This window comes from Helianthus annuus, chromosome 13 (assembly GCF_002127325.2).
Source record: "Helianthus annuus cultivar XRQ/B chromosome 13, HanXRQr2.0-SUNRISE, whole genome shotgun sequence".
NCBI classification, from domain to species: domain Eukaryota; kingdom Viridiplantae; phylum Streptophyta; class Magnoliopsida; order Asterales; family Asteraceae; genus Helianthus; species Helianthus annuus.
Genome location: NC_035445.2, coordinates 28,615,109 through 28,687,197, shown reverse-complemented (window position 1 = coordinate 28,687,197; position 72,089 = coordinate 28,615,109). Strand labels below are relative to the sequence as shown.

The 72,089-nt window shown below is 39.5% G+C and overlaps 2 protein-coding genes across 4 annotated transcripts; one reads left to right on the top strand and one right to left on the bottom strand.

Annotated features, from left to right (window-relative positions):
- The first annotated feature begins 33,100 nt into the window (after positions 1-33,100).
- Positions 33,101-34,618, top strand: LOC118485733 (proline-rich receptor-like protein kinase PERK9). Its single transcript, XM_035982155.1, has 3 exons — positions 33,101-33,391; positions 33,551-34,428; positions 34,615-34,618. The coding sequence occupies exons 1-3, from the start codon at positions 33,101-33,103 to the stop codon at positions 34,616-34,618; spliced, it is 1,173 nt and encodes a 390-aa protein (XP_035838048.1).
- An 11,592-nt stretch (positions 34,619-46,210) lies between these two features.
- LOC110889091 lies at positions 46,211-54,850 on the bottom strand. Of its 3 annotated transcripts, none has more exons than XM_022136596.2 (8): positions 54,268-54,850; positions 51,454-52,333; positions 50,462-50,708; positions 49,040-49,237; positions 47,984-48,157; positions 47,703-47,891; positions 47,516-47,629; positions 46,211-46,740 (listed from the first exon to the last, which is right to left on the bottom strand). In XM_022136596.2, exons 2-8 carry the CDS (start codon positions 52,308-52,310, stop codon positions 46,393-46,395), a joined length of 2,127 nt encoding a protein of 708 aa, XP_021992288.1. In that variant the 5' UTR covers positions 52,311-52,333; positions 54,268-54,850; the 3' UTR covers positions 46,211-46,392. The 3 variants fall into 3 exon arrangements, with proteins under 3 accessions (XP_021992288.1, XP_035837762.1, XP_035837763.1); XM_035981869.1 differs by lacking the exon at positions 54,268-54,850 and adding an exon at positions 53,890-54,046; XM_035981870.1 differs by lacking the exon at positions 54,268-54,850 and adding an exon at positions 53,171-53,302.
- Positions 54,851-72,089: the final 17,239 nt, after the last annotated feature.

Sequence of the window (72,089 nt, the reverse complement as noted above, 5' to 3'; positions counted from 1 at the left end):
TCCGCTGCCACCACCACCACCGCCACCACCGCCACCACAGCCACCACCGCCACCCTGCTCATTTCTGCAACTCGCCGGAGTTCGGAGTTCATCGGAGAAGACGACCGGAGAAGACGAAGACGTCCCCGTGCTTATCGTGTGTTTTGATATGTTGATTCTCCGTGCTTATAGTTTGTATTGATTCAATACTTATTTAATAAATGAGGTGAAATTTGTAGAACAAAAGGTGTTGGTATCGAGTGAATTCAGATTAAAGGTGTTGATAAGTGATTGATTTTTTGTTCTGAATCATGTTAGGTTGCCAGTTATTGTTAAAGTAAAAAGATTTAGGTTAGTTCGTGTTTGTAATTGTGCTTAATTGGTACTGTTCTGCTACTTATGTTGAATTTGGTTTGTGTTAACTAGAGAAGGGTGAAGCTGTAGAGATCTATTGAATCTTGTAGGGTTGTCGATGGCATAGATAATGCTAACGAGTCTGTTGAAGAAACCGATTCAAATATTGTGGTTAGTGGGGATCTTGGGAACCAAGAAACTATTGGTAAGTGTTGATGGTTATAATTTAGACACGAGTAAATTGCATTTTACATCCTTTAAGTTTGAGCCAAATTGTAGGGTATACCGAAACGAAAAGCTTGCGGGTTACGGGGACGTCTTCGTCTTCTCCGGTCGTCTTCTCCGATGAACTCCGAACTCCGGCGAGTTGCAGAAATGAGCGGGGTGGCGATGGTGGCTGTGGTGGCGGTGGTGGTGGTGGCGGCGGAGTGGTGTGACAGGGTGGCTGTGGTGGCTGTGGAGTGGCGGTGGTGGCTGTGGTGGCTGTGGTGGCTGTGGTGGCTGTGGTGGCGGTGGTGGTGGTGGTGGCAGCGGAGTGGTGGTGGTGGCAAGGCTAGTGGTGGTGGTGTTAACTGCCATTTCAGTCCATTTTTTAAATTTACACAATCAGTCCTTTATGTTACAAATTTACACGATCAGTCCTTATTTACAAACTGACTTAACTGGGTTATGATTTTTGGACTGAAATGGCACCTTTCCAGAACGTGGGGGACGAAAATGGCGCATTTTTGAAAAATGGACTGAAATGGCCAAAGTGACCAAACCACAGGGACGAAAATGGCAGTTAACTCTTTATTTAAGCCTAAGCTCTGACCGGTTAGTTTTAAGAATGATACGGTTTACGCACGATTAAGCGAAAGACCGGATAGAATGTGATTTAGACCCGACAAGTTTGAATACTTGTATAATATGGGTATACTAAATACATTCTGGATTTTGAAATAAAAATGATATCGTTTGACCCGTTTCGGTCAATTTACGCAAACTAGTTACGTAAACCGAACCGAACGGAAAAAGGGCGATACGGGTAGACAAATGATTCAAATGCAAGTTCCCTGATATAATATGCTTTAAATATGATATAATATCAGTAAGTTATGTTCTATATTGCCCGGAATAATTTTAAACTCAATTTATGCCTTAGAAGGGCATTTTGGTCATTTAAAAGATAATAAAAGAGTAAAATTAGAACTCTGAGTTTCGGGTCTGGTTCATACAGTAATTATACTTAATATAACATATTATATCAGTAGGGTAGTAGGGTATGACCCATATACCAAATTTATCATTTAAAACCAAACTATGCACCGTAGGGGTATTTTAGTAATTTCACAAGGGCTAAAAGTGCCAAAACTGGAAATCTGAGTTCATATACTCATACTTACTGTTTTATACGAAAATATGCTAAACACATCAGTAGGTATAGGTCTTATATGTTTAAAACAAGTATAACGCTCACTATGCGCTTAAAACGCTAAATATGCGATTTAAGGGCGTTTTCGGGTTTTCAAATTAAATCTGAGATTTTTATATTTCCAGAATACTTAAAATAATTTATTCATCATATAAAATCAGTAGAAAAAGGTTTCGGGTCAAAAGGATGTGTAAAACTCATTTTATGGCTAAAACGGTCAAAACCGACATAAGCCGAAATGACTAGGCGATCTAGGATCCGTTCAGCCAAAAATTAATTAAAAATCATCAAAATTCCCAGAATATTATATTACTTCTGTTGGTAAAGAGTTTCGTATCAAAACGTGGCCAGAAACGGGTTCTACGCGAAAAGGACCGTTTATGTAAATTTATAATATAGTTTTACGCTAATGGCCATAACTCACAATCTGGACCACCAACTGATCCGAAATTTTCGGTGCAAGTTTACATATTAGAAATGAAGATTTCTATCCTTTCACTTTTCCAAAAATCACGTTTTAAATCAAAAAGGGCAAAATAGTCAACTTTATGCATAAATCGGAAACATGCATTCGAATCGGCTAAGCATAGACTTATGACATAAAATTTCCAGAAAGTTTAACTAAAATGCCAATGGTCAAAAATGCTCTAAAATACAGATCTCACACATGCATGTACGGATCCGAACCGATAGTTTACGAAAAAGTCGTTTATTAAGACTTTCGGTTCCAATCCGGGTTTACACTAAAGATCGTCGAGTTGATCGTGGTAAAATACATTCTTATACTCATAATAAAGCTTTCTATGAAGAACAAACAGATTGCATGTCATCTATATCATTATTCATGTCATTTTTCACAAAAATCGCTTCTGTTGACTTTTTAGAAATAGGTTTGACTCGACATTTAGCATGCATGTAGTGGGAATCAGAGAGTACCCTTTTGAGGGTTTGTTTCCCATAATATTACCAACATAAATCAGGTTTCAATTCGAGAAATGACTGATTGAAACTTGTTTAATCAGAAAGTCAAAGCTTATGAACAAATAGTTTGACTTTTAGCAATAATCACAACAAGAACGGATTAAAGAACGAATTGGAAGCTTACAAAGGTCCTATAGGTGATTAGTGAACACTAGGATTCGGCCTTGATGATCAGATTAACTCCAGAAAGCCTGCCTTGAAAGTTCTTGAGAGCTCTTGAGAGAAATAAGTTCTTGATCAAATGCAAATGTCCAAGAAATGGTTTGTAATCTGATTTAAAGCTGAATTTTCGAGGGTATTGTTGTAGTAGCCATGCATGGCATCCCATTGGAGCTTTTGGAGGCGAGATACAGCTGTTTGTCACTCAAATTCGGACCCAAATCACCCCAAATCGAATTTCCTGTCGCTGGCAGCCCCACGCGGCCCGCTTGGGTTATACCAGGCGGGTCGCCTGACCCCTGTTCAGCCAAACAAGTTTCAGTTTTGGCAGCTTTAGTCCCTGAGCTTGCGTGCGATGGTTCGGCTGCTTAATTTGACCCGTAAACCCCCAAACTTGATTTTTAAGAACCTTAGGACATTTACCAACATGGTAATGTCCTCGGATAACTTTGCGCTCAACCGAAAAGCCATGAAATTCGACGTTGATGCTTTTAGTCCCTTAAGTACGGTTTTGGCCATAACTTTCTCATACGTTGACGAAACTTCATGAAATTTTAACCACATATTCTAGTGAGTATATTTTAGCTTTACAAAGCTTCGGGTCTGCCAAAAGTTCACTCAGAGGTATAAATTAAACATGTTGACACTTTTGGCCCCTATAGTTTGCAATACTTCACTTTTGTGCAATTTCCGCGTCGTATGATCCATGAACCATCCGTTAAAGGTTATAAACATTATGTAGGGTTATCATAGAGCCTATTTATCCATTGTTGACACTTTGGACCCTTACGTTCCATAGTTTTCACTGTTTGTCACTTTTAGTCCCTCTAAAGTATGTTTTCACATAACGGAACCTTATGACACGTGTCAAGACATTATTGGACGAAATTTTTCGAGGTGTTACAGTAGGTCTGTACAAAAGCATGACCTTTACTGACAAATTCAAAAACACTATTTTCCAAAGCTATAAAAACACCATCTTCCAAAGTCATTCACTCCCATGCAGGTATATCAACAATATAAGACTCCAACACCACCGTATAAACCTTCCCATCTTTCTCAAACTCATTAACCGATGTAACCGAAAGATAGTTATTCAATCTATGCTCACCACCCACCACTCTAAAGCTCAAAATATGCTTCTCATCATCCAACAACTCCAGCCGTTCAGTACTCGTGGAGGCCGGGAGGCCCGATATGACCGTCACCTCACGTATGCTTCCCACACCACCATCCCCAGATGGGAATAAATACCGGTTCCTACCCGATTCCAGTGGACCCGACACAGACCCGGTTCCGGTTCCAAACAGTACCCGTACCCGGTTCCATTGAACCCGTAACCGGTTACACCGGTTCTATATTTATTTACGTGTACCCGGGTTGTACCCGGACCCGGTTCCACCGAGAACCCGGTTCCACCGAGAACCCGGTTCCACTCAGTTGTATCCATACCCGGTTCCGGGTTGGAACCGGTTCCGGGTTGGAACCGGTTCCGGGTTTTAAGAATACCCGATTTTGCCCATCTCTACCATTTCATATAAAGATATAAACAGAAGCAAATAAAACTTGTTTGTGGAATTAATTTTAGACTTCGTAAGAGATCGTCAGATCACGATCTTGAATTTGAATTGATCCTACCTACACATACTTTACTGTAATTATTCTTGAAGACGAGGGTTATGTTTATGTATGGGGAGCAGAAATTTTATAAAAACCAATATTGAATGAACTATAAATAAACTAGAGTACTTACGATTGTCGAAACGACGATATAGTGGAATAACGTCAAGACGTGACCATATAAAACTCATGCCCACACCTACAAGGGCTCGCTCGGGCATTTCTTGTATCTCCATTGGGTGCGTACAAAGCCATATAAAAAGGTTCTTCTGTTCGTAATCCTCCTCCTTTGGCAGAACGTCCACGTAGTTTGGTGCCCGGACCAGCAAGCACTAAATGGCACTCGGGTTTTATCTCAAATCTGGTAAGCCATGTTTGAAAGGTGCATTCAAGCCAATCACACTTGATTTACGCTACGGTAGTGTCACACCCTCAAAAATCCACCTGTGCATCATTAAGAAAAATGTATTGATATCCATGTTGTGCACCTAAACCGTGTACCTTAGTGACCTGAGAAAAACATGTAAGAAACAAGTGTCAACAATGAGTGAGTTCACAAGTTTTTAGTTTATAGTTATAAAGTAAGTTGTTTCCCAATGAGTGAGTTCACAAGTTTTTAGTTATAAAGTAAGTTGTTTCCCAAAGGTTTCTACTGTTTCAACCTAAACAGTAAAATGTAGTGTTTAGCAGTTACTTGTTATATTGTAGGTAGCTAACCTATGTTATGCCACGAAAGAGTTCGAAACCGAAGTTGATTGTTGTTGCCTCTGTTTGCCAGGTCTGTCACTGACCGTGGCGATAAGTTAGGCCAATTCTACACCCGTTGACCATTACCGGTCTAGCTAGCGCGACTAGCTCGAGTGGGGCTTGTCGGGCCAAGTAGTACTACTCAAAATTCCCCCGCTATCCACCCAATACCAATGGTCCGAGGTTTGTGAGGACTTTATGTGATAAATGCTACTTTGTCACCATAACGATATAATAAAAACTCTATCAACTAAAGACGTTATATTATCATAACGTGAAGCATTACGTTCCCGTAACGTGGCATTACCTTGCAGTAATGTGATACATGTTTTCTCCCACTGTGTTTTATAAACGTTTAAAGAGTAGGGGTCGTGAACTCACATTAGTTTTGCTCGGTAAGACTTAAGTGTTTTATGAGCTGAAGTGGTCAACCACGTCCTATTATGGTTACCATAGGTTCATTAGTGTGTGTTCATACAAAACATATAAGTTCTATGCGTAACTATCACATAGCTAGTAAACAAGTTGACACATAGCCGTTCAATCGTGTGGTTCTTGCACATGTTCATAGCATAGCATACGACATGTTAAACTATGGTCATGTAGGTATTAAACAAGTAATAACACCTAAGATAGCAAAATTAACACATAAGAATGCATAACTCAATTTACTGCAGTTCCAGATTATATTCCAAAACTGGACTGTTTTCGGGGATTTTTATAAAATAGTTGCTGAGCTAGAAAAATTCCCAATAAATTATGTGACGTGTCAATAGGTCTAGTGAACCTTGTGTAAAATTTTCAAAGCCTAACTCATCACAAAAAATTTATGAAAAGTCATTTACTAAGAAGCTGTCAGATTTGTTACTTTATGACCCCTGTCTACGGTTTAATTTATTTAAAATTCTTCGGTTATCCAATTGATGTGATTCCAATTGATTTAGACACATAAGACAATCTACTGTATAAATATCATAACATATCACCAAGTATTCAACAAGATACAACACAACACAGAACATTACACACTAAATCTGCCAAACTTCACATCTTAGACCTTCGAAACGGTTTAAATCTTTTGACTGATCAAACGAGGTCGAAAAATTATGAAACTGGCGCGGTTTGAAGCGCATTTCAAGGAGGTTCATTTTAGATTCAAGAAAATCTCGGTTTGGTTCTATTATGATCAAGTTAGAGTTTTTGACTTTACTTTACAAAAACGAGTTTAATGATTTCTTCATGTTTTGCGATTATACAACCTATCAACACCATCTATTGTAGGTTATACGAGTTACCTATCTAATTAACCAACAAAAGTCATCAAGATTTTTCAAACAATCATCAAGAACATAAACCCTAGTAATCCCAATCATGCATACACGTCTATACACATATTCGATCTATATAATCATACACACATGTATTATTACAATCATAAATCCTTCAAGATACTAAATAACATCATGAAACAACATTCACACAACCCTATAACACAAGAATCCATCAAGATCAAGATCTATGTGTATCATACTAACGCTTGGAGATCAAGAAAAACCCTTGCCTCTTGTGCCTGATATCCCGTCAAAGAGAGAGGGGCTTAGAGAGAGAGAGAGAGAGAGAGAGAGCGATGAGAGAGAGAGGGAAGGGATGTATGTGAATGGAATAGGGTTTGAGTTGTATACGTTGCATGAGTATATAATACAAACACATATACATACGTTGCATGCGAATTGATAACTCGTACATGCGATTTTATCACATAATGACTTAGGGTACATGATTGACTAATAAATGCGATTTTATAGTGGTTTTTGACTGATAGTATGCGATTTTGTAGAAATAGATTCTGATGATGACTTTGAAGGCCCAATATCAACATTGATAAAAGTTAACAAAAATAGAAAAAGAAAGATTGTTGAAGAAAGTTCTGAAGAGGATGACTTTGTTAAGCCACTCCCAGAAAAGAAAAAAGATGACAGGAAATCTAAGATACAGACAAAAAAAACATTCAAAAAAGGTGGAACCACCTAAAACAGAACATAGGGAATTCTTCAAATACAGCAACAAAGCAATACTGCTGAGATGCCAACCTAACTCATATATGGATACTGTGAAAAATTTTTCAAAAAAACAGCTTGATGAGATGAAGAATATGGGATTTGGAGCTATTCTAGATATGAATATCAACCATATTTCAACACGATTGGCATATTGGCTAGCCAGAAACTTTGATGAGAAGTTCGATAAGCTAAACGTGGGAAAACACCAAATAAAAATAACATCAGACACAGTTTATGAGGTATTTGGAATACTAAAGGGGCCAAAGCAGGTTGAAATACTAGCCGATAAGAGAAAAGTTAAAAAGCAGGAGAAAATTGAAAAGAGTAAAGAACCGAAAAATGCTGTCAGGGATACATTCATCAGCCAGTGGGGGGAAAACACGAGAATTACCCATGGCTTAATTGCAAATACAATGTAAAATCAAAGAGATGGGGGGAGCCTGTTTAGATTAAATTTCCTTGTGTACTGGATGACATTCTTTGCGGAGATTACAAAGGCAACAACTGCAAATGATAGATGTTTGCTTGGTGTAGAGGCTGTTGAGGAAATACAGAATCTAGATTGGTGCTCATATCTACTTGAAACTTTGCGTCGTACACAAGCGGGCTGGAAGAACTATAAAATACAGTTCATAGGACCTGTTGCCTTTCCTACGGTATGCATTAGTACATTTCATAACATATTTAAAAGACTAGATTGTTTTGTTATATAATTAAATGATCTTGCGATTTATACAGCTTCTATACACGCATGAATACAACAAGAGGCTTAAACTGTTTGAGAAAGTCGTGGAGATACCAGTTATTCGTTATATCACATCTTCGGAGATTGATAAAGTCGAAGAGCATATTTCGGATAACGGACCTGTGTGGATATCAAGTGAGAGTGAAAATGAAGAAGAAAATGAAGAAAAAGAGGGTCATTCAACAGAGGAGTATACACTACGACCACCAGTTGACACCACAATTGTCACACCCCAACCGATGGCGGAATCATCGGGGCGCGGCACTGAGCGAAACAGATTGTCCAGAAGTTTCCACAACAACTATTAATACAAATTCAGTTTAAAGTGATACGTCCCATACCGTATCCCGAATAAATAACAAGTTATTACAGATAACATCCAAACAATTAATCCTGTTCCGACAACTCAGATTCAAATATAAATACAGCAATTGTTTATCTGCTTCTAGACCCCTATTCTGTTGACTTTCTGGCTGTATTGCCAGAGGACAAGATCTACAGACAACTATGCCCCACACGCTTGTTCTTGGCAGACAACTATTTGTTGGGGGCTTCTAGAAACTTATTCTAGCTTCACTTCCCTAGCAAGCAAATATCCTAACACCTGTCACATACGTTAAAATAAAGTCCATACATAAAATGTAAATGTGAGCATACAAGTTTGATAATAGCATATAGAGTTCGAATAGTTTACGCATAACCAGCACGTACACAGAGGGAAATGATGCATGTTAATTATCGACATGGACCTATCGATACCAACGACTGCGGGTTGACTGTCCGAGACAGTTCGCAATACATGATTACCACCGTAATCCATGCAAGTAATTGTCCTTAACAACCCCCGTGTGAACGGGTGCTGAGTCCAAACTATAGTACTACGTTGCTAAGGCAGGTAGACAGCATTCCACGTGTAAACATAACAACAAGCATACATTTAGTCACGTAATACATGCAATTGGTTAGCGTTCAAATAGTTTGAATAGTGTGTTCGATTGTGATTTGATAAGTAACGTATGTAACACCCAAAAGTGCTAAAGCAAAAAGGGTTCGAGTACACTCACAGTGATTGGTTATGGATTGAAGGGAGCGCTGAGAGTAGGGTTAGCCTGAATAGTTCGATGACGCAACAATGAGTAACGCGGAAATGCAAACAAGTGTAAATGGATCGAATAGCCGGGTCGATCGAACAACAGGTTCGATCGAATGGGCTGTTCGTTCGGCTTGAAAGTCCGTTTGAACAGTCCTGTTCGATCGGCCGGTAGGCTCGATCGGCTGGTCCATTCGAGTGGATTGTTTCTTCCTTAGATGTGTTTGTGTATGATGGTTTGAACTTTTGAAGTTTTTGTTGTAAAATTTGAGAACACAGAAGTGTTCTTACCTTTCAGGTCGATCGATCGAACGGTCTGTTCGATCGGCCGGCTTAACCGATCGGTTAGGAACTTTAGCAGTAGTTCTCAGCAGGATGTCACTCGATCGAACAGCCTGTTCGATCGGCTGGCATTCCATACTACGAACGAGTTGCAAAATCGGTTAAGTGTTGAAGCATAGTATCTCATGATCCGAAGAGTAATGTTTACCAATCGAGTGACGTATTCGATCGAACATCACTTCATCAATAGCATACTTCGTGAAATTTTGAAAAGTGAACCAGGTGCTAGCCGATCGGCTGGCCCGGCCGATCGGCTGGTATGTTCGATCGACTAGGCTGTTCGTTCGAACAGCCTAGCCGTTCGGCCAGCAGTTCTGACCTGGTCGGCCTTTCGTCTAACACTTGGTTGTTTGGTTATTTGTCATGATTTTAAGGTGTTTCGACAGCGAGTTAAACCATTATAACGTGGGTCCTTACTTGCTTCACCGGTTCGGACAGGAATCACCCAAGTCCGGCTGGTGAACTGTTTGGAACGGTAGTTTGATGTTTAACCCGAAATCGGTGAACCTTGTAGATAGTAACCGAATCTTGAACCTTTTAACCGTTAGAATGATTAGTTAGTTGGTTTGAGCTCCGTTTCTATCGGTTTTAAGGTTTTGAGTGTAAAATGTTGAAGAAAAGTTGGAAATCTTTCCATGAATATGTTAAGATTCTTACAAACCTTAGTTTGTTTATGTGGAAATCGGTCAGATCTAAGCTATTCATGGTTGAATGAGGCCAAAGCATGATGTTCTTCAAGAGCACCATGATGACATCACCCAAGAACACTTAGATCTTGGTGATTTCACGGTTAGAAATCAAGTTTTGAAAGATAGAAAGGTGTAGAATCATGTAATGATAAAAAACGTACAAGAATTAGAGTGAAAACTTACCGGAGTTGAGAGAAATCTGAGAAAAGGTGAAGAACAAGGCTGGTTCGGTCAGAGCTTTCCAAAAATAGTAAGGGTGACAATGACAGGGCTATTTATAGGCTCCAAAAGAGGAAAGTGTCAGCCGATCGGCCAGAAGTTCTGATCGAATGGTCTGCTCGATCGGCTAGGAACATGCTAGCTGATCGGCTGGCCTGTTCGATCAGGATGCCTCCTGTTCGATCCGCGACCCCTTTTGAGTATTTCGCGATGATTTTCGATGTTTCGGCTTCGATGGATGATGATACGAATACGATAGTGTTCCTAGTCAAATTACTTTCAGTCCCAACTACTATTTCTAACATACAATCTTCTATAAGTCACGTTTCGATGTCGGTTTCGATTGAGTTCGATTGCCTTTCGAGTTTCGATTCGATTTTCGATTGATTCGCTTGAATACCACACCAAACATAAAGTAAACACGCACAAGTAACACATAAGGCACACACACACGTATATCCATACCAAAATTCGCATACTTTGAGCCTCGAGTTTGATTGATGAATCGATTAACTTGATTATTGATTGATTAACTTTATCGCATTGTTACTTCCTATTATTCACAGTCGTAGATCGGTCGCATTGATTAAACATTCGATTACTTCGATTATTTCTGATTACAGCACTTACTTCACAGAATACAACTAAACATAAAATCGACTAGTTACAGTCAAGAAGTCAAAGTTGACTTGGACTTTGACTTTGACTTTGACATTCGAAAACACGGGGTGTTACAACAATAAGCTACAAAAGAAGGACTGCACGTGCAGTACAAAACGTAGAAATCATGGAAGAGCCAAAAGATAACGGGAACATTGATGATTTCATGGATTTCAGTTTTGAAATCCATGAAATGTCTCAGTTGAACCTTGAGATGGGAGTTGGAACACAGACACAGAAAATGATGGATTATTGCAACACTCCTGTTCAACTTTCACCATTGGTAATCTACGACACAGCCCACGAACGAGAACGAGAGGCTTCGAAAATCAACAAAAAGGTAAGCGCAAAAAAATATTAATTTCACTTAATCCATTTATATTTAACATTTCAATTGATAGTATCTTAACTCGAAAAATATTACAGAACCTGTTGAAAAAAATGAAAGCCAATGTCAAAAAATACATTAAAATGGTTCAAGATGTTCAAGGGATGAACAACTTAGTTTCAAAAGCAAGAACTAAGTGTTTTTGGGATCCGAAGATTATGGAGGCCTGTAAGAAGTGGGATGAGACGCTTCGGAATAATCCCATTTGTGTGCCGCCTGATTCGGTTCAAGAGAATGAAACTGCACCCTCTCCTGTTCATCAAGAGCCTGAAAATCTAGCTTCTGAAGTTCATCATGAAGTTACTACAAATGAAGAAGGTAGACAGGATTGTCACACCCCCAAATTCCACCTGCGGAGTAACATCCGCTTGAGGGCGTGACTGACCAGGATCCAGCCACCAATTATACTAAGCATTGGTTAATAGTAAAATAATTGCTATCCAAAGTAGTTAGCGACATCGTAGTTTAAGTTCGATAATTAGTTAAACAAAAACAGCGGAAGCATAAACCAAAAAGATAGTTCAAAGTTCAAGATAATTAAAACCCAACACACGGGTTTTGACGAACACTACACATTCCCAAGCAGCAGCTCCTCAGTCACTGGTTACCTGCAAAGCATGCAGTAAGGTGTCAACAATAATGCTGAGTGAGTTCACTAGTTGTCCAGTTTTAATTACCAAAAACTTGTTTCACCAGTTAATTTACTCGTTTATACATGCCATGGGGAGCTACCCCAAAAGTTAGCGACTAAACTGTTTTTCCAATACCGAACACTAGGTAACCGTTTGCGTTTCCGCAGGATGCCCCGATGTCAATGTTCTATCATCATTGACGGATGCCTGAGTACATTAGTTCACGACCGATCCTATACCATGGCACGGTGTGAGGTTGGTAAAACCTAAATAGCGCTATCAACTAATAACCCGTTCGCCTAGCCCCGGCGACTAATCGGTATTAAGTAGTAGGGACTTGAGTGATAGAGTTTCGTTTAGTGCCGTTGGTTGCAATCCGTATAAACAGTAATTAACTAAAGGTTCCCAATAACAAGGGAAGAAAAGTAAGTTGTATCCCTCATAAGGGAATAGTGTTGTTTGTAGTTCCGTTTCCCAAACCACCGGGAACGCATGCTTTAGGTTGTGAACTCACCTTGGGTTGCTCGGTAGATATTTTACTTGGTCAAACACGTTGGTCACCACGTCCTAGCATGGTTACCAAATATAGGTCAAGTTGGGGTACAAGTAATCACGTATAGCAAACACGTATAGACACACTTAAAATGCACACATTCAACAGTTGGGTCATTGGGCCTGCCCTAACATCTTCGCAAACAAACAGTAACAGAAACACATGCAGCCCAGTCAACAGATAGTCCAACAAGCTTTTGGCCCAATAACACTTAGGCAGCCCAGTCGAGACAAGGGCGGTCTCGACTCGAGAATACACGGTCTCGAGTCGCAACCAAGGGTTCCGACTCGCAACCTCGGTCTCGGTTCATCATGCTTTGGTCTCGAGTCGCAACCAAGGGTTCCGACTCGCAACCTCAGTTACGTGCACCTGAATCCTTCTAGAACCTGTCCTACTGTACTAACCAATAGAATTATGTTTTCATGAAATTTTGTACTAACCAATAAGATGCCATAAACATGTTTTCTTGTCCAAATTATAATCCAAACAGATCAAAACAAGCATATTCAAATAATTTCATGACATTCATGTTGTTCTTCATATGTTCATACCACTTGTAAACACAAAATCATAAAGTTCCTTCGATACATGGGTCGGGACATGTTTGGCTCCTGATTTCTGGGACTAAGCCTTTGATGTACAATTCGATCCTTCGATACATGGGTCGGGACATGTTTGGGCAAAGTGCAGCATAGTCGTTGGACAGCTTGGTGTAGGTCTCAATCTCTGACCCAACCATCTTGAGACCATAGTACTCGTCCTCGAGTTTGTGGATGTCATCCCTGTGACAATACTCTTCCTTGATCATATCCTTGAAATCTTCCCATGCAGTAGCGTTAGCAGTCTCCAAACCAAGCATTTGAATTTGCGCCTTCCACCACGAAAGTGCGCTTCCCTCAAGGGTACCAGTAGCAAACTTTACCCAATTAGTTGGGGGACATTCGCAGACAGCGAAGACAGCTTCGACCTTCTCGATCCAGTGCAGGAGGCTTATGGCACCCTCAGTGCCATTGAAAGGAAGAGGCTTGCAATCCATGAAGGTCTTGAAGGTACAAACACGTGGTTGCACAGGCGCATGCTGACCTGTTGTGAGAGTGATACGAATGGGTTTAGAGGTGACAAGACGATGCGATGGTAGGATCTACACATCCTAAAATAACGAGTTTTACCTCCAGGGTGAGCTGCGAAAGCTGCAGCCACCGTGTTGATCAGGTTAGTGAACTGAGCCTGAGTCATGTTGACGTTTCCTCGTCCGCGTCCACTCATTGTCTTCATAACCAGAAAACATAGTATGAGTGTGGTGTCGTAACATAGCGAGAATGAGATAGAAGAGGGGAGGCGTATCTATCTAATTGGGCAAACTAGTACGTATAGTAGAGCAGAAAGCATAAGACAAACAAGCAAGTAAACATGGGTCCGAGCTATGAGGTCAGATAGGTCAAGCCTTGCACTTGGAGTGTAGTGTCGTCACGAGTCACGGGTTATAGTCTGGTTTTTCTCAAAAAGATTTTTCCCTTTTTAAAACCAAGTTCACTATAACCAATGGCTCTGATACCAATCTGTCACACCCCCAAATTCCACCTGCGGAGTAACATCCGCTTGAGGGCGTGACTGACCAGGATCCAGCCACCAATTATACTAAGCATTGGTTAATAGTAAAATAATTGCTATCCAAAGTAGTTAGCGACATCGTAGTTTAAGTTCGATAATTAGTTTAAACAAAAACAGCGGAAGCATAAACCAAAAAGATAGTTCAAAGTTCAAGATAATTAAAACCCAACACACGGGTTTTGACGAACACTACACATTCCCAAGCAGCAGCTCCTCAGTCACTGGTTACCTGCAAAGCATGCAGTAAGGTGTCAACAATAATGCTGAGTGAGTTCACTAGTTGTCCAGTTTTAATTTCCAAAAACTTGTTTCACCAGTTAATTTACTCGTTTATACATGCCATGGGGAGCTACCCCAAAAGTTAGCGACTAAACTGTTTTTCCAATACCGAACACTAGGTAACCGTTTGCGTTTCCGCAGGATGCCCCGATGTCAATGTTCTATCATCATTGACGGATGCCTGAGTACATTAGTTCACGACCGATCCCATACCATGGCACGGTGTGAGGTTGGTAAAACCTAAATAGCGCAATCAACTAATAACCCGTTCGCCTGGCCCCGGCGACTAATCGGTATTAAGTAGTAGGGACTTGAGTGATAGAGTTTCGTTTAGTGTCGTTGGTTGCAATCCGTATAAACAGTAATTAACTAAAGGTTCCCAATAACAAGGGAAGAAAAGTAAGTTGTATCCCTCATAAGGGAATAGTGTTGTTTGTAGTTCCGTTTCCCAAACCACCGGGAACGCATGCTTTAGGTTGTGAACTCACCTTGGTTTGCTCGGTAGATATTTTACTTGGTCAAACACGTTGGTCACCACGTCCTAGCATGGTTACCAAATATAGGTCAAGTTGGGGTACAAGTAATCACGTATAGCAAACACGTATAGACACACTTAAAATGCACACATTCAACAGTTGGGTCACTGGGCCTGCCCTAACATCTTCGCAAAAAAACAGTAACAGAAACACATGCAGCCCAGTCAACAGATAGTCCAACAAGCTTTTGGCCCAATAACACTTAGGCAGACCAGTCGAGACAAGGGCAGTCTCGACTCGAGAATACACGGTCTCGAGTCGCAACCAAGGGTTCCGACTCGCAACCTCGGTCTCGGTTCATCAAGCTTTGGTCTCGAGTCGCAACCAAGGGTTCCGACTCGCAACCTCGGTCTCGGTTCATCATGCTTTGGTCTCGAGTCGCAACCAAGGGTTCCGACTCGCAACCTCGGTTACGTGCACCTGAATCCTTCTAGAACCTGTCCTACTGTACTAACCAATAGAATTATGTTTTCATGAAATTTTGTACTAACCAATAAGATGCCATAAACATGTTTTCTTGTCCAAATTATAATCCAAACAGATCAAAACAAGCATATTCAAATAATTTCATGACATTCATGTTGTTCTTCATATGTTCATACCACTTGTAAACACAAAATCATAAAGTTCTTCATGTGAAATATTAGGATCAAAGAACACACATTTATCACAAATCATCCTAACATAATCGGACATAATTGGTATCATCATTCTCGGTTCCTAAGTCTAGCATGTTTCATTAACAAACAAGAACCCATAAGATCAAGCAATCATGCATATCATTCGGTCAAAACCATCTAACCAAACCTCTAACATCAATCGGATAACAAAGCCATTTAACAACTCATCTTAACAAAACCGGATAACACAACCATTTTCAAGACACCCAATCATCATGCTATACATTCACTTTAGTGACATTAATAAACACTTAAACATCTAGTAAGGTGCTTAAAACACTAACCGGTTGTTGTGTAACTCAAAAGATGTGCAAGAAAGTGATGAGGTGGAGTCCCGAGTGACGATTTCAAGCCGATCCGAAGGTGTTCTTGTTGCCGGTTGGATCCGAGAAGGAGAGGAGGAGAGGGTGATGTTTGTTAGGGTTTTAGTGAGGGAGAGGTAGAGAGTGTGTGAGAGTGAAATGAGGAAGAGTGTAAAGGAGAGAGTGTGATGGTTTGGGGCTATATATAACCAAAGGTGCACCCTAAAGGTTTCGAGTGGGCTAAGGGGAGGTTGCGGCCCAACCGGCCCAACCGTTCACTGTTCACTCGAGACCGGGTGGTCTCGAGTTGGGTTTCGAGGTCTCGGCCCACTACACACGTACATACTTGTATATATATATATACACTACATACACATAATGCAAGGATCACATAGAACATCAAAACGATACGCAACTTTCCTTTAATAATGCATATATACACAAAGATATACAAGATAATGCTCGGGGAAATCCCAGAGTGTCACATTATCCCCAAGTTTTAAGAACTTTCGTCCCGAAAGTTAAGGCAGTCACTGTCAAGCTAGTATATGAGAATGTTTCAACGGGGTGTCACATCATCCCCCCGTTAGTTTGGAATTTCGTCCCGAAATTCGGCTGTAGCTTCAGTGCTGGGGTTTTCGTTTGGGAACAACTGGGGATACTTTTGCTTCATCTGGGCCACGTCGCGAGTTCCAACGGACTCGTACAAGAGGTATCTGGCTACGTTTGAGGATTTTGATCTCTCGATCCGTGATCTCAATCGGTTCCTCAGTAAAGTGTAGCTGTTCATCAATAGTTAGTTCCTTGAAAGGAATTACGAGCGTTTCATCTGATAGACACTTCTTCAGATTAGATACGTGAAATACGTTGTGTACCGCACTCAGTTCTTCAGGCAGGTTCAATCTATAAGCAACCTTACCGATTTTCTCGGTAATTTCGAATGGTCCGATATATCGCGGATTAAGCTTGCCCCGTTTACCAAAGCGAACCACACCCTTCCAGGGTGAGACTTTAAGTAGAACCCGGTCACCGACCTGGAATTCTAGTGGTTTCCTACGCTTATCAGCGTAGTCTTTCTGACGGTCACGAGCTGCCGCCATGCGTTGTCTGATCTGGGCAATCTTTTCCGTTGTATCTACCACCGTCTCTGGGCCCGTGATTTGACTATCACCGACTTCCGCCCAGCAGAGAGGTGACCGACATTTACGACCATACAATGCCTCAAAAGGTGCTGCCTGAATGCTAGTGTGGTAGCTGTTATTATACGAGAACTCTACTAGCGGTAGATGCTTCTCCCAATTCTTGCCAAAATCGATCACACACGCCCTAAGCATGTCTTCTAGGGTTTGGATGGTGCGTTCAGACTGTCCATCCGTTTGTGGGTGATAAGCGGTGCTCATGTCCAAACGTGAGCCAAAGGATTTGTGCATAGCTTGCCACAATTCCGAAGTAAAACGAGCGTCTCGGTCGGAAATAATTGAGGTTGGCACTCCTTGCCTCGAAACTACTTCCTTTAAGTAAATCTCCGCCAAGGTAGAAAACTTGTCTGTTTCCTTAATAGCCAGAAAGTGCGCGGACTTGGTCAATCGATCTACTATTACCCAAATGGTGTCATTTCCGCGTTGAGACCTAGATAGCCCTGTAACAAAATCCATGGAAATTTGCTCCCATTTCCATTTCGGGATTTCTGGTTGTTGGAGTAGGCCTGCTGGCTTCTGGTACTCTGTCTTGACTCTTGCGCAAGTCAAACATTTGCTGACATATGTTGCTATGTGGGCCTTCATGCCAGGCCACCAGTATGTTGTCCTCAAGTCATGGTACATCTTATCCGAGCCAGGATGTACTGAGTAACGGGACTTGTGGGCTTCGTCCATCACGAGTTCACGTAAATCTCCATAGAGTGGAACCCAAATGCGCCCTGTTACATAGTAAGCGCCATCTTCCTTCTGTTCTAATCGTTGTCTCGATCCTCGCAGAGACTCAGCCCTGATGTTTTCCGGTTTCAATGCTTCGACTTGAGCATTTCGGATCTGGGTAGGGAGGTTAGACTGGATGGTAAGTTGCAATGCTCGCACGCGCTTTGGTGTCGTGTCCTTTCGGCTAAGGGCGTCTGCCACGACATTGGCTTTGCCCGGATGGTACTTGATGGCGCATTCGTAGTCATTCAAGAGTTCGACCCATCGACGTTGTCGCATGTTTAATTCCTTTTGCCTAAAGATATGCTCGAGACTCCTGTGATCGGTGTAAATAGTGCACTTGGTACCGTACAGGTAATGTCTCCATATCTTAAGAGCAAAGATCACTGCTCCCAGTTCCAAATCATGCGTAGTGTAGTTTCTTTCATGCGTCTTGAGTTGTCGAGAAGCGTAGGCAATAACTTTCTCGCGTTGCATCAATACGCAACCGAGCCCATGAATGGACGCATCGCAGTAAACCACAAAGTCGTCAGTGCCTTCAGGCAACGAGAGAATAGGAGCGCTACAGAGGTTATCCTTTAGCCTTTGAAAGGCCGACTCCTGAGCTTCATTCCACTTGTAAACAATGCCTTTCTGAGTAAGAGTCGTGAGGGGTTGAGCAATCTTTGAGAATCCTTTGATGAATCTGCGATAGTATCCTGCCAATCCCAAGAATTGGCGAACTTCGGTTGGGGTCTTGGGCGTAGGCCAATTCTTTATCGAGTCGATCTTAGCGGGGTCGACGTGAATCCCGTCCTTATTGAACACATGCCCAAGGAAATGGACCTCTCGAAGCCAAAAGTCACACTTCGAGAATTTGGCGTACAATTGCTCATTGCGTAAGAGTTCGAGGATAAGGCGTAGGTGTCGTTCATGCTCTTCTTGACTTTTCGAGTAGATCAGGATGTCGTCGATAAACACAATCACGAATTTGTCGAGGTAAGGCTTGCACACTCGGTTCATGAGATCCATGAAAACCGCAGGTGCGTTAGTCATTCCAAAAGGCATAACGAGGAACTCGTAATGACCATAACGAGTCCTGAACGCAGTCTTAGAGATGTCTTCATTACGAACTCTCAGCTGATGATAGCCTGATCGCAGGTCAATCTTAGAATAGTAGCTCGATCCTTGCAACTGATCGAATAGGTCGTCGATGCGCGGGAGAGGGTAACGATTCTTGATGGTAACCTTGTTCAGCTCACGATAGTCGATGCACATTCGGAACGTGCCATCCTTCTTCTTAACAAAGAGTACTGGTGCTCCCCAGGGTGATGAACTAGGACGGATAAATCCTTTATCCAATAGTTCATGTAGTTGCGTAGAGAGTTCCTTCAGTTCTGCAGGGGCTAGACGATAAGGCGCACGAGCTATGGGTGCTGCTCCGGGAGCTAGCTCGATTTGGAATTCGACCTGACGGTGGGGAGGGAGTCCAGGTAGTTCCTCGGGAAACACCTCGGGGTAGTCACGTACTACAGGAAAATCTTCAATCCTCTTTTCCTTTTCGAGGGTGTCGGTGACCAGTGCTAGAATAGCGGTGTGCCCTTTTTGTAAACACTTCTGGGCTTTTAAAAGCGAGATAATGCCTGTGACTTCTCCACCTTTGTTGCCTTGAATGATGAGGGGTTGGCCAGAACGACGAGGAATACGAACCGCTTTCTCTTGACAGAGGATCTCAGCGCGATGTTTGGATAACCAATCCATGCCGATGACGACGTCGAAGCTTCCAAGTTTGACAGGGAAAAGATCGATACTAAACGTGTGACCAGACAATTCTAATGTGCAGTCGTGGATCACGTGCGAGGCCTCGATGTTCCTACCATTGGCTATCTCGACGACGTGCTTAGAACTTAATAACGCAGGCGGGTGCTTAAGTTTCTTACTAATGCGAAGGGATACATAACTGGCATCGGCACCGGAATCAAATAACACAGAAACATAACGATCATCAAGTAGGAACTTACCCGCCACGACGTTGGGGTCGTTCCTTGCTTCTCCAGCTCCAATCACAAAAGCTCTTCCCCTTGCACCATTCCCAGCATTGTTGTTTTGCTCATTGTTCCCAGCTCCCTGGTTGTTGTTGCGATTCTGATTCAGTTCAGGGCAATCCTTTCGCATGTGCCCCGTTGCCCCACATTTAAAACATCCGCGGTTGTTTCCCTGCTGCTGTTGCTGTTGGGGTTGTTGCTGATTCTGCCTTGCTGGGAACTGACTTCTACAATCCTTGGCTTCATGCCCCATCTTGTTGCATCGCTGACACTGACCTTTGTTACATGCCCCATTGTGGTGCCTGTTACACTTGTTGCACTTAGGGTAGCTTCCCCGGTAGCCACCCTGTTGCTGAGTGCCTTTGTTGTTGTCAGTTTTCCTTTGCTGAGCTGGGGCCTGAGTAGAGTTAGCGTCTTTGCCCTGATTTCCATCCCACTTTCGTTTGCCATCACTAGAAGTTCCTTCCGCAGCACTGATCCTTTTGGGCAACCTGCCCTCTTCCACAGCCTGGTTGGTGAGTTTGTGGGCAAGACGAACCACAGGCTGTATGGTAGTGAGGTTGGCCGAGGTCACATGGCTCCTGATTTCTGGGACTAAGCCTTTGATGTACAATTCGATCCTTCGATACATGGGTCGGGACATGTTTGGGCAAAGTGCAGCATAGTCGTTGGACAGCTTGGTGTAGGTCTCAATCTCTGACCCAACCATCTTGAGACCATAGTACTCGTCCTCGAGTTTGTGGATGTCATCCTTGTGACAATACTCTTCCTTGATCATATCCTTGAAATCTTCCCATGCAGTAGCGTTAGCAGTCTCCAAACCAAGCATTTGAATTTGCGCCTTCCACCAAGAAAGTGCGCTTCCCTCAAGGGTACCAGTAGCAAACTTTACCCAATTAGTTGGGGGACATTCGCAGACAGCGAAGACAGCTTCGACCTTCTCGATCCAGTGCAGGAGGCTTATGGCACCCTCAGTGCCATTGAAAGGAAGAGGCTTGCAATCCATGAAGGTCTTGAAGGTACAAACACGTGGTTGCACAGGCGCATGCTGACCTGTTGTGAGAGTGATACGAATGGGTTTAGAGGTGACAAGACGATGCGATGGTAGGATCTACACATCCTAAAATAACGAGTTTTACCTCCAGGGTGAGCTGCGAAAGCTGCAGCCACCGTGTTGATCAGGTTAGTGAACTGAGCCTGAGTCATGTTGACGTTTCCTCGTCCGCGTCCACTCATTGTCTTCATAACCAGAAAACATAGTATGAGTGTGGTGTCGTAACATAGCGAGAATGAGATAGAAGAGGGGAGGCGTATCTATCTAATTGGGCAAACTAGTACGTATAGTAGAGCAGAAAGCATAAGACAAACAAGCAAGTAAACATGGGTCCGAGCTATGAGGTCAGATAGGTCAAGCCTTGCACTTGGAGTGTAGTGTCGTCACGAGTCACGGGTTATAGTCTGGTTTTTCTCAAAAAGATTTTTCCCTTTTTAAAACCAAGTTCACTATAACCAATGGCTCTGATACCAATCTGTCACACCCCCAAATTCCACCTGCGGAGTAACATCCGCTTGAGGGCGTGACTGACCAGGATCCAGCCACCAATTATACTAAGCATTGGTTAATAGTAAAATAATTGCTATCCAAAGTAGTTAGCGACATCGTAGTTTAAGTTCGATAATTAGTTTAAACAAAAACAGCGGAAGCATAAACCAAAAAGATAGTTCAAAGTTCAAGATAATTAAAACCCAACACACGGGTTTTGACGAACACTACACATTCCCAAGCAGCAGCTCCTCAGTCACTGGTTACCTGCAAAGCATGCAGTAAGGTGTCAACAATAATGCTGAGTGAGTTCACTAGTTGTCCAGTTTTAATTTCCAAAAACTTGTTTCACCAGTTAATTTACTCGTTTATACATGCCATGGGGAGCTACCCCAAAAGTTAGCGACTAAACTGTTTTTCCAATACCGAACACTAGGTAACCGTTTGCGTTTCCGCAGGATGCCCCGATGTCAATGTTCTATCATCATTGACGGATGCCTGAGTACATTAGTTCACGACCGATCCCATACCATGGCACGGTGTGAGGTTGGTAAAACCTAAATAGCGCAATCAACTAATAACCCGTTCGCCTGGCCCTGGCGACTAATCGGTATTAAGTAGTAGGGACTTGAGTGATAGAGTTTCGTTTAGTGCCGTTGGTTGCAATCCGTATAAACAGTAATTAACTAAAGGTTCCCAATAACAAGGGAAGAAAAGTAAGTTGTATCCCTCATAAGGGAATAGTGTTGTTTGTAGTTCCGTTTCCCAAACCACCGGGAACGCATGCTTTAGGTTGTGAACTCACCTTGGTTTGCTCGGTAGATATTTTACTTGGTCAAACACGTTGGTCACCACGTCCTAGCATGGTTACCAAATATAGGTCAAGTTGGGGTACAAGTAATCACGTATAGCAAACACGTATAGACACACTTAAAATGCACACATTCAACAGTTGGGTCACTGGGCCTGCCCTAACATCTTCGCAAAAAAACAGTAACAGAAACACATGCAGCCCAGTCAACAGATAGTCCAACAAGCTTTTGGCCCAATAACACTTAGGCAGACCAGTCGAGACAAGGGCAGTCTCGACTCGAGAATACACGGTCTCGAGTCGCAACCAAGGGTTCCGACTCGCAACCTCGGTCTCGGTTCATCAAGCTTTGGTCTCGAGTCGCAACCAAGGGTTCCGACTCGCAACCTCGGTCTCGGTTCATCATGCTTTGGTCTCGAGTCGCAACCAAGGGTTCCGACTCGCAACCTCGGTTACGTGCACCTGAATCCTTCTAGAACCTGTCCTACTGTACTAACCAATAGAATTATGTTTTCATGAAATTTTGTACTAACCAATAAGATGCCATAAACATGTTTTCTTGTCCAAATTATAATCCAAACAGATCAAAACAAGCATATTCAAATAATTTCATGACATTCATGTTGTTCTTCATATGTTCATACCACTTGTAAACACAAAATCATAAAGTTCTTCATGTGAAATATTAGGATCAAAGAACACACATTTATCACAAATCATCCTAACATAATCGGACATAATTGGTATCATCATTCTCGGTTCCTAAGTCTAGCATGTTTCATTAACAAACAAGAACCCATAAGATCAAGCAATCATGCATATCATTCGGTCAAAACCATCTAACCAAACCTCTAACATCAATCGGATAACAAAGCCATTTAACAACTCATCTTAACAAAACCGGATAACACAACCATTTTCAAGACACCCAATCATCATGCTATACATTCACTTTAGTGACATTAATAAACACTTAAACATCTAGTAAGGTGCTTAAAACACTAACCGGTTGTTGTGTAACTCAAAAGATGTGCAAGAAAGTGATGAGGTGGAGTCCCGAGTGACGATTTCAAGCCGATCCGAAGGTGTTCTTGTTGCCGGTTGGATCCGAGAAGGAGAGGAGGAGAGGGTGATGTTTGTTAGGGTTTTAGTGAGGGAGAGGTAGAGAGTGTGTGAGAGTGAAATGAGGAAGAGTGTAAAGGAGAGAGTGTGATGGTTTGGGGCTATATATAACCAAAGGTGCACCCTAAAGGTTTCGAGTGGGCTAAGGGGAGGTTGCGGCCCAACCGGCCCAACCGTTCACTGTTCACTCGAGACCGGGTGGTCTCGAGTTGGGTTTCGAGGTCTCGGCCCACTACACACGTACATACTTGTATATATATATATATATACACTACATACACATAATGCAAGGATCACATAGAACATCAAAACGATACGCAACTTTCATTTAATAATGCATATATACACAAAGATATACAAGATAATGCTCGGGGAAATCCCAGAGTGTCACAAGGATGAAGAAGCTCAAAAAGTAATATCCAATGTTTTGGTACAAATGGCATCAGAAGGTAAAATATGTGATTTCAAAAATTAACTCATGCGGAATTATGTAAAAAATCAATATTTCTTATACACATGCGATACCTAAAAGAAAACATATGCGATTTCTTCCAAACACTTCACATTTGATTTTGCATACAATGTCATGTATACCATGCGATTTTGATTCTGATGTATTAAAATTCAATAATTTGTATCTATAGGGGTACTGCAGCCAGATGATGAAGGATTGACAAATAAAGATGATGGAGGAGTGACATACACCCTTATTGCAAACATTCAAACTGTCGAAACGGGTGTATATGCTTACAAACCACCTACCAAAGGTAAAAAACACTTTATATTAGAAAAAAAAATTAAAAATAACAAAATATTATATTTCTTAACTTACTCTGGCCTGCAGAAAGTGGTGAAAACGAAACTGTTATCGAAGAAACAGTGAACTTGGCAGCATCTACACAAAACATTCAAGAAAAAGTTCAAGAAAAAGAGCCAGAAGTGGAAGCAGTTTCTTTAGGAGAAACTACACAAAAAGACCCTCAACAAACCGATTCGGGTATCGAAGTTGAGAAGGAACCGGAAGTTGAATGCCCTCATGTGACGGCTGAGGAATTGCAGTCTGTTGAGCTGCTTTTGAGCCTGGGACCCAGAGAGAAGAAAATAAGGGAAAAAAACAACTAGGGGAAGAAAAAACTCAAAGCCAAAGCCAGTTCCAAAACAAGTTCTACCAAAGGGGTTAAATGAACTCCTCTATAAGACAATAGAAGCAGCCAAAATTCAAGCTGAGAAAAGATTTGCAGAGCTTGGAGACGCTTTTTGTTCCCCTTACTGCAACAGAGTGGTAAACATGCACGAAGCACTCTTGAATCAAGAATTGAGTGTGATCCGATATACATTTGCTACATTTGCAGGCATAGAGTAAGTAAAATGGTTATATCAACTAACAAACATCTAAATATATACACACAACAATATTAATTATTTATTTTTTGCCTGGCAGAGATGAACTTTACCGATCAAAAACTGGGGTTTACACATTGAAAGCTATCTTTGAAAGCTTCTACAGGGGTCAGTACGTAGCATCAAACGGAATAGATGCATTTGTGGATGTTCTAAACCTTGAAGAGAAAAAGAGGGATAGAAAATCATCACCATACAGACTCTTCTTGTTTAGCACAATGATGGTATGTTTTCATAAACATTTTGGCATTTGAAATTAAAATAGTAAATGCATATTCAATGATTTCGCATACTAATGATAGTTAAATCGCATGTAGAATAGTAGATAGTTTTCCTGTGAAACAAAAAACATTTCTCATACTGTTGTAATTTCGCATATGCTATACATACTATTCGCATGTGAAAAATTCCATTGTCTAGATACCTTTTAATATATTGCTTAACTTTGATTCTAATTACATAACATACAGCTGAATATCTTTTATGACGAGAAGAAATACACAGACAACCAACGTCTAAACATATTTGCCTCAAATTTTGAAGACATCATACTAAAATATGAGGTAAAAAAACTTGATTCGGTTGACCTGGTGTTTATTCCGGTCCTTCAAGTTGACCACTTCTATGTCTTGTGCTTCCACTTGAAAACCAGCAAAATTGAGCTGATTGACAATTCAGCAGCTGAACAAGAGTTTGAGGAAAGATACAAGGGGCTTCCAGACACACTGGTAATACAAAAACTTATACATATACATGTTATATATTATGTAAAAGCTACTAACACAATGTTGCTATGTTACAGAGAAGGGTATTGGTTTTATACCTACAAAAGGCTTTAAAACCAACACTGGCTATAGAAGAACTTGCAACCTCAATTATAGAAAGAAAAGAGATGGATTGGAGGACGAAGAATAACCGCGTAGACTGTGGAGTGTTTACGATGCGTCACATGGAAACATACAAAGGAGAGAAAACACCATGGGTGGCGAGATTTGTGAAAGAAGATGAAGTAAACAACAGACAGAATTCACAACTTCATCTCCTAAGGCACAAATATCTCAGTAAAATCATTTTATCCGAACACAATATGCATCGTGAACTAACAATTAGAAAGGCAAATGCTTTCGATAAAAGGCCAGACAAAGAAAGGTATATGAGAGATTTGGAGAACATAATCCCAGCTAGGATGAGTGCATATTTTGGAAAGCAATAGTAAACTTGTTTGATGTTGGATTTATGTTGAATATCTAGACTTGTTATATAACATTAGTGTTTTTAATTTCGCATATATTATGTATAAAATCGCAAGTTTTACATTGAATTGCTTAAAATTTGCAAAATAGGGGAATATACAAATGCGAAATAAAAAATCCATTCCATAACACAACATGAGAATTTATTGAAACATGCAAAACTTGGATATTTTATTAAAACAAAGCACTAAAATAAACAAAGTTCATTCAAAAGATGAAAGAAACTCCATTTTCATCTTCATCGAGCATCTTAAGATAGTTATTGCATCCGTCAACTCTTTCAACTGCTTCTCATCCCTCTCACCCAGATCCACCATGAACATAACAACGATTTCTTGAAGACTACTCACTTGCATCTGAGATAGCAAGTTCAGAATTTCTTGTCTTCTCTTCTGGTTTTTTGTTACACGAGAAATGTTGGTCTCCAACATCTCTTGATGTGACAACCCTCACAAATCCAGGTATCCGTACAAATTAATTAATATTTAATTGGTGCTTAATTACTGTGCTTGATTACAATTATGAATAAACTGCTTTCTGTTTTCTGATACATACATACTCATGCATCATACTTTATTACTGTCACTCCATTTATTATACACAAACAATAGTGACAAACTTGATGCACAAAAGCACAGTTAGCACAGTGAGCGGATAACCCAGTAAACATGCTGACATTGCCAGCACTAGACAGACATTGTTTATGAGGCCAGTATGAGCCGGGAATAGATTACTGCACTAGTAGGGAGTGTAGGGAGATGAGGATCATAAAACTGTGTCACTAGGTGATAGTTATAGTGACCGGAGGTGCCTAAAATGTACTTTAATTACAAAATTCTGCACTACATACAAAAATTCAGCATTTAACAATACTAGTAAAGTGCAAAAACTTGTCAGAATAATTCCAGACACTTTCCAAAGTGTTGGGAATTTAATGTGTCACTAAAAATAACTTAAAAGACACTTTATAGCTTTACTTAACACTTTAACGGATCAATATCCAACCGAACAACCGGACTTTACCCGGGAATTTAATGTGTCACTAAAAATAACTTAAAAGACACTTTATAGCTTTACTTAACACTTTAACGGATTAAGAACCACTCTAGTTTTCTTTTATCCACCACTTTTACGCCTTGTTTCTTCCCTAGCCTTGTGCTAGTAGTAAGTGCTTCTAATCTTCATCTTGATATTGTTTTTAGTGGTTAATAGATGATTTAATGGTGAAAAATTAAGAAACACTAAAGAACATGAACAAGTCTTAAACATAAAGTGCTAAAGGGTGGATAAAGAGAAGTTATGTGTGTAAACCATGTGAATCTTGTGTAGTTATGATTATTTGATGTTGCTTGTTACTAAAAGTAGGATGGATCATCATCTAGACATACTAGATCATGTTCAAGAACATGAACTAGTAAGATGTTAGTGTTAGAAACATGAAAGATGATGAAACCATCCACCATGAACTTGAAACTTGAATAAACATAATTTTTCTTGAAAAATAAGGTTATAAACTTGTAGATCTAAAGATCTACAAGTGGTTTTTCGGAAGAACCAAGTGAAAAATACTAGTTTTGTCATAACCCGGATCTTGTATGAAAGAAGCACATTTATAGTAACTAAACAAGTGTGTAAACACTTGTGTAACAAGGAAATTTCATAAAGAAATATTTTTGTGAATCTTGACTAGAAGTTGTGTAACTTCAAGTTCTTTAAAAATAAAGTTTCCAAGAAACTAATCATGTTTTTAAAGATAACAAGACCTACTAAGTATGATGGTAATTTACTACATATTTTTACAAAACTTTCAAGTTCATGAGTTTATGATTTATTCTTATTTTGTCAAGATTAGTGACTAAATATTGTAAGTTGTTGATTGTTAAATGGGTTGACTGATTTTTACAAAAAGAAAATGATATGCTAAAAGCATGGACACCTCCATTTACAGAGAAAACTCTGGCGAAATTTTTCTAGAAATATAATACTTAGAAACATTTTTCTAACAAATATTTACAAATGTATTTTTAACTTGTTTTCCAAAAATAAACTTCGCCATGATTTTTATTACAAAATACCAAGTACCGGAGGTGGATTTTCGTAAATAAAACTTGTTAAATATATATTTAGAGTATATATTTTATAATAAGACACTTGTGTGATTATGTGATTATTTTGTGAACTAGATATATATTATTTTTAGGGTAAAAATAATATAACATGAAAACACCGTGAAATTACGACTCCAAAATAATACCAACACGCTCACAAAATAAATATTTAAGTTATATAAGTATCGTAATACAACGCGAACTTTAAAAATGTAACTTATGTATATTTCGGAAAAATACTCTTATTAGTACATTTTTGGTGAAATATTATTTTGGAAAAATTTATGAAATAAAATATAATATTTTTGGGAAAAATATATATATTTTGGGATTAAAAACATTTTAGACAAAGTAATTAAAATATATTTTTCATGTGAGACTTAAAAAAAATATATTTTCGGAATTATAAAACACACATGTATTATTACCCCCATCCTTGGGAAGGAAAATATGAATATAAAATAATTTAGAAGTGTGAATACGAAATAGTTGTCTAACTATTTCCCAAAAACGTTAAAAACCTTAAGCTAAGGCACGGTCGTCCGTCTAATAGGAATTAGTACGTGTAGGTCGTCACGCTGCAGATTGAGTTGGAGACTGACGTTTCTGGAGACGCACTTCTGTGAGTTCATGTTTCCCCCTTTTCTCTTTATTGTTTTCAGTTTTATACTTCGCGGGTGAAATACATGCGACAACTATTACAAACATTTATTACATGGTATGGTTAGCGTAGGGAGGGTTTATACTACTAGATCATGTGAGGGGTGGGTACAACACTCGAGGCCATTAATCCTCTTTGTTAGGACCGAGGGACACAAGAGTGATAGATCTATTTGGGTGTAGCGAGCCCACACCCGTGAGTCCGAGGAGGCCCATAGAGGTGACTGTGTCTTACAGCCGAAGCCCGGTACAAATTTGCTAGGTTTGAGTTTCCCTGCACTTTCTCACACATACCAGTGGCTTGGCAACCCATTGGTGATCTCTTTTTCCTTATTGCTACATACCAGGGACTTTTATACATACTTTAAAGGTTTACTCATACTCACTTTTACATGAACTCGCTCAACTTTTGTTGATTTTTCAAATTACATGTATTTCAGGAAATTAGGGATCTGGCAAGGTTTGCTATGTCATCAAGCTGCGTAGGAGAAATGATGTCATCCGAGTTTAGGGATTGTGACTTTTGCCTGGACGAGTCACAAGTCTTAAACTGTGTTTTTAATTCATGTCTTATGGTTGTGTCGTATGAACAATATTTTTATTATGTCATGTTGTAATCCGTTGCATGTGTCGACTTTTGAAAACAATGTTGTCGTGTTTTACTTTTTAAACTTGAATAAATGGATGAACATCATGTGTTTACTTTCATATAGCATTGTTGTGATTATGCTATGGTATTAAGAAGTCACACCAAATAAACCCACGCTTCCGCAAAGCCAGGGTGTGTGTCACACCCCAACCGATGGCGGAAACATCGGGATGAGACGAACAAATTGCTCAAAACAACATAACACTATTTGTGACAATATAGATTAAATAATTTTATTAAATTCAATTGAAAGGTACATAGTTCCAAATAAACAAACATGAAATTCAACAATAATCAAAATGCTATGCTAAAATGGGTTTCTAGTTCCATCCTAGCTTGATTTCTTTATTTCTTGAACATCAACCTGCAATATGTATTAAAATACAATCAACAAAAGCATGTTGGCGAGTATACAAGTTTTCATACATAGCATAATACGTGTTTAAAATGTTGCTCATATCCAAATGTGAATACAATACCATGTTAACAGTATACTCGAAACGATGTTACTCTACGTGTCCAAACCAAAGTTTAACGCAATTAAAGTGTCCAACCCAAAGTCTACAGGGTGGTTTTAACATAGTTTAACCTAACAATACTCGTTAATATAACGAGAGGGGCGTTTCTCAACCTATAGCGCTACCATTGTTAGGGGAGGCTCGTACGAAGTTAATGAACACATAGTCATGAGTGTTTACAATAGCATAACATGTCTAACATGATTAAAATGTATCACATAGAGTAAGGATAGAGTGTGCATAAAATGTTTAACGTGTTGTGTGATGTTTGATATAGAATACATATTGCACCCAAAAGTGTAAAACGAAAATGGGTCATGTATACTCACTTTAGAGTGCGTTGCGTTTCTTGGTAAGAGAATAAGAGAAAGGGTTGTCCAAGAGATTGCAAGAAGCGCAAGAGATTTGTAACGAGCGCAAGAAGATTACCCTATTGTGTTTGGGAATTCGTTATTTAGGGGCTGTTTGGTAGCCTCTTAATGACCATTCAGATGCTACCTCTTAATGGTTCAAAACCTCTGAATGAATAAGAGGTAACCACAAGTCTGAATGGTTAAGAGGTAACCTCTGAATGGTAAATCACCACATGTCACATTCTTCTACCTTCTCATTGGTAAAATTCTTAATGGTTTCATTAAGAGGTAGCCTCTTAATGACCATTCAGAGGCTACCAAACAGCCCCTTAATGTTGGTGAATTTAATGAATATGAAATGATAAAATCAGAGGGGATTAATAATAATGTTTAGAAACTAATTTTAGTATTCTAATATTTCTAATAACAATATTAATATTGATATATATAAATAAATCAATTTCAGAAATTAATAATTATAACAATAGTAATATGATAATAATAATAATAGACTAATAATAACAATAAAAATATTAAAATTTCTGATTATAAATCTGAATTTAATAACAATAATATAATAACTGAATTTGCTAAAATACTGAATTTTTAATAACAATAGTGATAATAATGATAATTTATAACAATTTCGATATATATATATATATTAACAAAATTTCGGATTAATATATATTATTAATAATAATAAAATACTGATTTTTTTTTATAATAATAATCATCAGTATAAATAACAACTAATAATATATTAACAAGAATATTAATAATAATAGTACTGATTTTATATTAATAATAATGTTAACAATAATACTGATTATATATATATATATATATATTAAAAATACACACAGTCGGCCGGAATTTAGTAACTCGGTCAAACAGAAAGAGGGTTTACCGGAAAAAGAAAGGTGGCAGACGGTTGTCTTCTCCAGCGAGGTTCCGGCTTCCGGTAGCTTCCTCCGGTGCCTACTGATTCCTCCGGCGACGGGTATCAACAGACAAGAATGAGTGAGAGGTGGGGAGTTCCGGCGATGGTTGCAGGTCTTCCGGCGAGTGTGGTTGCGGTGCGGTTTTCGGTGGAGGAATGGAGCCGGTATTTATAGTGTTGCTCGATGGGTCGGAATAAAGGAAATAGGATGATTTATGGTAACCAGGCAATCAATCGTTGATTGATTGCCGAAATTGTAGTCGGCAGCGCAAAAAAAGGAAACAAGGGACGCAGTTACAGCCATTTTTGGGCGGCAAGTTTCAAAAAGGAAGCCTGTTAATTCGCGCATAAGATTTAATTGTTTCCTAGTTTGTTTGGATGTGGCATGCCCGGCCGAGTGGTTAAGAGTTCGTTTGTTGAGTGGGAGGTCACGAGTTCGAATCCGGTTAAGGGCGGTTCTCACCCAGGAGACCCCCTTTTTGATTCTTTTTTTTGACTTAACTGAACTAACTGAGTTTTCAAACTCAGTTAGTTGGTTCCTTTAATAAACTAACCAAGTTAGGCTTAACTTGGTTAACTTCAAAGTTATAAAGGTTTTAACTAACTTGGTTAGCCTAAACTAACTTAAATCTAATAAAACTTCTTTTTATTTATTTATTTTATAAAATGTGATAAGTAAAATAATTTATTTATTTAATCTAATTAATTATTTAATATTAATAAATATTGTAATTATTCGATTTAACCCAACTTTCTGGTAAACTACCGAATTAACGTACGAATTCCCGATTTTTGTCTAGTTTAGGGTAATCTCTTGATAATGCTCGATTTAAGAGTTGGGATTTGAATATCTTTCAATTATTTTTACGTGTTTGACATAGTTTGACGTGATTTATCGTGTAATAACATAACATAGTATCAACCAAGCATATGATCAAAACGATGCACTTTTCATTATGATTCAAGTCTCGAAATACAAACTAGGGTAGAATGAGAGTACAACTGACTGAAATGGAAAGTACAACCCATAAAGCTATAAATAGAAAGTTCAAAAACGCGGAGCGTTACAGTGTGACAGCTTGGTATCAGAGCATTGATCATAGCGAACTAGGATTCCTTCTCGAGTCTAGACTATGATCACTAGGGCTCACACGAAAACATTTTTACATTGCATACATTACGTCCTGATTCAGGATACAAAACATTTTTTACAAACAAAAAGTACGAGCACATTTTCAAAATTTATGGTTCAGTCTTGGCGACTGAGGGAGTTCAGCCCTAGAGGCTGGGGAGGTTCAGCCTTAAAGGCTGGGAAGGTTCAGTCATGAAGACTGAAGGGCCAATCTTAGAGATTGGGGAGGTATAGTCGGAGAGACTAGGGAGTCAGTCTGAGAGGCTGGGAGGGTAGTCTAGTGAGACTAGGAGAATTACTTGTTTGCTTATTGGTGACTAACATGTTTATTTGATTATATGTTGATTATTTGTGCATATGTGTGGTTGTGTTACAGACATCATGCCATCATCCTCAGACACAGGAGTTTCGGACACTTTAGATCCTATGGCGATCGTATCAGATGACAGAGTTTCGTCAGAGCGAGAGGTCTACACTTCCGACACCACCAGTACCGATGACGACGATTTCCAGCCCTTTGCGCTGCCTGACGTCGGAGCTGAGCCTGCTGATGGCCTTCCCGCCGAGGACTTACCACTTGCGGTGATCCCTGCTCCTATACCGCTTGCTGCTTATCCAGTCGTAGATATGCCACTCGATGTTGTTTCTGACGACGACGACATCGATCTGTTTAAAGAGGACCCACCTGAGGCTGACCATGAGGGCGGGGCCCCTATTGTTGCTGACGTCATTCTTCCCATCGCTGAGGCCCCTGCAGAGGAGCTTCCAGTTGATTCACCTGTCCCAGATTCCTTCGAGTCTATGGCATCTGCGTCCGTACACACTCAGGGAGTGCAGCATCACTCTGTAGACGCCGACCCAGACATGGCGTTATCCGCTGCACCTGCTCCCGCACACGACTTTGAGTTTGATCACGAGGTTGACGATGATTTTGATCCTGTCTTTCCCCCTAGTTTTGATCCTGACCAGGATATCGAGTTCATTCACCTAGACCAGCCCCTAGAGGAGCCTGTAGTCCCTATCGATCCTTTCTTTGATGATCCCGCTGATTTTGATATGGATTTTGTTGACCCGGAGCCTGTCGTGGCCCCTGAGCCAGTCGTTGTTTCTGATCCCGCATTAGAGCATGACCCTGTTCATGATGATGCACCAGCCATTGCACCCTTTGTTGATGATATACCCGTAGCTGGTCATCCTGTTGTTGCTCCACCGTTAGTGGATGATCATGTTGTTGACGCTCCACTCTTGATAGAGGATCATGTTGTTGCACCATTTCCTGATCCTGTGCCGGTGCTGTTCGACCGCGCACCTTTTGCTACCCATATAGATCCACATTACGCCGACACCCGTAACGGGTGGATTGATGACGATGACGATTACCCACCTTTTTTGCGACCTGTTACACCACCAGTAGCCCCCGTTTCAGCACCCATTTCTGCACCCACTGATACCCCGTTGTTTCCCCCACACACCACAGATGCTCATCGCACATATCTTCCTGTTACGTTCCTCCAGGACATACCGCCACTGTGTCCTGGAGAGGGGTCATCTAGACAGCCGCCTGTTCCTGTTCCACCCATGCTGTCATCACCTTTTCCATTCACATCACAGTTTCCCCATGTTGCACCATCTACTGCACCATCCTTCACTCCGTCGAGCGAGCCATTTCTATGGACTACGCCCCCTATCATGCCACTGTCTGATCTGTATCACCCATACCATGTTAGGTATTCTATGGAGGACATACTCACATCGTTGATGATACAGCAGGAGGCACTGACCCGTCGTATACAAGAGCTAGAGAGAGCTCAGCGACCACCTTGCCATTGTCAGACCCCATTTTCAGCACCGCACACACCACGTCCACTTTCACCCGACTCAGACTTTCGCTTCATGACTTCTGAGCAGCAGATAGCATATTTGCTGCGTGTCTGTCGTGCTTTAGAGCAGGACTGGTTACATATGCGTCGCCTGTATTACTCTCATTTTCCTCCTCCTCCCCCGCCATCAGCATAGGCATTTTGATTCGACGCAGGTAGACTTTTGGTGAGAGGACCGCGATTGTGCAGACTATACAGCTTTTTGAAGACCGCATTTTGATGACATTACTTTTGATGTTTAGTTGTTGATGGTTGTTGTAGTTGATTTGACAGTTCAGACAAGGGCGATGTGGTCCTTAGTCACTTTTGATGTACGATACAGTCACAAAACTTGTAAACACTATTGTGGTCTTGATTTATGATAACGTAATCGCAGTATTCTCATTATATGTGATGTTGGGTTGATTGTTTATGTTCTATAACGTGTGATGTTATGTGCTTGATTTATTTGTAACATGAGATGTTATGTGCTTGATATTGTTGTTGCGTACATATACCATTTGCTTATCATAACCTGACCAACGCGAAACATCTTTTAGAAGATGCCACCAAGACGTGATCCGCGCATGCCCACTAATGAGGCAGAGCTTTAAGGAATCATTGCTGCAGCTATCGCGCAATACGTTGCTTCTCATGCAGAAACAAGTGGAAATATCTCTCAAAACCACGGCAATAACAATCCACCCAATGATAATGTTAAGTCGTTTGAGATATACTATGAATACATTTGGATATTTTTAGCACGTCCGCTAATAGCATTTGTAAATCCAAACGTATGTGCAGGGTGCACTTACAAGCAATTTCTCGATTGCAAGCCCGTGAATTTCGACGGCACAGGCAGTGCTGTTGCATTTGTAAGATGGGCTGAGAAGACCGAGTCTGTTCTTAGAATGAGCAAGTGTGCTCCCGAGCAACAAGTGACCTACATCTCAGGGCTATTTCTGGATGGAGCCCTATCTTGGTGGAACCTGTAAGTGCAAACTCTTGGTGAAGCTGCTGCTTATGCAATGTCATGGAATGAGCTGAAGGAGCACATGCGAAGGAAATACTGCTCACGTGCTGAAATTCAGAAGCTAGAGACTGAGTTTTGGCATCTAAAAATGGAAGGTCCCAAGATTGCGGAGTATGTTCAGAGATTCCACGATTTGTCCCATGTAGTGCCATACATGGTCACACCGGAGTTCAAACGTATTGAGCTCTTTATCTGGGGATTAGCACCTCAGATCATGAGTATGGTTACTACTTCCAAGCCTGCGACAATCACAGAAGCCATTGATCTCAGTGCGGCTCTTACTGAGGAAGCTATTCGCTTGAACAAATTCTCGAATTCTGAGTAGAAGAAGAAAGAGACTCATGTGGAGTCGTCTGGTGAAAATAAAAGGAAATTTTCGAACTTCAAACAGGGTACAAGCAACGTGAACAAGAAAGGTGAATCAAGCACACCAGGCAAAGCTGCAACCGGTGTTGAAAATAAATGGAAGGGTTATATGGGTACTTTGCCCAACTGCAATACGTGCCAGCGCCATCATCATGGACAATGTAGATTGAGGAAGTGTGAAGCATGTGGAAGGAACTACCACACGAAGGATACGTGTTGGGCCGGAACTGGTGCTGGGCGTACTGGGAATCGAGGTTATGGGAATGGTAACGGAAACCGCCAGCAAGGAGGAAACGTCGGAAATGGAAACCGTGGGAACAATGCAAATCAAGCTGGGAAGGTAAATCGCAACCAAAACAACGCTCAAGCTGGGAACGGAGGTGGTAATGGTCACGGACCAGGCTGTTTTAATTGTGGAGAAGTTGGGCACTTTAAGAAGGAATGCCCAAAGCTGAACCAGGCCCGTGGAAGAGTGTTTAACATAGGAGCGAGGGAAGCGCGCCAGGATCCCAACGTTGTCACTGGTACGTTCCTTATAAATCAACGCTTTGCATCTGTTCTGTTTGATACTGGTGCCGACTATAGCTTTTTATCGTTAGAATTTAATAGTATGTTTGGGTTAACCGCTAGTAAATTAGATATACCATGCTCAATTGAACTGGCTAATGGGAAGCTGGTTGAAGCCAATGAAGTTGTTCGAGGATGCGTAATTGAACTGGGAGAATGCGAGTTCACTTTGGACCTACTACCAGTCAAGTTGGGAAGCTTCGACGTGGTATTAGGGATGGATTGGTTGTCAAGCAACAAAGCCAAGATTGTTTGTCACGAAAGATCATTCGCATCCCAACAGAAGATGGAGAGACGATCGTGGTTCATGGAGAGAAGCGCGATACGCCTCTGAGAATCATTAGCTGACTGAAAGCTAAAAAGTGTTTACGGAAGGGATGTGTCGCCTTCTTGGCACACATCGTGGATAAAGAAGCTGCTGAACCGAAGATCGAAGACATCCCAGTGGTAAAGGAATATCCTGAAGTCTTTCCAGAAGACTTGCCATGATTGCCACCTCAAAGGCAAGTTGAGTTCCACATTGACTCAGTTCCAGGCGCCGCGCCTGTGGCTAAGGCACCTTATCGACTTGCCCCTTCAGAGATGCAGGAGTTATCGACACAACTTCAAGAGTTGCTAGACAAGGGATTCATCAGACCAAGCTTCTCGCCTTGGGGAGCTCCAGTTTTGTTTGTCAAGAAGAAGGATGGTAGTTTTCGTATGTGTATCGACTACTGGGAATTGAACAAGTTGACTATCAAGAATAGATATCCTCTGCCAAGAATTGATGACCTGTTCGATCAGCTGCAAGGTTCAAGTTACTACTCGAAGATCGATTTGCGATCAGGTTATCATCAGCTGAGAATCCAAGAGGAAAGTATCCCCAAAACTGCTTTTAGAACTCGATATGGACATTACGAGTTTCTGGTGATGTCGTTTGGGTTGACAAACGCGCCAGCTGTTTTTATGGATTTGATGAACAGAGTTTGTAAGTCGTACCTCGACAAATTTGTGATTGTGTTCATAGACGATATCTTGATCTACTCAAAGACGAAGGACGAGCACGAACAGCATTTAAGAGCCATTTTGGATTGGCTGGCTACTATCGAAGGTTCATTGAGGATTTTTCAAAGATCGCTCAACCTTTAACTTCCCTCACCCAGAAGGACAAGAAGTTTGATTGGGGAATCAAACAAGAAGAAGCGTTTCAGTTGTTGAAGGACAAGCTTTGTAATGCACCGATCTTATCGCTACCAGAAGGAACAGATGATTTTGTGGTATATTGTGACGCCTCGCGTCAAGGTTTGGGTTGCGTGTTGATGCAGCGCCAGAAAGTCATAGCTTACGCGTCACGCCAATTGAAGGTTCATGAGAAGAATTACACCACGCATGATTTGGAATTGGGCGCAGTGGTATTTGTGCTGAAAATTTGGCAACACTATTTGTATGGTACGAAATGTACAATCTTCATAGATCATAAGAGTCTGTAGCACATATTCGATCAGAAGGAGCTCAACATGAGACAGAGGCGCTGGGTAGAACTACTGAATGATTACGACTGTGAAATTAAGTATCATCCAGGGAAGGCGAATGTGGTCGCCGATGCCCTAAGTCGTAAAGAAAGGATCAAGCCCATAAGGGTTAGGGCTTTGGAGATGATTATCCAGACAGATCTTTCATTGCGCATCCGTGCTGCACAGAAAGAAGCCCTTAAAAAGAGGAACATTGAAGAGGAATATCTCCGTGGGATGGAGAAGCAATTAGTACCAAACGAGGAAGGAACGTTATGTTTCATGAAGCAAGTTTGGGTTCCTCTGTTTGGTGGATTGAGAAGGGTTATTTTTGATGAAGCTCACAAGTCACGGTACTCTATTCATCCAGGAGCGGATAAGATGTACCAAGATCTTAAGGACTTCTATTGGTGGCCTAGGATGAAAGGCGATGTAGAAGTTTATGTTAGCAAGTGTTTAACGTGCGCCAATGTAAAAGCCGAATACCAGAAGCCTTCAGGACTTCTGCAGCAACCTGAAATACCCAAATGGAAATGGGAACAGATTTCAGTGGATTTCATAACAAAGTTGCCAAGAACACCAAAAGGTCATGACACTATTTGGGTAATAGTGGACCGGTTAACGAAATCTGCACATTTCTTGCAAATCAGAGAGAAAGATAACACGAGCAAATTAGCTGAGATATACATGAGAGAGATCGTTGCACGCCACGGAGTGTCTCTCTCAATCATCTCTGATAGAGACGGAAGGTTTGTGTCAAGGATTTGGCAGTCCTTTCAAGAAGCATTCGGATCTTAGTTGAACCTAAGTACAGCTTTTCACCCACAAACCGATGGACAAAGCGAACGAACGATCCAGACATTGGAAGATATGCTGCGAGCTTGCGTAACGGATTTAGGTGGAAGTTGGGATACTCACCTGCCATTGGTCGAATTTTCATACAACAATAGTTATCACGCAAGTATTCAAGCCGCACCGTTCGAAGCTCTTTACGGACGCAAATGTCGATCACCGATCTGTTGGGCTGACGCAGGTGATAGACAATTAGTTGGTCCGGAAGTGGTCCAGGAAACCACATACAAGATTGCACAGATCCGAGAACGCATCAAGGCGGCTCGCGATCGACAAAAGTGTTATGCGGACCGAAGAAGGAAACCTCTGGAGTTCGAGGTAGTAGACATGGTTTTGTTAAAGGTATCACCCGGGAAGGGTGTGGGACGCTTTGGAAAGCGTGGGAAGTTAAATCCACGTTATATTGGTCCATTCAAGATTCTGAAGAGGGTTGGTTTAGTAGCATACAAGTTGGACTTACCTGCCGAACTTAATGGTGTTCATGATACATTTCATGTATCGAACTTGAAAAAGAGTCCAACACAAAAAACTTTTGTCATTCCCGCTGATGAAATTCATATTGACGACACGCTCCACTTTGTCGAAGAACCCGTTGAGGTTACGGATTGGAAGATAAACAAAACACGCAGGAGTAGTGTCAAGCTCGTCAAAGTTCGTTGGAATGCAAGACACGGTCCAGAATACACATGGGAACGTGAGGATCGCATGAAAGAAAAGTACCCCCATCTATTTCCTAAGACCCCTGTAACTAGAAGCAGAGCCTAAAATTTCGGGATGAAATTTTCTTAACGGGGGGAGAATGTGACAACCCTCACAAATCCAGGTATCTGTACAAATTAATTAATATTTAATTGGTGCTTAATTACTGTGCTTGATTACAATTATGAATAAATTGCTTTCTGTTTTCTGATACATACATACTCATGCATCATACTTTATTACTGTCACTCCATTTATTATACACAAACAATGTTGGCAAACTTGATGCACAAAAGCACAGTTAGCACAGTGAGCGGATAACCCAGTAAACATGCTGACATTGCCAGCACTAGACAGACATTGTTTCTGAGGCCAGTATGAGCCGGGAATAGATTACTGCACTAGTAGGGAGTGTAGGGAGATGAGGATCATAAAACTGTGTCACTAGGTGATAGTTATAGTGACCGGAGGTGCCTAAAATGTTCTTTAATTACAAAATTCTGCACTACATACAAAAATTCAGCATTTAACAATACTAGTAAAGTGCAAAAACTTGTCAAAATAATTCCAGACACTTTCCAAAGTGTTGGGAATTTAATGTGTCACTAAAAATAACTTAAAAGACACTTTATAGCTTTACTTAACACTTTAACGGATCAATATTCAACCGAACAACCGGACTTTACCTGGAACATAAAAATATTGCCAAACACATAGTTTTTACTTTTCTGAGCTAGTTAGGGTCCCCGAATACCCTAACACAACTTAAATTATACTACACACTTAATATCCTTACTAAACACCTTTAGATTTCAACTAAATCCTAACTATATCATCACCACCCGACCCCATACTCCCCCCCCCCCTCATTTTGACGGTCACAAGGGGTGACCCACCCCTTGCCTTCCTTTTGATTATTATAATGGGTAATGTTGGTGAATTAGTGACATATTACATGGAGGATAATAGTGAGATTGGTTTATAAATATGTTTAAGGGTTAACCAATCTCTTTCATCAAACTCAACTTCAACAAACCACTCCCTTCTCCTCCTTCCTTGCTTGCGGCCAAACCCACACCACCACCATATCACCATCATCAAGTTTCTTTCAAGCCACTTTCATACATCCAAAGGTGCAAGGAGTCCTACAAACAAGCCCGGTGCACTCGGAAGTTCAAGAACCACTCTAGTTTTCTTTTATCCACCACTTTTACGCCTTGTTTCTTCCATAGCCTTGTGCTAATAGTAAGTGCTTCTAATCTTCATATTGATATTGTTTTTAGTGGTTAATAGATGATTTAATGGTGAAAAATTAAGAAACACTAAAGAACATGAACAAGTCTTAAACATAAAGTGATAAAGGGTGGATAAAGAGAAGTTATGTGTGTAAACCATGTGAATCTTGTGTAGTTATGATTATTTGATGTTGCTTGTTACTAAAAGTAGGATGGATCATCATCTAGACATACTAGATCATGTTCAAGAACATGAACTAGTAAGATGTTAGTGTTAGAAATATGAAAGATGATGAAACCATCCACCATGAACTTGAAACTTGAATAAACATAATTTTTCTTGAAAAATAAGGTTATAAACTTGTAGATCTAAAAGATCTACAAGTGGTTTTTCGGAAGAACCAAGTGAAAAATACTAGTTTTGTCATAACCCGGATCTTGTATGAAGGAAGCACATTTATAGTAACTAAACAAGTGTGTAAACACTTGTGTAACAAGGAAATTTCATAAAGAAATATTTTTGTGAATCTTGACTAGAAGTTGTGTAACTTCAAGTTCTTTAAAAATAAAGTTTCCAAGAAACTAATCATGTTTTAAAGATAACAAGACCTACTAAGTATGATGGTAATTTACTACATATTTTTACAAAACTTTCAAGTTCATGAGTTTATGATTTATTCTTATTTTGTCAAGATTAGTGACTAAATATTGTAAGTTGTTGATTGTTAAATGGGTTGATTGATTTTTACAAAAAGAAAATTATATGCTAAAAGTATGGACACCTCCATTTACAGAGGAAATTCTGGCGAAATTTTTCTAGAAATATAACACTTAGAAGCATTTTTCTAACAAATATTTACAAATGTATTTTTAACTTGTTTTCCAAAAATAAACTTCGCCATGATTTTTATTACAAAATACCAAGTACCGGAGGTGGATTTTCGTAAATAAAACTTGTTAAATATATATTTAGAATATATATTTTATAATAAGACGCTTTTGATTATGTGATTATTTTGTGAACTAGATATATATTATTTTTAGGGTAAAAATAATATAACATGAAAACACCGTGAAATTACGACTCCAAAATAATACCAACGCGCTCACAAAATAAATATTTAAGTTATATAAGTATCGTAATACAACGCGAACTTTAAAAATGTAACTTATGTATATTTCGGAAAAATACTCTTATTAATACATTTTTGGTGAAATATTATTTTGGAAAAACTTATGAAATAAAATATAATATTTTTGGGAAAAATATATATATTTTGGGATTAAAAACATTTTAGACAAAGTAATTAAAATATATATTTTCAAGTGAGACTTAAAAAAGAATATATTTTCGGAATTATAAAACACACATGTATTATTACCCCCATCCTTGGGAAGGAAAATACGAATATAAAATAATTTAGAAGTGTGAATATGAAATAGTTGTCTAACTATTTCCCAAAAACGTTAAAAACCTTAAGCTAAGGCACGGCCGTCCGTCTAATAGGAATTAGTACGTGTAGGTCGTCACGCTGCAAATTGAGTTGGAGACTGACGTTTCTGGAGACGCACTTCTGTGAGTTCATGTTTCCCCCTTTTCTCTTTACTGTTTTCAGTTTTATACTTCGGGGGTGAAATACATGCGACAACTATTACAAACATTTATTACATGGTATGGTTAGCGTAGGGAGGGTTTATACTACTAGATCATGTGAGGGGTGGGTACAACACTCGAGGCCATTAATCCTCTTTATTAGGACCGAGGGACACAAGAGTGATAGATCTATTTGGGTGTAGCGAGCCCACACCCGTGAGGCCGGGGAGGCCCATAGAGGTGACTGTGTCTTACAGCCGAAGCCTGGTACAAATTTGCTAGGTTTGAGTTTCCCTGCACTTTCTCACACATACCAGTGGCTTTGCAACCCATTGGTGATCTCTTTTTCCATATTGCTACATACCAGGGACTTTTATACATACTTTAAAGGTTTACTCATACTCACTTTTACATGAACTCGCTCAACTTTTGTTGATTTTTCAAATTACATGTATTTCAGGAAATTAGGGATCTGGCAAGGTATGCTATGTCATCAAGCTGCGTAGGAGAAATGATGTCATCCGAGTTTAGGGATTGTGACTTTTGCCTGGACGAGTCACAAGTCTTAAACTGTGTTTTTAATTCATGTCTTATGGTTGTGTCGTATGAACAATATTTTTATTATGTCATGTTGTAATCCCTTGCATGTGTCGACTTTTGAAAACAATGTTGTCGTGTTTTACTTTTTAAACTTGAATAAATGGATGAACATCATGGTTTTACTTTCATATAGCATTGTTGTGATTATGCTATGGTATTAAGAAGTCACACCAAATAAACCCACGCTTCTGCAAAGCCAGGGTGTGACACTTGACATGATCGATCCTCTTGAATTTGTTCCTGAATCCTTTTCCTCAAAGCCTGCTTGATACTTGATTCAGAAGAAGAGGATGATGGTAGATCTGCCATTTTTAATAGGATGTTTGAAATAGTGATAAAAAGATAAACTATATAATAAAAGAAAAATTATTGATATGAATTATTGAAATCAATTATTGAACTGAATTATGAAACACACTGTGCGAAAATAAAAATAATTACTTTTAAAGCGTGCGAAATAAAGAGCTATATATGTTAAATACTTTCTAGTTTGCGAAATCTCCAACTTAAACATGCGAAATTATACATATGATAACATCTTAACTACCTGGGCTATGTTAAAAACACCACATGCGGTATATCAAACAACACATGCGATATGATAAACTCAACAAATAAAACCAGAAACAACTGATCTTCAACCTCATTACAATCTAATAAAATGAAAAAAGCTTCAAATCAAATAAAACCCAAAATCAACCGTAACCCTATGATGAAAAACCAAAAACAAACATCCTAAATGACGAATCGAGCATTTTCGGAAATCGCCAATATGTGTTCAGTTAGGAATCAATCAAAAAACCTACAAATCGAATTGATACGAACAGTAATTAAATGGACGGTTATGAAACGAACTCGAAATCTGCTTCCTAGTTGACGGAATTCCCTGATTAGCCCTCAGATGTTTGAATAGAATGTCTGATATACCCTTATTTAATTAAATTGAATCAGAACACGTGTATGGCTGTGGGCAGCGCGTACATAATGTACGATAAGGAGATTTGTATCCTACACTTTACCTATATATATATATATATATATATATATATATATATATATATATATATATATATATATAGGGGAAGGTTCTATGCAGAACACTAAATATTGCGAGAACACGCAGAACAAAATGAATCACTCATTTTTTCAATCCTAAAAACCTAAAAAGTATTGAAAATGTTATAAATGTAAGATTTATCGTTTCTCACACTAGAATTTAAAACAAAATATGAAAAATCTTCAGTTATTAAATAACCTACATATATGTAGGTTATGTGTAGGCTAAATTACCTACATGTATGTAGACTAGGGGTAGAGAAAAATATATGATTTTTTATGTATATATAATACACATAAAAATGTAAGAAACATAAAATTCAAGAAATATGAACCTTAAATCCCAAAATTTAGTGATTTAGAGTTGTTCTTTTTGTTCTCGTAATAATTAGTATTCTGTAATGATCCTTATCCTATATATATATATATATATATAAACTAATAGGTATAAGTGAAACCAAGATTCGAATACGTTAATTATATTTTACGGGATGTCACTTTATCCCCATGTTGAAAGAATTTTCGTCCCGAAAATTGAGTAAACATGACTTGAGTCGCTAAGTTTGATTGAGATTTTCCCAGGCTGTCACAAGTAGTCCTCTTTTGGTACTCCTGGCTTTGCTTGTTTACGACGACAAGATACGGTGTTTAGATGATGTTTGTCAAGGATGAAGAAAAGGGGTACAAATGGTGAAGAAGAAAAGGTTCACCATCAACTACTGATATACGTCCCGCATTTAAGTCCATTTCACATCAGACGCAAAATGGGCCAGATTGCCAGGGTTAAAGTCGGTCAAGTGGTTTTTCGTGTGGCGTGCTATTGTGACAAGTTGGGGACATGTGGTAACATTTCAAATGTTTGTCTCATATATACTTAAATTTCGTCCGGTATTTATTTTTACAAAATAAGACACTAGACTAGGGAGACTTAAAGAGGTATAACCCGTATTAATTTCATAATACCCGTAATTCCCTCTTTGATACTCTCAACCCGGGTCACATATAATAATAACGGTAGTTATGCCTACATAGCTTAATGGATAAAAGAAAATATATCTCTAACCATTTTGAAAAGAAGACGTGTTATGATGCAAAGCATCAACCGTATCTTTTATTTATTCAAATTATAACTTCCAAACAGGAGGCAGTTCAATGCCCCATTTGACCCGGGTTGTACGAGTCTAAAGTTGGGCGAGGCGATTTGTGAAGTTGGAATGTTTAGGCAGGTCGTTATAATAATAATTTAGAATCAGGTTGATGTTCCTTTTGATCCAGGTGGCTTTGGTCTGAAGGCAAAACTCGAGGACGAGTTTTTTTTTCAAAGATGGGGAGTATGATGCAAAGCATCAACCGTATCTTTTATTTATTCAAATTATAACTTCCAAATCTTTTTTTTATTTTGTTTCCTATTTGATAAGTTTTGTGGTTGAACTATAAATAGAGGATTTAGGATTTATTGTTATGGAGTTTTTGGTTTATTATTGAATAGAAAGAACTATGTTCTTGAACCTTTTGGTTCATTTATCAGTCTTTGATTAGTCAAATGATCTTGAGCCATTTGATTGCACACGAAATTGCATCACGTTATCTTGTAGATACGAGGAAGTAGGAAACCCTAATTCTCTATTTATATAAACAAGGAAGAAGAAACCCTATTCTTCATCTCTATAAGTACTCTTTGATAAAAGTAAACGCATTCTCATGCACCCTTACAAACCCTAACATTATAGTTACATTCTTTACATGCCTGTTCACTCCTAAGAAGTCGATGCTTATTCTCATGCTAGTTCCTTAAACACGATTGACAGTGTCAGTTTTATAGAAATCATTATTCCAATATCCTTGAAGATATTCGGTTGAAGCCAAGTACCCACTCAGAACCCATTCTGGCATTTGTTTCTTTAATTCTCTCCTCTATTGGCAAAGCGTTCATGTTGACAGTGAAGAAATTCTTGTGAGATTTGCTTAAGGTGCAACAATTTTTATTATTCTTCTTCAAATAAAATCTTTTCCGTCTTTCAAACACTAGGCATTTTCTAATGGTAGCCTGTATAAGACAGTTCTGGCTCGTACAAGCTTTGCCTACCAGGGGCGCCCTAGGGTTGGCAGGGAGGACCACCAGCCAGTGCCCCGATATTTCGAATGGCACATTTAAAAAAAAAAAAAAAACCACCATATGTATATGTAATTTTTTTAATAGGACATACCCATACAAACACGGGTCACTTAAAAAACTATTGTTATGGTTTAGCTTAATTATTAGCCCATTAATTATAAACCTTTAGCAAGCCCAATACCCAAGGATACACGAATTCTCATAGAAGGATACACGAATTCTCATAGAAGGCCGCCCTGACTTGCCTACCATGCACCCGGGTACAAGTTCTTTAACTCAAATATAAATGGTAAATGTACGAAAATTTCTGACATTTGCTTGCTTTCAGATAATAAATAACATATGATTACAACACCATTGTTCTAAAGATACACGAGAAAATAAAACTTATTTCTTTTGGTTTTTTTTCAGCTTCTTTTTTTTTACTTTGGAAATACTAATGAAGCCATAACTCATGATAACCAGACCTCACGAAGAAGTTCATACCTAGCGTTGACCGCGATACAGGTGGTTTGGTCCATATGTTGGCCATTTCCATTTCTTGCAAGATTTAAAGATAGATACGGTTGTTTATCGATGATATAACCAAGCGGTGAATCGAGTTGTTCTAGCTCCTCATCGCTTGTATACCCTTTTCTTTGAATAACAGATGAGTTTCTATTCAACTGGGATTGTTTTGCACCAGCTTCGGATGCTTTTTGAGAAACATCAATGGAGGAAGGAGGTTTGTATATGACTGGAGCAGCTGGGTAAGGGAAGCTGCTTAAATTGTCCCCCGATAAGCTGCGCTCTATCATTGCCTGCATGGCCCGAGTCAAACGATTAGTAAAACAGGTAACTTTTTGTATGGAGAACACGTTTTATCCATATTTAAAAAAAACTGTGACTGCAAAACACACGGAGAGTTGTGTGACGGATCGGTTTAGGTCAAAATGAGTAACAACTTTAAGGACATGCCAAAAGAAGCGAGACAGGGTTAGGTGACGCACCGACACTTTTAGAATTTTATAAATAATTAGATTGTTAAAACACAGTTATGAAAACGGAGTTTATAAATAATTAGATTGTTAAAACACAATTATGAAAACGGAGTAAATATACCTTTAAAAAGAAAACTATTTATGGGAGTTTAAGCGTTTGAATAAACTTCTAACGACTTTTGACATGTTTACAACTTTTTTTTGAACAGCAAAGGTTACATAACACTACTACTAAATTACACCAAATTTTACCACATGCCAGGAATTGAACCCTGGTCACTCCCCAAGAGACAAAGCCTCTACCACCCCACCAAAGTGGTGATGGCATTCATCTACAACTAGTTTAGAGAACTTTACCGATGTTAACTGTCATTAAAATCCAACCAGAACTGACACAAAAAATCGGTTTAAACTGACACCTAAATTATATTAAAAAAAAAACACTTTGAACAACTTTCAACTCATTTGGCATGTTACCTTTAACCAATTTTTCTCTTTTTATTTATATTTTATTTTTACATGTTAAAGATAAAGCATGATATGAATTTGTTTATATAAAATACTTGTCAACAATAAAAGTAAACTAAAGTTATACCTCAGCATTTACTGCCTCCAATACCGCACCAGGAACTGAATCTGGACAAAATTCATCCGGCGTGAAGTTGCAGAGGATTCGTTTAAGTAACGGAAGGCTGATTGACGGGCATACCTATATATATAAAAAATATAAAAAATGAAAAAGAAAAGGAAAAAAACAAAACAAAATAAGATTATTGGCATACCTCAGTTCTAACTGATTTGTCCATAAGCATGTCTTTGGGTAGCATTAAAAGATCACTTAATGCATTTAGGAGATGAAAACATTTGAGTTCACTGCTTTTTCCGTCTTTTTGTGAAACATCTTCACATGTATCATGTTCATGTTCCTCCATCCCGAACCAGTCAGAAAGCCATCTAGACCAATTTCCGACCTAGGAAAGCCATGTAAATTTGTATCACTTACATACGAGAATTATATAGATATAAAATGTAGAGGTGGCAAGATGTGAGTTTAGGTACATACCGCGTTTTTGAGTTGGGCCCCGGAGGCAAAGCTTAGATCACCAGCTGGAATAGGCAAAACTCTGGACTCAACAATAGGATCCGATACAGGATCTGTTGGCATTTCATGTGCCGACTCACGAAGAATAGCATTGAACATCGCCACATCAAGTCTAGCAACACATTGCTCCATTACCTAATGACAAAAATATTAAAAAATCTTGTCATGAAATGCTGAAACTGTTGAGCTTATAAAAGTTTTTAATTCAAATTAATACGAATATATATGATTACATACCAAGATGGGCAAATTTGGCGACGGGTCAAATGGGGTTCCGCTTAAAGTTAAAACAAGTCATTTTGTAGCAATAAGTTTAAATGGGCCAGGCTGGGTTAAACAAGGTTGACCACCAAAACATTAAGATATATGAAATCTCAATCAATGTTAACTGAGGTATGGTTACAACTTACAACTAACAAAACAATGTTTTCACAATAACCTAAACCTTTGAATAAAAGACTAGTTCATAAATATTGTTTCAAAAATTAGAAAAATCATAGAAAGCCTTCTGAATTTCACAATATTGCATTTGCCTTTTTAAAACATTAAAATGTCATATTTACCAATACCATAGTATATATAAATAAAACCGGTTAATTATTCCGTTTCATTAGATAAACATATGACTAAACAATGTTATCATAATGAATCATCTTGGCACATAATGTTCTCTTCATGTATTAGGCTGATTTAACGTTTAAGTAACAGTATATTTAACTTAATATTGAATGTATAAAAATATGATATTTTAGTGTTTTGAAAGGTATGATATTTTAAATTTAGAATGATAAATCTCCAACTTTTAGGAAGAGATAAATAAAGAAGAATACTTTAGACAACTTTCAACACATTTGACCCGTTCATGTTTTGGCTATATCGTTTTAAGTTTGCCCTTTTAAGATAAAACACAGACCAAATCAATCAAATGGTTTGAAACTGCCACCTGTATAATCCAATATTGTTTTTACTTTTGAAAAAGTCAAAGCTACTTATAATAATGAATCATAAATGGCATACCATTCTTGCCAACACAGGAAGGCAACCGCAGTCATGACCACCAGCACGAACGGGACAAAGTCTCTTGAAAGCATCATGGAATGCGATTCTCCATAAATTAATGGAAAAGTTGCCTTGTTGCTGGTTACCCGAGGCGGGTCCCAGCAACTTCCCTGTATAACTATCGTCTCCTAGACATTGCATTTTAGGTGTTAATGTCTGCAAGAGAAAGGTCAAAACTCAAAACAAGATATATAGATTGGTTCCCTAAAGAAAGTGTTTTTCTAATAGAATAGCAATGTATTTTTCATCTGTCCTGCTTTAATCATATTGTCTACCATTTGGGTCATTTTGTAGTCCGTAAATTTGATATTTTTATATAAACTAAACGTTACAAAATTTATTGATTAAATCCCTGGATTTTCTTAAAGATTACTGAAAAAAAGTCCTCTATAAATGTTGGACATAATGAAAAGGACCATTTCGTTATTTTTTAGAAAACTTTAAGGGAATAATCATGTGAAATAAGTACCTTTTTGACAAAACAGAAAATTAAAATCCAGTGACTTTACAGTTGAGTTTTGAATGTTAAGGAATTTAACCTTTAAAATAATTAGGTCCAAAAGTTATGTACAAATTTTGCAAATGTAGACAGATTTTTGGGGTATTAGCCTCTAATAATCCCCTAAAAGACGTTATTTACCATTGGCAGTCCCACTTTTTTTTAATTCCCACGGGCATTCCCACTGGACTCCCACCTTTCAACTATTTTTCCTCCACCGGTCCTAAGTTAAAAAAACTTAACGGTGTTAAGTTTCTTTTCCCGTTAAGTTTCTTTTCCGAATTACAAATTGGCGTTTTAGGGCTTTTGATCAGAACAAGGATACGTGTCGATTGATGTAAAACTTACCTCGAAACGGTGCTCCAATCCAAACGACGAAAACGGTGCTTCAATTCGGGTGTTTAAACTTCCAATTAACAAAAATCAAGTCGTTTGGAGCACCGTTTCGAGGTAAGTTTTACATCAATAGACTCGTATCCTTGTTCTGATCAAAAGCCCTAAAACTTTAGTTTGTAATTCGGAAAAAAACTGAACTCCGTTAAGTTTTTTTAACTGAGGACCGGTGGAGGAAAAATAGTTGAAAGGTGGGACTGCCAGTGGGAATACAAAAAGTGGGACTGTCAATGGCCAATGACGTCTACTAGGGATTATTAGAGGGCAATTTCCACAACTGCCATATATAAATCTAACATTATTACATAATAAACTATCATTTTAAGCTGGTTTTTTGTATACAAAGTGACTCAAAGGGCACACAAAGTCATATTTTTGTGACTCTAGATGTACAAAAAAAGTGCATAACTATAACTGGGCAGATTAAGAAGTATGTTAGTATTTTTAATATTTATGCAAAAAAACCTGAAAGAAACGAAATTTCATACCTGCCACCATATAGACTCAACAATTCGTGAAAAGATCCATGATTCAACTTTCTCAAGTGCAGATGTGAAGCTTCTTGTTTCTTCCCAGTCATCAATGAACTCAATAAAATCAGGTTTATTATTAAATTGTTTACTTAATCCATGTGCATCGAGTGCTCTTGTTGATGAACTTGATTGACATGAACTGCCAAATGCTTCGGTTATTGTCTCCCTCAATACAATAGTGTTTGACCACCAGAAAGTCAACCTGTAAATGGAAAGAACGATTGGATTATCAGTCAAAGTAGAAAGGAAGATTTCAACAAGTTCTGTTACAAAGAGGCTCACTGGAGCTATGCGTTATCTCTAACGGGTCAAACACGTAAATAAATCATATACAGATTTAAAGGAAACAAGTCAAACTGGTCAAAAAGCCTCCCAAAATGTATCCTTAATGCATAAATCATCCAAACTCATGTTATTTGAAAACAAATTATTGTTGAAATTCCGAGATAATTTTTTATTAAATAAAACTAGATAATCATCTGACACTAAATACTCTCAGCACTTCAAAATCTGGAAAATTTTTTGGACCAAGCCCGTTTGATCCGTTACCAGTAGGGGTGTTCAAAAAGCTCTCGACTCGAGGCTTGCTCGAAACTCGCTCGAAAAAAACTCATTTTGTGTTCAGGCCGAGCTCGAGCCAGAGTGCTCGGCTCGATGGCTCGACTTGTGGTTCAACTCGATGGCTCGGCTCTGTATTTTTTTTAGAAACGTGTGTTGATTTTTGTATTTTTTATGTTACCAATATTTGTAAAAAAAGATTACAAATTTAAAAAATTAACGATCCGGCTCGATTGGTCTCGAGCTGGCTCAAAGTTTTTACGAGCCGAGCTGGATCGTTTAAGTTCGAGCTCGAGCCCAGCCTGGCTCGACTCGATTACAGCCCTAGTTACCTGACCCACCAAGAATTCGAGTATCTAAGAAACAAGTCAAAACAAAGAATTGAGTACCTCGGAACATCGTTGCCACAAGACTTTGCAATCAAAACCAACCCTGATGCAGTGTTCTTAGCAATGGTAGCGCGTTTCCCTTGAGAGTAGTGTTTGGCTGCATGAATATAAAGTCTAGAAAGGCGTCTGGCAGGGGTATGCACCTTATGGGCCGAGCTACCGTGTTCTGGAACAACCGAATAGAGTGAAATTTCAAGAGCAGCTACTTCTCTTAGCTCCTCTTCGAGTTTCTCAATTCTCATTTCCATTTCTTCGATCTTTTGATCCAAATCTTCTTTCGTTGTTCCATCATCATCCAAGATATCCACTTCCTTCAGCTCGGGGGTAGTTTGGTCATTATGGTCGTCTATTCCTTCAGAAGACACCGATGACGATGCTGATGGGAGTTTCGGATGAACTTTCACATCCTTTGAGTTGTTATCAGATATTGTCGTCTTCTGGGATATATTATTACCTGAAGGTTCCTTATTAGATTTCACTCTTTGTTTATGTGACGAATTTTCCGAACTATCTTTTATTGTCGGATTTTGTGAAACCGCTTGACCAGATTCTAGCTTTTCGTCCTCTGCGGCCCGTGAATCCCCGCTGGATGATACGGAATCGGTCACCGTCTCAGAGTCTGATACTTCGTCTAAATTAGTGTTCCCTTTATGAATTTGGTCTATGCTTTCTTGATTTGTTTCGAGAGTTTTGACGTTTTGAGATGATTCATCAGATGCGGGTTTTTTATCGGTATTTTTTGATTTAGGTGGTTGGCTTCCTTTTTCTTGTAGTTGCTTATTATCTCGGGTTTGCGATCGTACAGAGCGTTTGGTTTGGTTATTCGTTGGAGTTCTTTTTTTGTCTGTTTGCTTCATACTTGCTCTATCCCCCTTTTCAACTGCATATACAAAGCAAATTTCACAATATCATTAGTATAACAAAAAAAACAACTGCAAACAGATTACAACGTCATTCAACACGCATAGAAAAGTTTCTTATAACATATGGAGTTCATGAAATCCTCCATGCATGATATCTTTCTACAAGATTCGAAATACCTAGGGTTTTTACATACAACAACAACAACAACAACCATACCCAGTAAATCCCACAAATAGCGAAGCTACTTATAGGGTCTGGGGAGGGTGGGATGTAGGCAGACCTTGCCTCTATCCATAGGGATAGAGAGGCTGCTTCCGGAGAGACCCTCGGCTCGAAAACGAACAACAAACCAACACACCACATCAAAGCATATAGAAATAAGAAGTCCCTCGTACCAAGAAATTGATCCGAGTGACACAATATAACGTAAATCATGTGTAATAGCATGCATACAATATCATTTGGGCATAAACACAAGAAGGCAATCAGCGGAAAAGTCCCTTAAAGAGTAAGAGAAACCTATCTCCTTAAAATACACCTAAGACCTTAGTGCAATATCTTCTAGAAGTCCTTAACCCTAATCCTACGCCTCCACGAAGTCCTATCTTGGACCATGTCCTCAGAGAGATGCAACTCTACTAAATCATGCCTAATCTGCTCATCCCATGTCAGTTTGGGTCTGCCTCTTCCTCTCCTCCCCTCGACAGTAAGAGTTTCCACTACTCTAACTGGTGCCGTCGTTTCCCTCCGCTTCACATGCCCAAACCATCTCAATCTCCCCTCCTTAATCTTCTCCGATATACTAGCCACTCCTAATCTTTCTCTAAAAACCTCATTTCTTATCCGATCTAACCTCGTGTGTCCACACATCCACCTCAGCATCCTCATCTCTGCTACCTCCATCTTGCGCGCTTGTGTCTTCTTGATAGCCCAACAGTCTGTTCCATATAGCATAGCGGGCCTGACTGCTACCCTATAAAATTTCCCCTTTAATTTAGTTGGAAACCTCCTATCGCACAATACCCCACTGGCTGCCCTCCATCTACACCAGATGGAGGGCAGCCAGCATAAATAAATAAATAAAATTATTCATAATTTGAAGTAAAATTAATTTTGCCTTTCTCCATTGATCACTATAACAAAACCTGCAGGTTGCAGGACACATGTGACACATCCAATTTCATTCATCCTGAAGAACCAATACAACCAAAACATTCTCCATAGGACCACATCAATTGCATGCTATGCTACTACAGAGATAACCTATGTGTCTATGCACTTATTTCTATCAGGGTATCAAGAGAAATACCTAATTTATACCCTTGAGTTCTTAAATCTGAAAATTAACCTAATCTAGACAGAAATCAAAACACAGATGTCGATCAAAGCAACTTTTCAGACTCTGCATTCGGCCAGTAAAGTTATACTAGTGATAACACAAGCTAATTACAGATCTGAACAACACATGCGCGGAAACAGAGTAATGAGCTTCCAACAAAGGAAATTATTCATGTTTTTCAAAATTATGGTAAAGCAAATTGCAAGCGAAACTTCAAACGAACTGATCCGCACCGACTAGAGATTGACTTTTGTATATAAAAAAAAAAGATCTGAACAACACATAAGCGGAAACAGCAATATATGTAATGCAAACAGCGCTACAAATAAAGCATATTGCAAGCGAAACTTCAAAGGTATTGATCAGCAGCAACATAACATGACAAACTGCAGAATTAGTAGTAACATAGCGTGTGTCAATTAAGAGCTACACGCCAATAGATAAACTTCCAAAAGTAAACACTAGATCCAAACCTAAAACTGATAATTCAGTACAAATAGCTGTCAATTTACGAAACTTAAAACGCGGAAGAAGACGACAGACGCGACAAATTGCATGTATCCGTTTACAGATAATTGATAACTGCAATGAGATTTTGAGTTTTAACTAACCGAAAGTTGTTTTTATAAAGATTTCGCTTTTTGTTGAGCTTGAAGCTTTTGAGAATGATGCAGAAGAAGGTTGGAAATATCTATACAAAGCTGGCCTTATTGTCCGCCATTGAAGCACTACAGAATCTTCGGGATTGGAAGCTCGTTGAACTAAAGAAAACTTTTAGATTACAGCTTTAAATTCCACACACACTCTCTCTCTCTCTCACACACACTCTCGCTCTAAACTATAGATACAGGTGTGTGTATGTATAATTGTATATTGTAGTCTCTCTCACACACATATACACAGAGATCGATGCTTTCACACTCTTTACTCTGAATCTTCTCTCACACACACTCGGTCTAGGTTATAGATACAAGTGTGTATGTATATTGTTGTCTCTTTCTCGCTCTATAGATACAGGTGTACACAGAGACCGATGTTTTCTCTCTCTAAAACCTCTCTCTTTCACACACACACAATCTCTCGCTCTAAGCTATAGATATGCAAGCTGAGTTTTCTCTCTCTAAAACTGCTGTTTCTGAATAAAGTGATGGTGAAAGATGGGAAATGGAAGACCAGAGGGTATTGCGATCGGCATATAAAATTGTCGTCATAAATATTTGTTGGATATTTTATTTTGTAAAAGTTATTATAAAATATCGTCTTCTTCAAATGATTTCTAATTTTTAATAATTTAGAATATTATGTTGGTTGCATGCAAGTGGCATATCAAATTTTGAATAGATACGCGTGGATAAATAGAATTCGGATTTTATGCAAGTATTGGGTGAACTATTTTATAACTTTTAATTGTTTTTTTTTTTTTAGAAAATAAGACGAATGATCTACTACTAGACAAAATAACGGAGACTTTAAAGCACCGACAACCTCATAAACTTTATAATTCATAAATTTTTATACATGCAATTGCCTTTAACTAGGGCTGTAAACGAACCGAACGAACACGAACAAGGCCTTGTTCGTGTTCGTTCGTTAAGGAAATAAATGTGTTCACGAACGGTTCATGAACACTTACCGAACGAGATGTTATGTTCGTGTTCGTTCATTAAGGAAATGAGCGTGTTCGCGAAAGGTTCACGAACACAAATAAATTTGGCGAACGCGACGAAGGATGAAGGTAGATGGCCCAGAGAGTATCACTGGAACTTGAATCCCTTATTGTGGAATAGAGATCAATCGTATTCGCTGATGTAAATAATGAGAAAAGAAAGGAAATGGTGTATAAACAATGTGAAATAGGGTTTCCTAGTTTAATTGTTAGGGTAATAAAATAAATAAAAGTTTAATAATATAAAAAGTATAGATAAAATATATGAAAGTACAAAAATCTTTAATTAAAACACAAACATACGAACATAAATGAACGCATATGAACGAATGTTCACGAACATCTTACCGAACGTTCACGAACACAATCGAACGAACGAGACCTCTGTTCCTGTTCGTTCATTTAACTAATCGAACGAAATTTCTTGTTCATGTTCGTTCGTTTATTAAACGAACGAACATAAACGAACTTCCCGTCGAACGGTTCACGAACTGTTCGCTGAACGTTCAGTTCGTTTACAGCCCTACCTTTAACCAACTCTTTTAAACTATCACATTTTGGTTGTTTGTGGGACTTGAACTCAAGACTTTTCTCTTCCCAACCTAGGTGTTTTAAAGATTTTGTCTTTGCCAATGGACCACCATCCAATTATTACATTTTGGTTTAACTAAGAAAAATATAGGACCATGCTATTCATAGACCCATCATCTTATTTCCACACCCTGAAGCGTTGAGTTTTGGTCAAAGCTCAGCGCTTAAGGGTAATACTCAGCGCTAAGCTTTGGCCAAAGCTCAACGCTTCAAGGTAATACTCAGCGCTTTGGCCAAAGCTCGGCGTTTGGGTGGTTTTTTAATTTTTTTTAAATTTGATTTTAATTCAAAAACGCACCTATACTTGTCGAATTTTGACGTGTTTTGTTATTACACGTCATTTTATGAAGTATACGGTCTATACGACATATACAAGATAAGTTTGGTTACGTGTGTGACAACTCGAGTTTCCGAGATTCCACTTTCGCATTTATTGCACGTTAACTGTTTAGTTGCTTGATTGTTTGACTTGTAACTGTACATTGAATTATAATATGAGACATTTGTTTGATATGCTATGTGCTTAACATGAGTAAAGAGTTTGATTTCATGAACATGAACTTGTACACTTGCATAACTGTTGAGATAATATTAGATAAGGCCCGACGAAACAAGATGTGTTTCGCCATCAACCAACCCGACGAAACAGGTGTTTCGCCATTAGGCCGTCTCGACGAAACGAGAGTGTTTCGTCATCCTCATCTCGATGAAACAAGTCGTTTCGCCGGCCCAGTGTTACGTGAGGCCCAATAACGGCCCAGTACGTTACACCGAGTATTTAACTAGTTCTACGGGTTATTTGTTACAACTTTAGCAAACAAGAAACCCTAGAGCTCCCTGTTCTGTGTGACGGCAATCGTGTGTGTTTGAAGCCTTCTAGATCGATCAAGTTAGTGTTCCATTATCACGGTTCGTGTTTAACCCTTTTGCATAATCTAAATTGATTGTTATCATTGCATGATTCTTTGGTAATATGTAATGCTTGATATCTTGGTTGGGTTTTCTCTGTTAGTTGTTGGTAATGATTATCATGATCGGTAATGAAGCTTGTAAAACGATTCGGATTATGAACATATAGGGTTCTTATTGTTGTTAGTCCGCATGGGTTATGGTTCAATGATAGAGGTTGATTGATAGGGTGGATTCGTGTTCTTGTTATGCTCGGGTATGAATAAATTGTTAAGATAAATGTTTGGCTCTGTTATGATTGATTGAATACCTATGATTCACTGATAATGATGATCGATGATGTTGATGACGGCTGTTAGCAATGATTAGGGTTTTCTGTACGTAACTGTTATATGACGTAACTGATGCTTTTGACGAAACGCTACTCCCGGCGAAACAGATATGGCGAATCAGATGTGTTTCGCCGAGGGTAGCCATGACGAATCAGATGTGACGAAACAGTGTGTTTCGCCGAGACCAACTGCGACGAAACAACATGACGAATCAAGAGTGTTTCGTCGAGGGATATCACGACGAAACTAAGGGCGTTTCGTCGAAGGGGTTCATGGCGAAACAAGGGTGTTTCGCCGAATGGGTAATCTGCACAGTAACATAGTTTGAATCTGTTAAGTGCTATCTGGATTAATTAACTGCTGTTATATGATATGCATGACTTGTATGAGCTCGAATATGTACCTTATGCTATTCATGATTGTTAATTCAATACCACTGTGGTTGTATATGCATACGTGGACTTTGTGAATATAAACTGATTATGTACACGTGCATACTTTAGGACTTAACTGATTGTTTGTGAGCACATACCTTAGCATACCAAGCAAACCAAGGTGAGTTCACACTCTTACCAAGGCATGGGATTCCCGGGGCAGGGAATGGGATTGAATGGTTACTTGCACTTACATTGTTATTGGGAATTACGGATCACTGACCTCGTTAGGGGAAGGTCACTTATAGATACTGCTAGACTAGTGATACAAATACTACTCTTCGCACACATGCCTGGAATGGCCGCGATACGAATACGAATCTTCGCACACATGCCTGGAATGGCCGCGATACTAATACTAAACTTCGCACACATGCCTGGAGGGCCGCGATACAAATATAACTAGTCTAGAATACATGGGAAACTCCCACTAATCTCCGCAAACATGCCTGGGGGGCCGCGATACAAGTATATACGATACATGGTTTACTAAACAAACATACGCTTTACGAAATGAACATTATAACTAAACAACCAACTGTGAACTCGCTCAACTTTGTTGTTGACTCTCTGTTACATGCCTTGCAGGTCGTTAGGTACACATGGAGCTTGCACAGGGAGGTACGGTCGTTGAGGACATGGATCATGGATGCGTTGTTAAACATTTATGACATTTCAAACTTTATACTTATGTTGGGTTTTACATTTATGCTTCCGCTAAACATTGAAAATACTTATGTTTTGAACACCTTTCATATTGGTTTGGTTGAATTACATTTACTGTTTACATTGTTCAATATGATTGGTGGCTTAATCCTGGTCATGTCACGCCTCCATGCGGTGATACTCCGCGTGTGGATTTTGGGGGTGTGACAGATTGGTATCAGAGCCATTGGTTATAGAGAACTTGGTTTTAATAAGGGGGAAAACGTTTTTATTAAAACCAGACTATAACCTGTACAGTGCTCAACAATCCACAACGACGCTTCGCTCCACGTGCAAGACTCAACCCACTAGGTACTACTATTCATGTTTACATTGCCTACTTGCTAGATTACACAGAACTTTGCTCGTGGTATGCTTAGATAAACGTAACAACTATTGCTTGAGAACACTTGTGTGCTTACTCTCTTCTGTCATCGCACTTTTCGCGAACCTCTCTCACTTATGTTACCTTTGCTATGAAGATCATGGCTGGACGCATTAACATGACTCAAGCCCAGTTGACGACTCTCATTAACGAACAAGTTGCTGCGGCACTTGCAGCCGCACAAGCAGGAGATATACCCTGCAGTCGTAACTCACACTAGGATCCTTAGATCCTACACTCCTAAACCAACTCTTGTGTTTAACCTTGTCCTGTTCTTATAACACAACAGGTCAACACGCTCAGCCACCTATTTGCACTTTCAAGAATTTCATGGACTGTCGTCCTAGCACATTCAGTGGCACTGAAGGAGCAGTTGGACTCCTCCATTGGTTTGAAAAGCTTGAGTCCGTATTTGAGATGTGTGAATGCCCTGAGGCTCGCAGGGTGAAGTACGCCACTGGTACTCTAGAAGGTATTGCGCTGACTTGGTGGAATGCGCAAGTTTAGATTTTAGGGTTGGCAGCTGCTAACGCCACCCCTTGGAATGATTTCAAGGAATTGATCAAACGGGAATACTGTACGCGTGATGACATCCACAAGTTAGAAGTGGAGTTCTTTCATTTGAAAATGACGGGGTCAGAAATTGAAGCTTATACGAAAAGGTCAAACGAGCTGGCCATCCTGTGTCCAACTATGGTGGACCCTCCTATCAAGCGTATTGAGTTGTATCTCAAAGGGCTAGCACCAGAAATTCAAAGCCATGTGACATCGGCCAACCTTGATAATATCCAGGATATTATCAACGTCTTGCTCATCGCCTCACAGATCAGGCAGTGGAACAGAACAGGCTACCTAAACGTATCAGTGCTATCAATGCTACTACTTCCGCTACTCCCAGTGGCAACAAGCGGAAATGGGATGGGGATTCAGCAAGGGTTCAGCTACAGCTCAGTCTCAAGTTCAGCAGTGAAAGACTGATAACTACCAGAGCCCTGGTCAGCAATCTTCGGGCAATCAAAGACAGGGTGGATATCGAGGAAACCTCCCAAGGTGCAATACTCGCAACAAGCCCCACAACGGCCAGTGCAACAAGGGTCGTTGTCAGCGGTGCCTCAAGATGGGTCATGAGGCTAAAGATTGCAGGAGTTCACGACCTGCGAATCAGAATCAGCAACACCAACCACCTGCTCCACGAAACCAGCAGCAACAACAGCGAGGCAACAAGGGATGCTATCAATGTGGCGCTGAAGGCCACTTCAAATGTGACTGTCCCAGTTAAACCAGAACCAGAACAACAACAACAACAACAACAACAACAATAATCCGGGCAATGGGAACAACAACGGGGGAAACAATAATGGCAACGACGCTAGGGGTCGTGTGTTCGTGTTGGGGCAGGGTGATGCAAGGAATGATCCTAACGTGGTTATGGGTAAGTTTCTTCTCGACGACTTTTATGTTACTGTTTTATTTGATTCGGGTGCGGATACCAGTTATGTATCTCTAAAAGTTAGTCAAATGTTAAAACGTACACCAACGCCCTTAAACACCAAACATGTCGTAGAGTTAACCAATGGTAAAAGTTTAGAGGCCACACACGTAGTCAAAGGTTGTAACATCGTCTTAGCCGGTCAGACTTTCCCCATCGATCTCACTCCTATAGTTCTGGGTAGTTTCGACATCGTCATTGGTATGGATTGGTTATCCCAACATCAAGCAGAGATCCTATGCAAGGAGAAGATTGTTCGTATACCCCGTTCTGGTAAAGAACCTCTCGAAGTTCAAGGCGACAAGAGTGGTGTCGTGGTTGGCATCATCTCCTTTCTGAAGGCACAGAAATGTTTGCGAAAGGGTCACACTGCCATTTTGGCACTTGTTACAGACGCATCAACGAAAGAGAAGAGATTAGAGGATATTCCAGTAGTACGCGACTTTCCTCAAGTGTTTCCTGAAGATTTACCTGGTCTACCGCCTCACCGCCAGGTCGAATTTCAAATCGAACTAGCTCAAGGAGCAGCACCAATAGCTCGCGCACCGTATCGATTGGCTCCAACTGAACTGGAAGAACTATCTAAACAACTACAAGAGCTCTTGGATAAGGGTTTTATTCGTCCTAGCTCTTCGCCCTGGGGAGCTCTAGTGTTATTCGTGAAAAAGAAAGACGGTACCTTCAGGATGTGCATAGATTACCGCGAACTCAACAAGGTGACATTGAAGAACCGCTATCCTCTTCCACGTATTGATGATTTATTCGACCAGTTGCAAGGGTCGAGCTACTACTCGAAGATTGATCTGAGGTCAGGTTACCATCAGCTGAGAGTCCAGGACGAGGACGTCTCCAAAACAACATTCAGAACTCGCTACGGCCACTACGAGTTTCTAGTCATGCCATTCGGGCTAACAAACGCACCTGCAGTCTTTATGGATCTTATGAACAGAGTGTGCAGACCTTACCTAGACAAGTTTGTCATAGTCTTCATCGACGACATCCTGATCTACTCTAAGAGTCAGGAGGAACACGAGCAGCATTTACGACTTATTTTGAAGCTCCTTCGAACAGAACAGTTATACGCCAAGTTTTCGAAATGCGACTTCTGGCTTCCTGAAGTCCACTTTCTAGGCCACGTGGTAAACAAGGACGGGATTCATGTGGATCCATCCAAGGTAGACTCGATTAGGAACTGGCCTGCACCGCGTACACCGACGGAAATACGCCAATTCTTGGGTTTGGCGGGTTATTACAGACGGTTCATCAAAGACTTCTCAAAGATTGCACAGCCGCTTACACTACTGACACAGAAAGGTGTTACTTATCGCTGGGGTAATACGCAGGAAACAGCTTTTCAACACTTAAAAGATAGACTCTGCAGCGCACCTATTCTCTCATTGCCCAAGGGCACAGACGATTTTGTGGTCTACTGCGACGCATCGATTCAGGGTCTTGGTTGTGTATTGATGCAACGGGATAAAGTCATTGCTTACGCTTCTCGCCAACTTAAGACCCACGAACGAAATTACACTACACATGATTTAGAGCTGGGAGCTATCGTTTTTGCGCTTAAGATATGGCGACATTACCTGTACGGTACCAAGTGCACTATCTACACCGATCACAGGAGTCTCGAGCATATCTCCAAGCAGAAGGAATTGAACATGCGTCAACGTCGATGGGCCGAACTACTGAATGGTTACGAATGCGCCATCAAGTATCATCCAGGCAAAGCCAATGTTGTGGCTGACGCTCTCAGTCGAAAGGATACAGCATCTAGACGCGTACGAGCACTACAACTTACTATTCAGTCTAGTCTTCCTGCACAGATACGAGATGCTCAGGTAGAATCATTGAAACCAGAAAACGTCAGGGCTAAAGCCCTACGCGGCTCAAGACAACGATTAGAACAAAAGGAAGACGACGCCTATTATGTAACGGGGCGTATCTGGGTCCCACTTTATGGCAACTTACGCGAGCTTGTAATGGATGAAGCCCATAAGTCTCGCTACTCAGTACATCCAGGTTCGGATAAAATGTACCACGATCTCAGAACTACGTATTGGTGGCCTAGCATTAAGGCCCACATAGCAACTTACGTCGGCAAGTGTTTGACCTGCGCGAGGGTCAAGACGGAATACCAGAAACCATCAGGCCTACTTCAGCAACCAAAGATACCACAATGGAAATGGGAGGAAATTTCCATGGATTTTGTTACTGGCCTGCCTAGATCTCAGCGTGGTAACGATACTATTTGGGTGATCGTGGATCGACTCACTAAGTCTGCACACTTCTTGGCTATCAAGGAAACAGACAAGTTCTCTACTTTAGCAGACATCTACTTGAAAGAAGTGGTTTCTAGGGATGGAGTGCCAACCTCTATTATCTCAGATCGTGATGCACGATTCACTTCAGAACTGTGGCAAGCAATGCACAAAGCTTTTGGCTCACGATTAGACATGAGCACAACTTATCACCCTCAGGCGGATGGGCAGTCTAAGCGCACTATTCAAACTTTGGAAGACATGTTACGTGCGTGTGTTATAGACTTCGGCAACAGCTGGGAGAAACATCTCTCGTTAGTGGAATTTTCATACAACAACAGTTACCACACCAGCATTCAAGCCGCTCCATTCGAGGCATTATACGGGCGTAAATGCCGATCACCTCTCTGTTGGGCAGAGGTGGGCGATAGTCAGATCACAGGTCCAGAACTTGTAGTTGATGCTACTGAACGGATTGCACAGATACGAAAACGCATGGCGGTAGCTCGTGACCGTCAGAAAAGCTACGCTGATAAGCGCAGGAAACCGCTCGAGTTCCAGGTTGGGGACCGGGTGCTACTCAAAGTCTCGCCCTGGAAGGGTGTAATTCATTTTGGCAAACGAGGCAAACTCAATCCACGTTACGTCAGACCATTCGAAATCATAGAAAGGATAGGCAAATTGGCCTACAAACTGAACCTACCAGCAGAACTCGGTGCAGTTCACAACGTTTTCCACGTGTCGAATCTGAAGAAGTGCCTGTCAGATGAGACCCTCATAGTTCTTTGAAGGAGCTCACTATCGACGAACAGTTACATTTCGTCGAGGAACCTGTTAAAATCACGGACCGGGATGTTAAGGTCCTCAAAAACACCAGAATACCTCTTGTTCGAGTTCGATGGAACTCCCGTCGTGGCCCAGAGTTCACCTGGAAACGCGAAGATCAAATGGAACTCAAATATCCCCAGTTATTCCAGAAAAATGCAACTACTACTGAGGCTGAAGCTACTACAGAATTCCGGGACGAAATTCCAAATCAATGGGGGGATGATGTGACATCCCAGGAAAACCAGTGAACTATACAACACAACTAGCTTCCTCAGTAATCGCATGCTAAATTTCGGGACGAAATTTCTTTCAAGTTGGGGATAATGTGACAACTCAAGTTTCCGAGATTCCACTTTCGCATTAATTGCACGTTAACTGTTTAGTTGCTTGATTGTTTGACTTGTAACTATACACTGAATTATAATATGAGACATTTGTTTGATATGCTATGTGCTTAACATGAGTAAAGAGTTTGATTTCATGAACATGAACTTGTACACTTGCATAATTGTTGAGATAATATTAGATAAGGCCCGACAAAACAAGATGTGTTTCGCCATCAACCAACCCGACGAAACAGGCATTTCGCCATTAGGCCGTCTCGACGAAATGAGAGTGTTTCGTCATCCTCATCTCGACGAAACAAGTCGTTTCACCGGCCCAGTGTTACGTGAGGCACAATAACGGCCCAGTAAGTTACACCGAGTATTTAACTAGTTCTACGGGTTATTTGTTACAACTTTAGCAAACAAGAAACCCTAGAGCTCCCTCTTCTGTGTGACGGCAATCCTGTGTGTTTGAAGCCTTCTAGATCGATCAAGTTAGTGTTCCATTATCACGGTTCGTGTTTAACCCTTTTGCATAATCTAAATTGATTGTTATCATTGCATGATTCTTTGGTAATATGTAATGCTTGATATCTTGGTTGGGTTTTCTCTGTTAGTTGTTGGTAATGATTATCATGATCGGTAATGAAGCTTGTAAAATGATTCGGATTGTGAACATATAGGGTTCTTATTGTTGTTAGTCCGCATGGGTTATGATTCAATGATAGAGGTTGATTGATAGGGTGGATTCGTGTTCTTGTTATGCTCAGGTATGAATAAATTGTTAAGATAAATGTTTGGCTCTGTTATGATTGATTGAATACCTATGATTCACTGATAATGATGATCGATGATGTTGATGACGGCTGTTAGCAATGATTAGGGTTTTCTGTACGTAACTGTTATATGACGTAACTGATGCTTTTGACGAAACGCTACTCCCGGCGAAACAGATATGGCGAATCAGATGTGTTTCGCCGAGGGTAGCCATGACGAATCAGATGTGACGAAACAGTGTGTTTCGCCGAGACCAAATGCGACGAAACAACATGACGAATCAAGAGTGTTTCGTCAAGGGATATCACGATGAAACTAAAGGCGTTTCGTCGAAGGGGTTCATGGCGAAACAAGGGTGTTTCGCCGAATGGGTAATCTGCACAGTAACATAGTTTGAATCTGTTAAGTGCTATCTGGATTAATTAACTGCTGTTATATGATATGCATGACTTGTATGAGCTCGAATATGTGCCTTATGCTATTCTTGATTGTTAATTCAATACCACTATGGTTGTATATGCATACGTGGACTTTGTGAATATAAACTGATTATGTACACGTGCATACTTTAGGACTTGACTGATTGTTTGTAAGCACATACCTTTGCATACCAAGCAAACCAAGGTGAGTTCACACTCTTACCAAGGCATGGGATTCCCGGGGCAGGGAATGGGATTGAATGGTTACTTGCACTTACATTGTTATTGGGAATTACGGATCACTGACCTCGTTAGGGGAAGGTTACTAGTGATACAAATACTACTCTTCGCACACATGCCTGGAATGGCCGCGATACGAATACGAATCTTCGCACACATGCCTGGAATGGCCGCGATACTAATACTAAACTTCGCACACATGCCTGGAGGGCCGCGATACAAATATAACTAGTCTAGAATACATGGGAAACTCCCACTAATCTTCGCAAACATGCCTGAGGGGGCCGCGTTACAAGTATATACGATACATGGTTTACTGAACAAACATACGGTTTACGAAATGAACATTATAACTAAACAACCAACTGTGAACTCGCTCAACTTTGTTGTTGACTCTCTGTTACATGCCTTGCAGGTCGTTAGGTACACATGGAGCTTGCACAGGGAGGTGCGGTCGTTGAGGACATGGATCATGGATGCGTTGTTAAACATTTATGACATTTCAAACTTTATACTTATGTTGGGTTTTACATTTATGCTTCCGCTAAACATTGAAAATACTTATGTTTTGAACACCTTTCATATTGGTTTGGTTGAATTACATTTACTGTTTACATTGTTCAATATGATTGGTGGCTTGATCCTGGTCATGTCACGCCTCCATGCGGTGATACTCTGCGTGTGGATTTTGGGGGTGTGACAACGTGTATTGCCGTATTCCATGATTTCATGTGATTCTGTTTTGATTTCACTTGTAGTCCAACGTGCCATTTTGTATGTATACGCGTCCTACCGGATCTGTACTTGACGTATTTTGTCATTAAATGTCGTATTATGACGTGTATTATCACTATTGTTCCGTACTATCGCGTATTTTGGTTGTACGGATCGTGTCAGTGACATTCGGTATCGTGACGTTTATTGTCTATAAGTGTCGTATTAGTGCGTAGATTGATTGTTATGGCGTATTATGTTTCTATTGGTCGTATTATGACGTATTTTGGTCGTACGGGTCGTGTCGGTGACAATCGGTGTCCGGGTGTGCCTGGCCATATCCGTTATAGAACTTCATTTTTTTGTCTTTTTCGTTTTGTCTGTCCATTTTTTGCCCGATTTGTCCTGAAAATTAAAAATAAACTAATTTAAGCATATATCATTTATACTTCCACGAAAACCATTAAAGTGAGTTAAAATGATGTAAAAAATGTATAATTACACGAATATCAGTCATGCTTGACCGCTACACTAAATTAGTGATGTGATCATAAGATCCAATAAAAAATCCAAAGAAAATTGTGAGGGTGAAAAAATAGTGTTATTTTGTAGCCTATACAAATGTTTATAGGGCAACACGCCAATGAGTTTGACGAAAACTTAATTTAAACTTGAAATCAATATGAGTAGGGATGGTAATGGGTCGGGTATGGGACGAGTATGACTAATCCCATACCCATACTCGGTTGCAAACTAGTGTTCCATACTCGGCCCATTACCCGTCGGGTATATGTCGGGTAATTACCCATCGAGTATCGGGTATACCCACGAGTTTATAAAAACAATCGTTGGGATCTCAAGTACATTTATATCGTTTAAATTTTGTATATTTTATGCCTTTTTCTAATTACAACAAATGAATTCATGATGAAATACAAATTAACAAAGGGGAATTTGCCTGTAATAATCCCACCTAGACCTTATTGGCCATTAATAATCCCACCTCAGAATATTCCCCCCACCAGTCCCACCTTTCACATATTTTTCCTACAATGGTCCCCCGTTAAAAAAACATAACGGAGTTAAGCTTTTTTCCAAATCACAAACAGATTTTTTAGGGCTTTTGATCGGAACCATGATACGAGTCCATTGATGTAAAACATACTTCGAAATGGTGCTTCAAGTGACTTGATTTTGGTTAATTAGAAATTTAAACACCCGAATTGAAGCGCCATTTTCATCGTTTGGAGCACCGTTTCGAGGCAAGTTTTACATCAATGGACTCGTATTGCCGTTCTTATGAAAAGCCCTAAATAATCTGTTTGTAATTTGGAAAAAAGCTTAACTCCATTAAGTTTTTTTAACGGGGGACCATTGTAGGAAAAATATGTGAAAGGTGGGACTAGTGGGGGGAATATTCCGAGGTGGGATTATTAATGGCCAATAAGGTCTAAGTGGGATTATTACAGGTCAATTTCCCATTAACAAAAAAGTTTACTTTTCATAGTTAACGGTTGTGTCTTCCAATATCTTAGAGGTATAGTGTCGTTTTTCTAACAATTGAAACATTTGCTATTCGTATATAATGATATAATTAGATATATAATAGTGGTTAGTTTAAAAAAACTAAATACCATTCATGTTCTTATGTAATACAGATTGTTTTAAATGAAATAAGGGAAAAAAATGCTAAATGAAAGACGATTAAAATATAAATAGGAAATAAAAATTATTTTTGAAATTAAAATTTTTTTCGGCATATGGTTCGGGTAACTGGGTTGGGTATCACCAAATTCCATACCCGTGAAATATTTTTTTTTTCCAATCACATACCCAGCCCCATACCCGTTGGATATCGGGTATACCCGTCCTGAATATTTGTATACCTGTCGGGCTCCAATTTTTTTGTCATCCCTAAATCTGAGGCATGTATGTACATTTGAAATACACTTTTTTACGTAGGCGTCTAGTTATTAAATCATGCTACGTGACTAAGTGTAAGTAGTCTAATTGTGCTGAGTATTACCTTGAAGCACCGAGCTTTGGTCAAAATGCAGAGTATTACCCTGAAGCAAAGCTCAGCGCTGAGTATTACCCAAAACGCTGAGCTTACCGCTTAAGATGTCAAAATAGACAAAAGGGGTGTGTGAATAGACGAGGCCAAAATATAAAACACAAAAGGTGTGTGATTTGTTGATTAGGGTGGACCCCACAACCTTACCCCTCTCACGCTTGTTAGACCACACAGTGTGCAAGGGCTTTAAGGGAGGGCGTGGAGCGACACGTGAAAACCATGTCAGCATGGTGGCGTGGAGAAAAAAACACGGGGTGAGAAAGTGGCGTGGAAGAGAATAAAAAATTTAAAAGGAAAAATAAACATCAACCAATCAAAACAAACCTAAACTACACATACGAATCAAGAGCCTCAACCTCACCTACACATTTACCCCTACGCTGATGGATATCCTCAAGCCCCATCTACAATGCCGCCCTCCACACCATACACGAGATGGTGTTTCCAGTGTGGAGGGGCTTCCACGCCCTTTTTTCACATCCACACCGTATGGTTTTAAAGGGTTGGTGTGTTAATAGCTCATCACACAGTGTTGACACGTGTTATTGGCTAATGTGGGTTAGGGCATTAGCCTACAACATGTAGCCTAAACGAATTTTTTAGTGAATGATTTGGTGAACTATTTTGTAGGAAGTTGTTTATGTACAGACAAATGAACATAACAAAAACTTTTGTTCATTAAATTCAATATTCAATAGTGACTGAATATATGTTTTGTTTGGTCATTTTCATTTATGAACGTTTGTGCATTTATGTTTGTTTATGCGCTCCTTTATTTGAATTTCTTTGTGTGTTCATTTTTAGTTATGTATTCATTTACAATTAATGAACCAGTTATTAGTAATACTAACTAGCTCATTAGGCATCGACTAAAACAAATTTTAGAACCAAGTCTTACTGATCGACTAATCACTAATTCACTTGACTTTTTAGTTTTTGGCTTTTGTGTCAGGGCAACGACATTCCATCGGCAATCATCAACGTTGTCGCTAATTCGTTATCACTCTACTGTCCAGTGTGCAACCAATTGAATGGCCAAAGATTCAAGTTGTTGAAAGGTGTCTTCTTACCATCGTTGTCTCAAAGGTACAACTTTAGTGTGACCATTTTATATTCATTTTGTGTTTGCTTATGTTTGTTTAGGATATTATCCAACAAGAATGTGTTCGTTATCTTAACAAACGAACCTGATCAATACGAACATTTGTTCGTTTTAGCGCCTGTGTTCTCAACCTAACAAACACATTTTTTTAATCTTGGGTAGTTTTTTCACAACATATGTTGGACCTACAAAAGAACAGATGATATTCAAAAGCCAAAACATGAACAACTGTTCAAGAAATAAATAAAAGATTGAATCAGTCTCTTACCAAAGATAGTGAATCTTGAACACCTAATCAGAACATCTATTGAATAACAAAGCAAACATCTGTTCAAGCCTTGGAATCGCTGTTCAAGAAGAAACTACATATGTTGAAGGCTAAAGTCTGTTGAAACCAAAGGTCTGATAAAGAAGACCAAACGTCTGTCTGGCCAAACAGATGTTTGGATCACATCAACAGAGGATAGTCTAGACAGTGGTTTCACAATGTAACAATATTTATCTTGTAATAGTATTTAGACTAGTTAGAACAAATGTTAGGCTTTGCACAGATATTTGTAACATTTGTGAAATCTTTTTCTGTTAGAAATATTAGATGTCACTATGAGGGTGATGTCAGCCAATCACACAACGGTACTTTCGTTCTTAGTATAAATAGATCACACCTGTTAGTGATCTATTCATCACACACATCAACAGAGGATAGTCTAGACAGTGGTTTTACAATGTAAATATTTATCTTGTAATAGTATCTAGACTAGTTAGAACAAATGTTAGGATTTGCACAGATATTTGTAACATTTGTGAAATCTTTTTCTGTTAGAAATATTAGATGTCACTATGAGGGTGATGTCAGCCAATTACACAACAGTACTTTCGTACTTAGTATAAATAGATCACACATGTTAGTGATCTATTCATCACACACATCACCTTTTCTCTTGTACGAACTGAATTGTTACGTAATCAGCTGAGGGGGAGTCTGCAGAGTCAACTTTTGTAAAACATATTGTAATTTTTTTAATTATAATTGAAAAGCAATCGTTGATGATGACTCTCTACATGTGAATTATATTGTTATTAATCGATATTTGTTTCCAAGTATCAAACTCATTTCTAACAACATAACACACACACTTGTTTTCTGAAGTATCTAAATAAGATTTTAAGAGATCTATCAAAATACTTGGATCTTGCATTGATTACTATAAATCATCTAGACAATTATAAACTATATAACCCACATTGGAAACCCGGAACGACTACTTTTGAGAGATTGAAAAAATCAGTTAAAAATCATAAGAATAGACGTTTGTGAAACGTGAAGACGTCTTCATCTAGAATTATCTGATTTGGAGTGTAGGCAATGAGTTTTACGGCGAAAATAAGGATGTGCCAAGAGAGGATTTCGACAACGAGGATCTAGTTTTCGATTTATGAGATTTTAATAAATCTTAAAATGAAGACTGAAATGATTATAATATAACATTATTATAGAGTACTTTTTTATTTCAATTTAATACATTTTAAAAGTTTTTTATTAGTATTGATTTATTATGACCCATTAATTTATATCATTCAGTATATTTTTTAATCCTTCTATAGAGAAACTTTAGATCTTTGTTTATTGTTTGCTAATTTTGAGCAATAATTACCAATTATAGTAAATTGAATTAAAGACTACTGCTTTTTTATGAAAAGTTGTACAATTGCCCACTTTTGTAAGACAAACTTACGGCCAATAGCTCACATGCATTGTAGCCGGTGAGATAGTGATGGAGTGGTTGAAGAAATACCTAATGTTCTCTATGATCCAGGTTCGACTATCAGTCTATCACTCTTTCCATTATTTTCTGCGGCATCTAGGTGAAGAGTGAATACGGGTGGCATCGGTTCGTCTTGAATTGGAAGCGAGGTTTTACTGATTATTCCACTGTTGTGCCTTCGGGCAGGTGGGGGTCGTGTTTCCGTGCGTTTAGGAGAGGCAAGGGGCTGGCGGCAGTCGAGTAGTCGACCTTGGCCACAGCGCTCGTGGTCACGGTGGTTGACACGCCGTTCTTAGCCGTTAAAAAAAAGCTCATATGCATTGTAGCTCTGTGTTTTTTTTACGTGGTTATAAAATTCTATTGAAGACTAAAATAAACATGTGCTAGGATAAAATCGATTTCGAAAAGGCGTACGACAATGTGAATTGGAAATTTGTGATCGATACACTAGATCAAACGGGTTTTCCAAGTAAGTGGTGCTCGTAGATCCAAGGAGTGCTATCATCGGCGAGATCTTCGGTTCTAGTGAATGGTTCGCCCACTTTTGAGTTTCAATGCGGAAAAGGAATGCGCCAAGGTGACCCTCTTTCCCCTTTTTTTTATTTTTAACTGTTATGGAAAATTTGTCCTATATGTTGGATGCAGCTAAGGAAGTAGGTGCGTTGAGTGGTATTCAAACACCAAATGGCGGCCCTAATATCTCCCACTTATTGTACGTGGATGATGCTATTATTCTGGGGAAGTGGGAGGAAACGGACATCGCGAATGTAGTGAGAATCCTCCGGATCTTTCATATATGCTCGGGGTTGAAAATTGGTCTCGCGAAATCCAACTTGTACAATATTGGAGTGGATATTACGTGGTGAAAGAAAAAGCTAGGATGGTGGGATGCAAGGCAGGTACTCCTCCATTCAAATATCTTGGTTTGATGGTGGGAGCTAATATGAATTGGATAAACAACTGGAAGTCTGTTTATGATGTGTTAGAAGAAAGATTATCTTCTTGGAAGGCAAATGTTTTATCTATTGGAGGGAGGATATCGCTTATAAAGTCGGTGCTTGAAAGTTTGCTTATATATTATCTCTCGATATATAAGGCTCCTAAAAGAGTTATAGAAGATGTGGAAAAACTTATAAGAAGATTCCTATGGAGGGGTACGGAAGAGACTAAAAGAATGCATTGGGTGGCGTGGGATTGGGTGACAAAAGTGAAAGAGGAGGGAGGCCTCGGGCTAAGTAAGCTTATTAACACGAACATAGCGCTTCTATTAAAATGGGGGTGGCGGTATAAGACTGATAAAAATAAGTTGTTGGTTAAGGTGGTAGACGCGATTCACTCGAGTAAAAGAAGTTGGGTTTTTTACCAGTCAAGAAAAGTATAAGTGGAGTGTGGAAGAACATAGTTAAGACTAT

Coding starts and splice junctions, on each gene's coding strand:
- LOC118485733 (XM_035982155.1), top strand. CDS start 33,101: ATGCCACTCGATGTTGTTTCTGACGACGACGACATCGATCTGTTTAAA. Junction 33,392..33,550: donor ACTTTGAGTTTGATCACGAG/GTTGACGATGAT, acceptor GTTGACCCGGAG/CCTGTCGTGGCCCCTGAGCC.
- LOC110889091 (XM_035981869.1), bottom strand. CDS start 54,031: ATGTTGCTGCTGATCAATACCTTTGAAGTTTCGCTTGCAATATGCTTT. Junction 52,334..53,889: donor CAAAAGTCAATCTCTAGTCG/GTGCGGATCAGT, acceptor TTGTATATGCAG/TTGAAAAGGGGGATAGAGCA. Junction 49,238..50,461: donor TTGAGTCTATATGGTGGCAG/GTATGAAATTTC, acceptor TTTCTCTTGCAG/ACATTAACACCTAAAATGCA.